We start from the raw sequence: 66,948 nt of genomic DNA, 5'->3' as shown, positions 1-66,948 counted from the left end.
CGGCGGGAGCAGACCCGCGCAGACCCGCAGGGCAGGAGTGGCGGCTACAGTTCAGAAGCTAAGACCAGAGGTCCTGCCCAGCAGTCACCCATTCACTGAGCAGACACCCCCCCAGGCCTCCTGTCCGCCCACACGCCTGCTCCCTGCCCTGGAGGAGCGAGGTCTGGACCGGCCTCCGTCACCCAGGAGCACAGGTGAAATACAAGAACCCTGTAGGGGGCAGTACTAGGGTATGGGCTGTTACCATGGCAGAGGCCACATGGGGCCCTGTGAACCAGAGTGACAGCGACCACCGACCAAGTCCAGCCCCAGCATTCTACAGGGAGAGAAACTGAGACCCGCAGAAGGGAAGTGAGACCCTATAGGTCCCTCCGCAGGGACTCTGGGGATCCTCCCCATCCCCACACGGCAAACGGGGAAACTGAGGCTCACAGCGCCCCAGGCCACACAGCAAGACCTTGCCCCGCTCAGGACCCCTGGGTCCCTGGAGCAGCTGTCCGGGTCCCTGATCATTTCCTCCCCACCTTATAAGCCTCCAGTGCAGAGGCTGCAAACTCAAGGCCACAGGAGCCAGGCGGGTAGCAAAACAAGTGCCTGGCGGGACCGCATGCACCTTGAGAGCAGGTGCCCCACCTGAAGGGGCCGCCCCGCAGCCGCCGTCTCCACTCCCACGCCTTCCACCACCCACCCGCCCCGAGCAGGAATAGGATCTCTATGGCCGGATCTGAGGGGGTTTTTTTCCCCAGAGATCCAGATTTCCGTGGGAAATTTCTGGATTCACACACGTTGGTAATCGGGACCATGTTTTTTAAAAAAACAACATGGGCCCAGGAAAAGCCATACGTGGGCCTCTCATTTGCAAATCTCATCAGAAGCACAGACGTAGAGGGTCTCCCTTTCTCTAAACCCAACCCCTGCCAACAGGAGGTGTCCTTAGTCAGAGTTCAAACACCTCAGGCCAAGCGCAAACAGAACCCGCGGCTCAGGGCTGGGAGGATGAGGACGAGTTCCCGGGGGAGAGGGAAGATCCAGGAAGTCATTCACTCGCGCTGCCACGAACGTCCCCGGAGGCCTCCCGTGTGCCAGCTCCCGGAGGGAGGGCCCGGAGATGAGTCGGATCCAGGTCCTGCCCGCAAGGAATCCAGGTTGTCACAGCCTGCGCGGCCAGGGGCTGTGTACAGGGAGCCTCTGGGAGGGCGGGGGGCCGGCACTGGGGAAGGGGGGGGGGGGGCTTGACCTCACCTAGGGAGCTGGAGCGGTGCCACCTGAGCTGGGAGGGCTGATGGCAGTCCAGGCACAGTAAGCCACAGGATCAAAACCAGGGGGCACCCAGGGGGCTTGGAGCGCTCCGGCCAGGGCAGGACAAGCAGAAGGTCTTGGCAGGGGGCAGACGACAGGGAGAAACAAGCCAGGCAAGGTGCCACTGGCTGCGCCTGGATGAGGCTCCCTGCAAACAGGCCTCAACCTTCACCCAATCCACTCTCAGGAGAATCAAGAGGGGCCGTGCCTGGCCGGCTCCCCCCACCCTCCAGGACGAACCGGGTGGAGAAGCCAGAGCTGGGGTATTGCATTAAAAATATATATATGCAGCTTATGAGCTTATGACCTGCTAACTGGGGAGGCAGAAGCCACCCATACGGGGCTGGCATATGGCCCCCTCAGCATCCAGCTCCCACTTCGGGGAAGGTGCGGTTTCAATAGCGCCACGGGATTTTGGTGACTTACAGATCCCAGACGCAAGGGGGCGCGGTTGAGCCGGGGAGGGGCAGTCCTCCATCCCCGGGCACTGGCAAGCCCGAGATCGCGGGGTAGCAGCACCTATTACTTGTAAGGTGGTTGGGGCCAGGTCACTAACTGTTCTCGGGCTCAACTCTAAGTGGTTATTTTATTTTTTTTATTTTTATTTTTTTTAATAAAGTTATTTATTTATTATATTTGGCTGCGTTGGCTCTTTGTTGCTGCACGCGGGCTTTCTCTAGTTGCGGCGAGCAGGGGCTACTTTTTGTTGCGGTGCGTGGGCTTCTCGTTGCTATGGCCTCTCTTGTTGCGGAACACGGGCTCTAGGCGCGCGGGCTCAGTAGTTGTGGCTCACGGGCTTAGTTGCTCCGCGGCATGTGGGATCTTCCCAGACCAGGGCTTGAACCCGTGTCCCCTGCATTGGCAGGCGGATTCTTAACCACTGTGTCACCAGGGAAGCCCCCAAGTGGTTATTCTAAAAGGTGTCTTGGGAAAAACAAAGTGTGAACTTATGGCGAGCATCCTACATTCAAGTCCTTATCTAATGTTCAGACTCCAGGTGTGAGCAGAGTAATCACGCTATAAAACACCGAGACACAAGTGGGAAAAGCAAAGTAATTTTCCTCAAAAGTTGTTTTTCTCATTGTAAGAACACACGTGGTAACATCCTTGAGTTCGACTTCAAAGACCCCACACTCTGCCAAGCTCAGGTGTCTCAAGTCTGGGCTGAACCAGGCGAGGAATAACATTAAAGATTCGGGATTTTTAAAAAAAAAAAAAAAAAAAACCCACACTCCACCAGTTAGGGGCTCATGGAGACACGGAGACGGAATTCAGGAAAAATGGTACGTCCTCCTGGGTGGGCGGCAGGGTGGGGACGGAAGGGAGCCGGCAGCAGCTCCATGAATAAAGATGAGGTTGGAAAGTGGATCATCTTCCTAGAAGTGGTTACAGGGCTGACCTTTTCCTCCAGAGTCAAGAGAGAGACACGAGAGGGCACTAAGGGGTCAGACACGGCTCCAACCCCAGGCTGTGTGACATCGGGCCAGGCACAGCCTCTCTGCACCAGGATAAGAATCAAATGCTTGAAATGTAGTCGTGCACGGGGGGCCCCCCACGCAGAGGGCCCCCAGGAACCTACAGCTCACCCCCTTCTGAGCAGACATTTGCTGATGTGTTTCAGCAATTCACGGGAAGGATCCCAGAACTCTGCAAAGCTGTCATGCTCACGGTTTATTGCAGCAAAAGGATAGAGATTAAAAGTAGCCATGGGGGCTTCCCTGGTGGCGCAGTGGTTATAAGAATCCGCCTGCCAATGCAGGGGACACGGGTTCAAGCCCTGGTCCAGGAAGATCCCACATGCCACGGAGCAACTAAGCCCGCCTGCCCCACATCTACTGCAGCCCGCGAACCTAGAGCCCGTGCTCCGCAACAAGAGAAGCCACCGCAACGAGAAGCCCGCGCACCGCAACGAAGAGTAGCCCCCGCTCGCCACAGCCAGAGAAAAGCCTGCGCGCAGCAACAAAGACCCCAGGCAGCCAAAAATAAATAAATAAACAAATTTTATTTCGGAAAAAAAAAAAACTAGCCATGGGAAGAGCACACAGGGCAGAGTCCCAGAGAGGCGAGGAGCCTCCAGTGGTCCTGTCCCAGTGGAGTGGGAAGTCTGCGTGATCCCCCAGCAACAACGTGCGACAAGACGCAGAGTGTTGTCGACAAGGGCTGCTCACCTGAGCCTCGGTGTCCAGGGTTTTATTGGAGGCTGGTTATGTAGCTCTTAGTTTCCAGGGCCACCGCCCACCAGGAGGTCAAGCTGCTACCACACGACCCAGGGCATCCCCCATAAATCACACTGTTAGCATAGACTATCTGGTGTGGCCCAAGGTCCCCAGATAAACAAAGGCACTCATATCAGGACATTCCAAGGGCTTAGAGGTTCCCTCCCAGGAGCCAGTCCTCTGTTTAGAATGGGCAGGGTTTGGACAACCCAGGCCTGCTGCGTTAACCCTTCACTGCACACCTGTCTGAGGCCAGGTGAAAGCGCAGGAGATGCAGGTGAGTCAGCCGAGATGAGGATAAGAGCATCCGCCTCTGAGAGATGATGGGACTCAGTGGTCTAGGCTGTTTAGTGCCCACCTCTGAGCCTTGGCATCTCCCACTCACAGAGCCCTGCCCCGCCCCTCCCACCCCCCTGGGTTGACCTGTGTCCCAGTCTGGACAGGGGGAGGCCTGTCTCATCTCTGCACCCCTGCACTGCTCAGCACGGAGTGTGGAAACATTTGCTAGATGAGCAACAGAAGGAAGGAATGAGAAACCGTGAGGGAGAGACAGAAAGGTGGGGACAGAGACGGAAAGAGACAGATGGCAACCGAGCTGGAGAATGACACGGAGGCGGACACAGGGACATAAACCAGAGAGAGAGAAGGATGAAGGGGGGGTGCACAGAGGGAGAGAAAGAGGAGCTCACGGGAAGACAGATCTGTATAAACCCCTTCGGTCCCTTCAGGAGGTGATGGCAACAACCATAATAATGGCACTGGCCAGGACTGAGTGGCCCAAGCCCTCGGCCCTTATCCACTTAACCCAGCGGCCCTGTGGTCTGGTCATTGTGACCCTTTCACAGAGGAGGAACCTGAGACCCAGAGAGGTTCAGAAGCCTACCTATGGTCACACTGCAACCTTGTGAGATGGGAGCTAGGCCCCCACCCCTACCCTCGAGGATGAGGACGCTGAGATTCAGAAAGGGGAGGGTCCTTCCCAGGGGCTCACAGCCTGAGAGGCAAAGCCAAATCCATCCGGGTGCACCTGCCCTCTCCTGGCTGCTCCTAGGACCTGGGTCCATCAGGATCACTTCTCCGCATCTCCCAGACAGGCTGGAGCATGGTCCTCCTTCCCAGAGATAAACACTGTTCTGTTGCCTAGTGTCTCCTCCCAGAGAGGTGGGTCTCAACCAGGAGCCATGTTGCGCCTCCCAGGGGACAGTCTGGGTTGTCATGACATCTAGTGGGTGGAGTTCCGGAATGCTGCTTAACACCCTTCAACACACGGGGCAGCCCCCACCACAAAGAATCACCCAGCCCCAAATGTCAGCGACGCCAAGACTGAGAAAGCCTCTTCTAGAGGAATAAGATGGACATACAAGCATACGTGTGTGTTACACATTTGCGTTATGTACTTTGCTTCCTTTCACTTACAGAATACCCCACAGTCTGTATCACTAACCTCACTCTTTAACAGCTGCCTATCAATGCATATGATGTATCAAACCAGTCCCTTGTTGAGTATTCAGGTAGTTTGTCCTCTGAGCACTGCAGACAACGCTACATTGATGATCTGGTCCCTCAGCCGTTGGGCATGAACGAGAATACACCTGCAGGAGAAAATTCTGGATATGGACTTTCAAGGTTAAGGGTGAGGTACATAGTTTTCAGGGATAATGCCAACTTGCCCTTCATAGAAAGGGAACCGATTTCACTCTTGCCAACAACTGCCATCGCCAACCTGGTGTGTTTCTGGGTCCTTTGAACTTTGCCTATCCAATGTATGAAAAAATAGTACCTGTGGCCATCAGAATCTTTATTTCACTTGTTAGGTGTGAAATGGAGCATCTTCCACACTCCTGAGCCATCTTCAGGGGGCTTTGGGCCTCGACTGTGTAACCCCAATAGTGTTAGGACAGCAGGGGTCCTGGCCAGAAAGAGACAGCCGCTTCCAGAGGGATTCCTAAACAGACTTTGTGATAAAGGTACCATTCACAGAGGTGCGAGCAGGGTTAGGGATACAGGGATGGTAAGACTCCCAGGAACCAGCAACAGAAGGAAAAGATTCCTTCCAAATTCTGCTGCGTCCTTGAGGAACTAGGGAGAGAAATGGTGTCTCTGAGGCCTTACTGAGGAACAAGAGCCGTGGCCAAGGGGCCACCTGACAGGCCCCAAGGTAGGGCAGCGGACAAGGACCAGAGCATTCTCCAGCCGCACTTCAGTGTTCTGCCTGTGCCTCCCTTTGGCCAGACCCCCCTTGAGGCCAAAGGGCAAGTAAGCTTGCAGGGTATGAGAGTTCCAGGTGCTCCACATCCTTGTCAACACTTGCTACTATCAATCCTTTTAGCCATTCTAGTGGGTGAATAGGAGTATCTCACTGTGGTCTTGATTTGATTTCCCTGATGACTAATGGTGTTGGGTATTTTTTTCATGTGCTTATTAGAAATCCTCTTTCTGTGAAATATTTGTTCAAGTCTTTTGCCTATTTAAAAATTGAGTCGTCTCTTTTTTTGTTGATTTGTGGGAGCTCTTTATATTGATATAGTCTGGCTATAAGTTTGTTATCAGATACACATATGGCAAATGTCTTCAGCTGTGTCTACAGCTTTGGGGAATTCCTTTACTTTTTTACTTCTCTGCTTTTACTTCTCTATGTCTGTTTCCTCATCTGTGAAACAGAGGTAAAGATAAGACACACCCACAGGGACATGATAAGGCTTCAAGGAGAATGTAAAATGTGCTCAGAAAGATGCCTGCATGTAGGAAGTGCTCATATTGTCATCAGGCCTGGGATGGGTCATTCCAGGAAGAGGGAACCCTGTCCTCATCCTAAGCCTCATCATAGGGAAGCAATAAATGACCTTTTGCCGGGATCCCAATGGATTTTGTACAAGGGTGTGTTGGTGCAGTGGCTCTCAAACAAAAAGTCCTGATTTGTAGTGTTTACCAGTTGCCACAGTGTAAATACTTCCATCATGTCCAATTTCAGGCTAACAATGGTTTAACATCCATTTTGCAAAATTCCTGAAAATTTAACCATCAGTTCTCACAAATCAGTGTGAACAAGCAGCGGCACACCACCAGCTCTTACGCCACCTGGCTGTGTTAACGTAGGTGGGTCCCTTTCCCTCTCTGGATCTTCGATCTCTCCATCTATCCAAATAGATCCATCATCCAACCCATGCATACAGTACATATTTGTTGAGTACCTACTAGGTGTCAGTCACTGGGCTAAGCTCTGGAGAGAAGCCTTGAGCAAAAGCAGACAAAAAACAAACAAAAAACCTGTCCTAGATGCTCAACATTGCTAATCACCAGAGAAATGAAAATCAAAACCACAATGAGCTCTCACCTCACGCCTGTCAGAATGGCTATCAGCAAAAAGAGCACAAATAACAAATGCTGGTGAGGATGTGGAGAAAAGAGAACTCTTCTACACTGTTGAGGGGGAATGTAAATTGGTGCAGCCACTGTGGAAAACAGTATGGAGTTTCCTCAAAAAAATAAAATAGAACAACCATATGATCCAGCAATTCTACTCCTGGGCATATATCCAAAGAAAATGAAAAACACTAATTTGAAAAGACACATGCACCCAGAGTTCATAGCAGCATTATTTACAATAGCCAAGACATGGTTGCAACCTAAGTGTCCATCAACAGATAAATGAATAAATATTCATATATGTATATATATGAATACTATTCAGCCAAAAAGAAAAAGAATGAAATTTTGCCTTTTGCAACAACATGGATGAACCCCGAGGGTATTATGCTTAGTAAAATAAGTCAGACAGACAAATACTGTATGTTATCACTTATATGTGGAATCTAAAAAATAAAATAAATGGATGAATATAACAAAACAGAAACAAACTCACAGACATAGAGAACAAACTAGTGGTTACCAGCGGGGAGAGGGAAGGATGGAGGGGCAAGATGGGGCAGAGGATTAAGAGGTACAAACTACTATGTATAAAAGAAATAAACTATAAGATTATATTGTATAGCACAGGGAATAAAACCACTATTTTATAACTTTAAATGGAGTATAATCTGTAAAAATTTTGAATCACTATATTGTACACCTGAAACGAATATAATATTGCAAATCAACTATACCTCAATTAAACAAACAAACAAAAACACAAAACCCTGCCTTAGCAAAGTTTACATTCGGGAAGTGGGAGATGGAGGGGAAGGGAAGTGACTGGAAACAAACAAGTGAACACATGAAATAAGGGAATCGTAAAGGCTATGGGGAAAACAAAACCGATGTCACAGGGAGCTGTTGCATTGGGAGCGGGGGTTACTTTGGATAGCATGATCAACTAAGGCTTATTTTTTTAAGATTTATTATTTATTTATTCTATTTCTTTATTTATTTATTTTTGGCAGTGTCAGGTCTTAGTTGCGGCACGCTGTCACTTCATTGTGGCGCGCGGGCTTCTCTCTGGTTGTGGTGGTGGATTTTCTCTTCTCTAGTTGTGGCGTGTGGGCTCCAGGGCACGTGGGCTCTGCAGTTGTGGCTCAAAGGCTCTCTAGTTGAGGTGCGTGAGCTCAGTAGCTATGGCATGCAGGCTTGCCCCGTGGCATGTGGGATCTTAGTTCCCTGACCAGGGATCGAACCCACGTCCCCTGCATTGTAAGGCAGATTCTTTACCACTGGACCACCAGGGAGGTCCCAACAAAGCCTTCTGAAAGGTGAGACCTGAATGATAAGAAAGAGTCTTGTGTCAATCTAGTGAGAAGAGCATTCCGGCAGAGGGAACAGCAAGTGCAAAGGCCCTGAGGTTGGAACAAGTTGGGCTTGTTCAAGGAGCCGAATGAAGGCCACAGCAGCTGGAGCTGAGTGAGTGAGGCAGTGTAGTAGCATCAGCTGGTTTATGAGCCCAGTGCTTGTTGATCTGAAGGCGGAAGCCTAGAGACCAGGGCATTGGCTGCTGCCTTCAGAGCAGTCATCCAGGGGAGACGTGACAGCTCAGAGAAGGGTGGAGTGGGAAGAAGAGGACAGAGTAGAGATCTGTTTTGAAGGTGGAGGCCGAGCTAGCCTCTCTTGCAGACAGATTGGATTTGGGGTGGGGGGCAGTAGGAATAGAGGATGGATATGCTTTTGCAGTTAAACAGCCCCTAGGGGGTGACTTCAAAAACTTCTGCCTCCAAGTGCCCCAGACATGGAGTGGGCTCAGGGATTGTTCTCTTGCCTCAGAGCCTAGATGGGGGCACAGGGGACAGGGATACCTGGTGGACCAGGAGGGAGGACGATACCCGGTAAATGGATGCATAGTGGGACCAGGAGGAAGAACTAACTTCAGGTTGTTAGGTCACCGGGCTGAGCTAGCAGGATCTCCGTTGTTCTTCTCAATAACCTTGAGAAATAGAGATGATTCCATCTTGCAAGGAAGACACTGAGATTCTGGGGAAAGAAGTGACTCGTCCAAGGTCCCGCCACAGCCAAGTGACTGAAAGAATGAGCAGTGGGGATTCTTTGTACCTGAACCCTGGATTCCCATCTCCCAAGGTCAAGTCCCCCAGTCTCTCCCCAGTCCCCTGTTATCCTGGGGATGAGGGTTGGGATGGACGGAAGAAGGAAATTTCACCCCAAAGTCAGTGCTATTCATGAAAGTAGATGGAGAAGCAGAACTATGTCCCACAGAAAGAGGGGGCTGGGAGTTCTGATTCCCGGGTCTGGGGGAGGTGGGGACTTGGGGAGCAGACCCCTGGGCCTGAGGGGGCTGGGGGCCCGGACTCCTGGGGTTGGGGGGCCGGAATTTCTGGGTCTGAGGGAGGATGAGATGGGGACCTGAAGCAGGAGGGAGGTGGGCTCCAGGAAAAGTGTCCCAGACCCGGGGTTCTAGGGATCCGAGGTGGGAAGCCGTGTGGACGCCGGGGGCGGGAGGGGGTAGGGGCCGGGCCGCAGTAACAAAGGCCTCTCCCTCCACCGAGCAACCCTCCTCGGCCCCGCCTCCCCGGCCCCCCGCCTCCCCTGATTGGTCGGCCTTCCTGCCCGTCAGCACCGCCCCCTCCCCGGGTCTGCAGCAGCTCCGGCCGCCTCGTCGCGCCCCCCCAGCCCCCTCCCCCCGCCCCCGCCGCCCCCCGGGCCGGTGCAGCCGCAGGCGGGGTCCCCCCCTCCCCCTCCCCCTCTCCCCCCAGGCCTCGCGCGCCCCGGACCGGCCCCCCCTTTCCCCTCCCCCTTCGCGCCGCCGCTGCCGCGATGCCCCCCCCTGCGCCCGGGGCCCGGCTCCGGCTTCTCGCCGCCGCCGCCCTGGCCGGCCTGGCCGTCATCAGTCGAGGTACCGCAGCGCCGGGGGCGGGGGGCTCGGCCGGGACTCCAGGGTCCCGGGCGGGGATTGGGGGCGGGGGAGGGTGCAACCCTGGGCAGGGAAGAGGAGGCCCCCGGACGCGGAGGTCTGGGCCCGGGGGCGGGGGCTGCATCCTCTGGCTGGGAAAGGGGTCCTCGGACGTCTGGATCCATGCCCGGGGGCGGGGGTCCGCGTCCTGGGGCCCGAGCCTGGGCCTAGGGGCGGAGGTGTGCTTCTCCGGGCCGGCGAGAGGGTCTCGGACACCTGGTACCGGCCTGGGGGCGGGAGTCTGCGGCTCCGGATCGGGGAGGGAGATAGAAGCTCAGTAAGGGTCCCCGGGCAGGATCTCTGAACTGAGTAGGTGGGGGTGGGAGGAGGGTAGGAAGAGGGATGGCCCGTCGGGGGTCTTCATCTCTGCGTGGAGAGGGTCCCGCAGGGGGTCCCTGCCTGAGGGCTGGGGTAGGCGTTTCTGGAGAAAGGTTGGGGGGATGGTGTCTTCCCAGGGTCAGTAAGAGGAGGGGGCAGGGGTGTCCATAGACCTCCGTCCCAGGGCCGGGAAAAGAAGGGGGTGGGGTCTGGTCTCCCAGCTGGGAAGGGGCTGAAATTCCCCAGCTGGGTGGTCTAGGTTGGGAGAAAGTATTAGTATTTGGAGGGTTGCAGTTATGTGGGGGGGCAATGGAGCTGGAGATCCAAGAAGTTGGGGCGCTGGGCTGGGGACTCAGATGTGGAAAGCTCTGGCTGAATATTTGGGTTCAGGGCAGGACGGAGCCTAAGAGACGGGCAGATTGAGGAGGGAGGGAAGGGAAGGGTTAACACGGGGTCAAAGGGTTAAACTCAGCCCTCCCAGTGGGGGAGGGGGACTGGGGCTGGTCTTTTGTTGAGCAGGAAGGGGAGAATGGAAAGTGGGGAGGGGGGGGCTGGGGAGTGAACTTGGCAGTCTCTGTTTAGAGGACGTGTAGCTGGATCTTGTGTCTCCCCAGCGGGCTGGCAACCTGGGGATGGTCCAGGAGATGCTCCCTAAGGAGAGGAGGGGAGAGCAAGAAGGCAGGGGGCAGGGGACAGGGTTAATTCGGAGGATTCCCCCAGGCCCTGCCCCAAGCCAGGATCACAGAGCCAGGGACAAACAATCGGGAACACCCTAGAACCCCCAACAGTCTCAGCGAGACAGCGCCAGCGGCTCTGAGCCACCCGCCCACACACACCGGCCTCGCACAGCCACGTAAACACCCATCCCCCCGGTCTGACCCGGAGCCGCACCTGCAGACACCCACGGTCACACAAACCCGGCCCTGCACACACAGGACACAGGATGCTGAGCCGGAGGGTCCCTCCCTCCCTGGTGCAGACCGTCTGAGTGCCCCTCCCACTTGACCCGTCTGAATCCCTGCCTGTCTGTGTCTCTGTCTCTGTCACTTGTCTCCTGAGGTCTCTCTCACATCTCAGCCATTTCCGGAGGCTCCCTGGCTCTGGGTGACATTCCGTTTGTCTCTGTCTCTGGGTCCCCTTCTCTCCATCCCTGCTGGGCTCAGCACAATTTCACATCTGTCCCTCCCTGCCTCTGGAACTGCTTCTCCATGTCACACCACATGTGTCTCTCTGTCTCTTTCTGGCCCCTGAGATGTGCCTTGGTCCTCATTCACTTCTGGGAACTCAGGTCTCATCTCACCCACTCATTTTCCTCCTTGTGCTTTCACTGTCTCTGGCTGTCTCCCGTTAGCTCTCTCCCTCTCTTCCTTTACTCTCAAGTAACTTCCCACTTTCCTTCTACTTTTACTCTTCAGAACCCTAGAAATCACTGCTGTTCACAGGTGCTGGGCTGGGATCTTAGTGGAACCAGGAGGTGGTCTGTGACCTAGGTCAAGTCCAGTCCCATCTCTGGGCCTTTTGTTCCCCATCAGAGAACTGCGAGCGAGGGAGACAGGGCAGAGCGGGGGATGAGCTGAGACGGGATTAAGGAGGCAGAAAGAGAGCCCCACTCACCCACCACCCTCTGACCGTTGGGACTGAGAAAAAGCCGGTGGAAGACACACCAAATTGCATCCCCTCCTCTCTTTTATTCATTGGATGGTTTCCAGATTACGGGAGGAAAGCATAAAGTGAACCATCCACTACAAATATGCATAAGAGCAAACCCCACTGCTTCCCGCTCCCCTACCCTCCCCAAACCCACTCTCGACAGGGAGCCGGGGTCCATAGCCCTGGCCCAGCGTCCCCAGCCTTCTCCCACCTACACAGTCAGACGCGCGCAGTTCAGCATCTGTAAGGGATTGGTTAGTTTGTTGATGTTTTTCCCCAGATAGAAACAAAATAAAGCCATTTCTCTGCAAAACTGGCACTTTTTCCCCACTTAACTCTACCTCCCCAGCATCTGTAGATATTGTTCTATCGTGCCTTCCCCCCACCCCAAATTCTTTATGCCAACACACACACACACACACACACACACACGCACACACACACACACACACACATCCACTTAGAAAAGTAGATGCTGCAGGAGATTTGGGGGCAGTTCCTTTGCCATATTACACGGAGGGGGACAGGGTGAACCTGGGCATGGGTGACCCCCCCAGGCCCCCGATTTGTCTGGACTGTGGGCGCCGCGTCATCGGCTCATTTAACAGGTATTTACTGAGCACAGAGTCGCTGTTCTAAGCACTGGGAATCTATAAACACAGCAGTGAAGTCCCTGCCCTCGCAGAGCTTACATCCTCGTGGGATGGAGAGAGATCCACAAAGTAAAAAAAAACCCTCAGAAGTAAACAGGTAATTTCAGAATGTGATGAGTCACGTCGAGAAAATAAGAATGACTCGGCAGAAGTTGGCCTTGTGACCTCAGGTGGTGTCTGAGCAGCTGAGGGGAGTTCAGACTGAAAGGAGGGGAGAAATCAGCCTTGGAAAGATCCCGAGGGAATGGCAGAGGCAAAGGCCCTGCGGCGAGAACCGGCGGAAAGAAACAGCCAGCATGTGGAAGGTTCCCGGGCTCTTGGCTCTGCAGCCAGACTCCGGGCGTCAGTGCTAAGAAGGACTTGGGAGATCAGCAAAGAGGAAGAGGGCTCTGGGGGCTCCTCAGTGGCCGTTAGACCAGGCCCGGCCCCTTCTCACGGCTCTTCTCTGCCAAAGCCACACGGACCCGCACTCACGCGGCCCCCACCCCTCCCTCCAGCCCGGCGTCTCCTCCCCAAACGCCCGCCACAAGTTCACACACACTCCTGGGCCTCGGTTTCCCCATCTGTGAGTTCTGGGACGGTGGAATCTAAGCATCCCCTTCATTGGAGGGTCCCATTTCCGCCTGAGTTCCTTTGAGGGGCGGCAGGCGGTTCTTATGTCCAGCTCAAGGTCACTCAGCTTGTTAGAAATCCCCTTCTCTCTTTTTTTTTTTTTTCGTTTTTTTTTTTGGTTTGTTTGTTTGCTTGGCTGCGTTGGGTCTTCATTGCTGCGCGCGGGCTTTCTCTAGTTGCGGCGAGCAGAGGCTACTCTTCCTTGCGGTGCGCGGGCTTCTCCTTGCGAGGGCTTCTCTTGTTGCGGAGCACAGGCTCTAGGCATACGGGCTTCAGCAGTTGCAGCACGTGGGCTCAGTATTTGTGGCTCGAGGGCTCTAGAGCACAGGCTCAGTAGTTGTGGCTCATGGGCTTTGTTGCTTCGCGACACGTGGGATCTTCCTGGACCAGGGCTCGAAGCCGTGTCCCCTGCATTGGCAGGCAAATTCTTAACCACTGCGCCACCAGGGAAGTCCTAGAAATCCCCTTCTCTCAAGAGAAGGGAATTCACCCACTGCAACCTTCATCCCTTGGTTTATCAAACGGGTACGAGAGCCACTGGTCTGGACTGGCAGAGACCCGTGTGGTCCGTCCCATCACCACTGGATCTCCCGCCAGGCTGGCACCTGCCCCGTAACCATCCCATCAGCCAACACACATAGAGCTGTTTGCAAGCACTTAACTAGCAGGCACTGTATTGAGCCCGTTGCTTGGGTGACCTCCTTTCATCCTCTCCCCCACAACCCCGTGAGGGAGGCACGATGATCGTCCCCACTTTACAGGTGGGGAAACTGAGTCTCAGGGAGGGGGAAGTAACTTGTGCAACCCAGTGGCACAGCTGGGATTTCCACCCTGGCAGCCCAGCTCCCCGGTCCGTTCTTTTAGCAGCCTGGTCATGCTGGCATGGTCGTGGCAGAGCAGATGCTGACCGCATCTTTACATGCGTCGCCGACTCAGGGGCGGGTGCTGGGCATAGAGCAACCTACAGGCCAGACCCGCTCTGCCCCCCCTCCCTCCACTCCCAGGGGACCGACACCGAACCGGGGGATAACAATAGATGTTTCTTTAAAAAGAAGGTGCTGTTAGGTCAGCTAGCATTTCTTGGGCCCTTTTTGCCTGCTAAGTGCTGAGCTAAACATTTTGCTTGTACATTCTCATGGAATCCCTGACAAAGAAACCCTCCTAGGGAAGAACTACTATTTTTCTCCTTTCTACAGTTGGGGAAACTGAGGCTCAGACTGGCCGGGGGTCACCCAGCCAGGAAACAGGGGGACAGACATTTGATCTTATCAACCCAGGCTCCTTAGGGCTTTCTTAGCAAGTCTCTAGAGACCATCCATCCCCTCTACAAACAGTTCCCCGCTTGGAGCTAAGCCCAGCTCTGGGGGACACAACCAAGATTCGGGCCCTCAGGGAACTCCTGGTCAGGTAGGGCAGACACCACTGGACAGTGTCCCAGCTGAATCAGAGGGTACGCAGTAGAGAGAGTGGAGACTCTCTGCCTTGAACAGTCAGGGAGGTCCTTGGGGAGGAGGGGGCGTTTGAGTTGGGGTTTTGAAGAATGTGTAAGTGTCCAAGAGGTGGCAAAGCATGTTGTAGGAATCCATTTACATTCACTCATTCAACAAATATTTCCCAAGGCTTTCCAGGCCAGGCCCTGTGCTGGAAGATGCTGGGGATACAGACCTGAGTCAGACCCAGGCTCTGCCCTCAAGAAACTTATAGCTGGGACTTCCCTGGCGGTCCAGGGGTTAGGACTCCGCACTTCCACTGCAGGGGGCACGGGTTCAATCCCTGGTCAGGGAACAAAGATCCCACATGCCGCGTGGTATGGTCAAAAAAAAAAAAAGAAACTTATAGTCTGCTGGGGGAGACAGATACAGTCACCACAGCTGTAAGGGAGGTAGTCCAGGCATTGTGGGAACACAGACTAGGGCTGGAGGGGGTAGGGAGTCGGAGTTTCCCAAGGAGAATTCCTGCAGAGGGGACCTCATGTGCACTAGCTTGTTTATTTTTATATTAAACATCTCTTGAGGCCTCCTGTGGACCAGGCCCTGAGCTGGGTGATGCTGGAGGTGGGGAGACCCAGGCCCTGCCCTAAGAGGCTCCCGTCTGGTGAGGAAAGCAGACCTGAAAACAGTACAGGGTGACTGGGACTGAGACAGAGGGAGGGGCCGGGCCCGGTGACAGACAGGGTGGTGGAATGGCTAACCGGACCCCCGCCCCCATTTACCAGAGCCCAGAGAGGGGAAGGGACTTACCCAAGGTCACACAGCATGGAGGGTCCTCCTGAGCCTGGAGTCTGGGAACTGTGTGAGACAGACATGCAGACCCACAACATCCAAATGTATAGACACACAGACCAGGAATCGAAGACCCACTTGAGATAACTTCATCACTCATCTCCCGAGACTGCCCGCAGCCAGGGCCCAGGTGGGCGTGCTGGGGAAGCAGATGGTCTGAGCCAGGCCCTGCCCTGGAGGAGCAGCTGGGGGAGGCAGAGAACTCTGGTCCACGGAGCTCTGGGAGCAGAGCGGGAGCTCACATGGGCTCGGATGGGCCATCTCTCCTAGGAGAGGCCCCCATATACTAGGTCCCTGGAGAAGGAGAAGCGTTTTGATGGGAAGCAGTGGGAAGGAGGGAGAGGGGAGAAAAGTGGGAAATGCAGAGCTGCGCTACACTAGGGGAGAGGAAGCAAGAGAGTGACGCCAGGACCCCGGACTCCAGGCTGAGGGGCTGGGACTTCGTCCTGGGGGCCACTCCGAGTGTTGGAAAGATCCCTCTGGCAAGGAGTGTGTGTGTGTCTGTCTGTTTTTCTGTCTGCTGGACATATGATTAAGATCCTGCCCACCTCTGTGAGGTCCACACCCCGCCCCCCAGGGCCCTAGCCTGAGCTCAGGAGCCCTGGGTTCTTCCCTGAAGTGGGGCACCTTGGACAGCTTCCTCTTCAACCCCCAGACTGGGGTTGTCCTCCTTGAACCCTAGACAGTGGCCGTCACAGGGCTGGGGGGAGGGGGGGCAGGTGGGGTGATTTCGCCCCCTGGGAGGTATCTGGCAATGTCCAGAGGTAATTTTGCTTGGGGCAGGGGAGCTACTGGCGTCTAGGGGGTCGAGGCCAGGGGAGCTGCGGAACATCCTACACCGCACAGGACGGCCCCACAATGAAGAATCATCCAGCCCCCAATGTCAGTGGTGCCGAGATGGAGAAAGCTTGGTCTAGGATGTGTGTGACCAGGGGTATGACAAATCCTGTGGGCTGTGGGTGTGTGTGTGCGGACAGGGCTGTGTGTGATCTGATCATAGGTGACAGCCTGACTGCATGCGCCCGATTCTTGGCCCAGGGCAGCCCCTTTGCATTTGAGAGGCTGCAACTGTGTCGCTGTTTCACTGCACAGGCCGTATCTTCATGCACGACTTTCCAGGGCCGGGGGTGAGCACAGCCCTCCCGCTGGTAGTGTCACTGTGACCGAATCAGCCAGTGTGTGTGTGTGTGTGTGTGTGTGTGTGTGTGTGTGTGTGTGAGAGAGAGAGACAGCCCTCCAGGTAGGGCTGTAGCCGCGTGTAGACTTTGCACCTGCGCGTGTGGGCCCGCTGGCGTCCGGGTAACCGTGTGGGTCCGGTTGTATATGGTGGGGAGGGTCGGGGTGCCGTGGCGGCTTGGCCTGGAGTTCTCCCTCTGACGGCTGAGACGCATGCTTCTTGGAGAGAGTTGTCTGTCCTAACTGACCTTCTCCTGGGTGTGTGTCCTGGGCTGTGTGCGTCAGCATGAGTATGTAGGTCTCTGTCCCTCTGAGCAGGACCCATTGCCATGCGTGGGGCTATCTCCTGGCCCCCGGGCGGGCTCTGCGCATCTTTCCCGGACGCCGGTGACTGTGTGTGTGTCTGTCTGTCCCCTGGCCGCCCCCTCCTGTTACTAGGGTTGTGCGTGGCGGCATCCTCTCTGCACAGCTCAGGACGGGCAAGTCCCTTCCCTCCCTCCAGGGCCCTTCAGATTACAGGAGCGACTCTGGCCCGGGCGAGCCCAGGGTGAGGGGCTGCAAACCCCCAGGGCCTGGCGAGCCCACTGCACTGGCTCTGGCCCAGCCCCGTCCAGAGGGGCTGCTGATGGAGAGGGCCTCCGGGAGTCGTTGGCGGGACACGGGCAATTAACTCATTAGATTAATGAGCTCCTCATCCTGGGGCGGGGGCCAGGGCAGCCCAGTGTAGGCCCGTGCCGCTCAGGCGTCCAAGGTCATTGGCATCCTCCTTTCCCCTCCTGGTGCTGTCTCCATCCGCCGCCTCCACGTGCCCAGCTCCCACTCCCTGGCCCCAGTCCAGCCGCTGGCCACGGTCCACAGAGAGATGAATGGCGGGGGGCGGGGGGGCGCTGCAGCGCGCAGGCAGGCGTGGGTATGCGCCCTCAAGGGCGTGCCCCACCGGGCACGGGCACACGGGGGAGTCTGTGTAGACGCGAGGGTCTCTGTAGCACGCCTCAGCGCGTCCTGGGCGTCTGTGATAGACATGTGTGCGCGTGGATATTCGCCTCCATCCGTGTTTGTGTGCGTTTGCATTTGCATGTCTGGATGTCTGTGTGCACTTATGTGGGTGTTGAGTATCTCCCTGAAGCATGTCTTTCCACGTGTTTCTGAATTAATGTGTGTACCTGTGTGTATCTGTGTGCACATGTCTGTTACATCTGTATATGTATCTGTGTATATGTGTATCTATGTACTCGTGAGTCTGTGAATATGTGTATGTGTGCCTGTGTACACGGATATCTGTGTATGTGTGTATTCTTGAATCTGTGTGTATGTGTCTGTACACTGTGAACATGTATGTGTGTGCCTTGTGCCATGTCTGCGTGTGTGTCTGTGTACATGTGTATCTGTGCTTGTAGACGTACCTGTGTGCACACCTGTGCATATCTGTTTGTATCTGCGCATATGCAGTTCTGTAATTGTGAATCTGTGCAAATGTCTGTGTGTGTGCACGTCTGTACACAGCACCTCTGTGTATATGTATTGTGTACATGTGTCTGTGTGCACGTACATGTGTGTTTGTGTGTGTGATTGTGTGTTGTCTCAATGTCTCTGGAGGTGCATAGGTTTGTGTGTCCCAGTCTGTCTGGGTCAGTGTGGGCTTGTGGGAAGGTGCTGCGTGTATCTGCTCTGAGTGTGTCTGCCATGTGTGTCTCTGAAAACAACAGTGAACGTGTGTGCTGGTGGGTGTGGGAAGTGTCTGTATCTGCTGGGGTGTGTGTGTGTGTGTGTGTGTACAGATGTGTACAGTCCCGCCGAGCTGAGCTGCCCTCCCTTCCACAGGGCTGCTGTCCCAGAGCCTGGAGTTCAGCTCCCCTGCGGACAACTACACAGTGTGCGAAGGTGACAACGCCACGCTCAGGTAGGGAGACCCGGAGGGTGCTGCCCCTTCACCTTGCTTGGGGGGAAATGGTCCTGACCCCCAGGCACAGCCCACACCTCCCCTGTCAAGAGAGAGGTCACTGGGGCCCAGACTCTGGGCCCAGGTCCACCCCTGGGCCTCAGTGTCCCCATCTGTCAAATGGGTGGAGGAATGGTGACCACCACCTGGGTTGTTGTGAGGATTCAAGAGTCTGTACACACGCCCTGAGCTTAGAGAGCCTGGCACACTGTGCCTGCTCAGTGAGAGCCGGGCTTACACTCCCCCAGCTCTCTGCCTCCCCAGTCTGGGTCTGTCTCCCTCTCTCTGAGTCTCTGTCACCCTCTCTCTGGGTCTCTGTCCTTCTATCTCTGGGTCCCTCATCATTCTGCATCTTTGTCCCTCTCCCCCAGTGTGTCTGTCCCCCTCTTTTTGGGTCTCTGACACACAACAATCACTCAATAACCATCAGCTGTCATTCTGTTGTGCACTTGGGCTCACAGCTCTCCCTCACTGAGGCTCAGTTTGCCCACCTGTAAAGTGGGTGCAGTCATACCTGCCTCCAAGGACTGCAGTGGGAACTGGAGATGCAGTGGGCCTTCCTACCACCACCACCAAGCCCCCGCGACGGGGGACCCTGGAGGGCCAGGCGGGGGTGAGGGATAGAAGAAAACCACCCTGCCCTCGTCCTCCCCGCCAGCTGCTTCATCGACGAGCATGTGACCCGAGTGGCCTGGCTGAACCGCTCCAACATCCTGTACGCGGGCAACGACCGCTGGACCAGTGACCCGAGGGTGCGGCTGCTCACCAACACGCCCGAGGAGTTCTCCATCCTCATCACCCAGGTGGGGCTGGGCGACGAGGGCCTCTACACCTGCTCCTTCCAGACCCGCCGCCAGCCGTACACCACTCAGGTCTACCTCATCGTCCACGGTGAGCCCCCAGCTGAGGCCCTGGGTGGGGGAGGGCGGGATGGGCCCGGGTGGCGGGCGCAGGGGACAGGGGACCCTCATGTCCTCGCCGATACCTGGGACACAGCCATGGGGAGGCAGACACACACCCTGCCCTCACGAATTCCAGCCAAGCAGAGGGAGGGAACGTCACAGGCAACTTCTAGGGCAGGAGCGCTACAGGGGCGAGGGTGAACTCGGAGGAAGAGCGCGTTCATCCACTCAGCCCTGTTTATGGAGCACCTACTAGCTGCAAGCATTGCTCCCCGGGCTGGGGACAGAGAAGGAGCCAGGCAGGCTGTCCCTGCCCCTTTGGAGGTGACTTTCCAAGGACAGGCAGCTTCCCAGACATAACGTCTGAGCTGAGACCTTCGGGTGGGTGCGGGGCTGGTCCCGGAAAAGGAACAGCACGTGCGGGGGCTGGGTGCGCAGAGTGGGAGAGGTGGGGCTGGAGAGATCCACGGAGAGGGCAGGAGGCTGCCTCACACGGCCTCAGAGGTGGTCTGGAGGGCAGGGAGCACTTGGAGAGACAGGACCACAGGGACAGCCCAGCGGGGCCGCTGACAAGCCCCGACCTGAAGCCAGATTCCCCCAGGTTCCCACCTCACCGCCACCACCCAGTGGCTGAGGGATCCAGAGCGAGCCGGGCGGTCTCAGACTCCTCATCTGCAAAACGGGGATGACGCTGTCATGTATCAAGTCCAAAACATCGTCAGTTGGAAGGGGCACCTTTATTTTATGCCTTGCTAGAAACGGAAAAACAAAACAAAACAAAAAAAATCCTTCCAATTAAACACTGGCGTCCTACATCGTAAAGCCATCCTGATTGGAGAAATGTGCAAACGGGTGGGGTCGAGGTGGGAAACGCCCCTGTGTGTTAGAATTGATGAATATAGCAACATCTACCCCAGAAGGGAGTAGTGAGGGTTTAATGGGTTAATTTTTGTCAAACACTTAGAACACTGTAAGCTTACACACAGTAAGCGCCATACGAGCATTCGTTAAATAATTTTTTTAAATAATAATACTAATCAATAAAAATAGAGACGGGGAAGGAGGAATTCAGACCAGAAGATAGAAAATAGAAACCAAGTTAGGAGGAAGGTGGAGAGAGACTGAGAAAGAGTGAGGAAGACAAGACCAGCAGCTGGAGAAGGAGCCAGACCCAGAGGGAATGGAAAACACAGAGGATTTCTTACAGAAAGACAGAGGAATGTCAGCTGGGACTCCTGGGTCTGAGGGAGGAGGGGCTGGGGGCCTGGACCCCTGGGTCTGAGGGAGGAGTGGCTGGGGACGGGGACTCCTGGGTCTGAGGGAGGAGGGCTTGGTGGCGGGAACTCCTGGGTCTGAGGGAGGAGGAGCTGAGGGTCTGGACCCCTGGGTCTGAGGGGGGAGGGGCCGGGGGCCTGGACCCCTGGGTCTGAGGGAGGAGGGGCTGGGGGCCTGGACCCCTGGGTCTGAGGGGGGAGGAGCTGGGGGCCTGGATCCTGGTCTGAAGAAGGAGGGGCCAGGCCTGGATCCTGGGTCTTGGGAGCCCACATCTGGCCTCTCACTGACCTTCCCTCTGGCCTGCAGTCCCCGCCCGCATCGTGAATATCTCTTCGCCTGTGACCGTGAATGAGGGGAGTAACGTGAACCTGCTCTGCCTGGCCGTGGGGCGGCCGGAGCCCACGGTCACCTGGAGGCAGCTCCGAGGTGAGGACCCCACTCCTGGCCAAAAGCCCCTTCCCTCACTCCGCAGTCTGGGCCTCTCAATTCCCCATATCCCTAGCTAGATACCCAGAATCTCCCATTACTCCCCTCCTTTGATTCCCCCCGGAACCCTTGTGATGACTGGATTTCCCCCTCCTACCCTGGTCCTGTTATTTCAGTGGAAGACCCCAGAGCCTTAGAGCCTTCCCCACTTGCCATCCCAGGCCTGGGCTGTTTCCTCCAAATCACCTCCTAGATCCCAACTTGCCCCACATCCCCGACCCCAGTGGCCTCAGTCTCTTCCCCCCCAGCTCACAGGATTCTCCTGGACTCAGACCCCTACCACCAGATGGCCAGAGCCAGGTTACGGCCATGACCCTGGCCCACGTTCCCGTCTCCTGCGCACATCACTACATCTCTGCCAGATGCCTTAGGCCAGTGCTTCTCAAAGTGTGGTCCCCAGGCTGGCAGCATTGGCATCACCTGGAAACTTGCCAGAAATGCACATTCTTGGGCCCACCCCAGAGTTAATGAGTCAGAACCACCCCTCCCCGCATCACCACCACAACCTGTCTGAACAAGCCCTTCAAGTGATTCCAGTGATAGGGCTAAGAATCACGGCTGCCCCCAAACAGAGTGCCAAGGGGCCTGAAAGGGACGTTCCAGATCGCAGACATCACCCACTCCCCTTTTGCCTAGATCTCTACTACCATTTCCCAGATCCCTAGATCCTCACTCACTGGGTCTTTGGAGACCAATTGTGCCAGTCACTAGATCCCTTGGGACCCCAGAACCCAGTAACTAGGTCTCAGATCCTTGGATCCTCCCCTCCTGGTTCATCTGAGCCCCACAGTCCTGGTCTCGAGTTTCTGGATCCCTGGATGCTCTGAGTCCCAGAGGGTCTTCTGAGCCGGCGCTCTGTCATAAGACCCCAGATATCTGGATTGCTGATCCCAATCACCAGATCCTGATTCCTTGGGTCCCAAGGGCTAGATCCCAGAACTCTGGATCCTCCCCCACTGGGTCTGTATTTTCTAGATCTTTCTGAGCCCCAAGATCCTAGGATCCTCCCCACTGGGTCCTGTGAGCCGCATGATCTGAGTTATGGACTCCCAGATCACTGTATCCCCTGAATGCCCCCAATTCTAGGACCCTCCCCACTGGGTTCTAGTTACTAAGCCCCAGATTCTCATTCTCTGCCCCACCCCTAGCAGGAGGTCCCAGGCCTGGCAAGCCCCTCCCCATTCCCACTGACCCGGGCACTCCAGGCCCTGCGCTGTCCGCCCTGCTGATGTGTGTCCGTGTTGTGCCCGTGTTGTCCCGTGTTAAGTGTTTGTGTCTGGCCCCGCCCCGCCCCCTCCCCTCCCCTCCCCCCACAGATGGCTTCACCTCCGAGGGCGAGATCCTTGAGATTTACGACATCCAGCGGGGCCAGGCCGGGGAATACGAGTGCGTGACTCACAACGGGGTGACCTCTGCACCTGACAGCCGCCGCGTGCTGGTCACAGTCAACTGTGAGCCCCCCGGCACTGGGCACGAAAGCAGGGCGGGTCCTGGGTCCCTGGGGATGAAGGGTGTGAGGGGTCTGCGTGAGGAAGGAGTCTTGGGGGGGTTGGGGGATGCTGGAGACCTGGACTCCTGGTAAGGAGAGAGGAGTGGGCTGGGGGTGGGACCCCTTCGTCCCCACCCGGCTAGGAGAATTCGCTGACCCTGGTCCCTCACCAGATCCTCCGACCATCACGGACGTGACCAGCGCCCGCACAGCCGTGGGCCGGGCCGCCCTCCTGCGCTGCGAAGCTATGGCGGTGCCCCCCGCGGATTTCCAGTGGTACAAGGATGACAGACTGTGAGGACGGCACCGGGGCCCGCCGTGGTGGTGATGGTGGTGGTGGTGGTGGGGTCCTTGGTCCTTTGGACCGCGGGGAGGGGGTGCAGAGGGAGCAGAGTACTGGCTCCTGAGAACTTGGGGGTCCGGCTTCTAGGTGTTGGGGTCCTCTGAGCCCCAGGGAAACTGTGGTGGCTTACTGGAAATTTGGGTCCCAGGATGATGAATGCTGGAGCCTGGTCTCCTCCGGCTCTTCAGGAAGAAGGTCTGGGGTGGGGGTCGATACTGAGGATCTGGCAGAGAAGTTTTAGGGTTAGGGGACCATTGGGTCTGGGGTCCAGCGGGGCCTGGGTGCCCCTAGTGGTCGGAGGTACACACTGAGAGAGAGTCCAGTGTCCCTGACGGGCTGGGCTGCCTGGAGAGGGGCGTCGGTGGGAGTGGCCCGAGATCCGCGGGTCGCTGGGGTAGGGGACAGAAGGTAGGGTCTCCAGGGAATCGGGGAGCCTGACAGTCAGGGGGCCGGGCTTTCCGCCTGGAGAGGGCCCCGGGCCGGGGTCCTGCGGCCTGGTCCCTGACCCGGATCCCCGCAGGCTGAGCAGTGGCACCGCCGAGGGCCTGAAGGTGCAGACGGAGCGCACCCGCTCGATGCTTCTCTTCGCCAACGTGAGCGCCCGGCATTACGGCAACTACACGTGTCGCGCAGCCAACCGCCTGGGAATGTCCAGCGCCTCCATGCGGCTCCTGCGTGCGTCACTGAGCGGCAGGAGGGGCGGGGCCGGAGTGGCGTGGGTGGGGCCGGGGCTGAATGGGCGGGGCCAGGGAGGTGGAGATGCCGGGCCGCCCCCAGACTGTCCCCGAGCTTAGGAAAGAGACGCACCCTCGACTCAGCAAGAAACCGATCCCTTCTACAGGCGTATTCACTGGGCGCCCACGAAGGGCCAGGCACTGGGTGCTGGGGACACAGCAACGCACACAAGAGCCAAGGTCTAGGGACTCGCACGGCTTATGGTCTAGCAGTAGTAGAAAAGCAATAAGCAGGTAGACACATAAGTAGAATGAAAAGCCAACAAATACACACATAAATAAGCAAAAAAATAATTTTGCATATCAATAAGGGCTATGAAGAAAATAAATAATAGAACTGGGGATGGTAGCATTGGATAAGTTCATCAGAGAAAGCTTCCTGGAGGGGGTAACCTTTGAACTGAGACCTGAATGGTCAAGAGAAGCCAGCCCTGCCAAGATCTGTGGGAAGAGCTTTGTAGGCGGAGCGGCCAGTGACCTGCCAGATGCTTAGACTAAAACAGAGTCAGAGAACAGGCGCACTGAGTGAAAGCCCAGAAAGTTCCCCAGGAGGCATCCTCAGACAACACCCTCAGAGCAGAGACAAGACGCCCGGGAGAGACACACGTGGGGTCTCCCCACTCTGGGCCTCCTCCCCTGACCCCCTCTCTTTCCCCAGGCCCAGGATCCCTGGAGAACTCGGCCCCGAGGCCCCCAGGGCCTCTGACCCTCCTCTCCGCCCTGGGCTGGCTGTGGTGGAGGATGTAGGAAGAATCCAGTGCCCTGGAGTGCCCCCGCGGGGGGCCTGAGGCCGAGAGCAAGAGGAGAAGGGGGAACAAGCGCCGCGGGTCTCGAGGGGGCAGAGGAGCTCTCGGCCGCCGAGGAAGAAGAGAGGAAAAGGAAGGGAAGGAGGAAAGATCTTTACAGAACCCATCACTGTGAGGGATAACGCAAAATTATGCATCTTTCTACAGCCATTCTCGCCACCGTTCACCTTTCTGATTGTGACCCACCCCCGGCCACCCCACATCCCTCTCTTAGCTCAGGCTGTCAACTGGATCGTGTGTGTGTAGTGGGTGTGAGCGTGAGCCTGCACGCGCGCGCGTGTGTGTGTGTGTGTGAATGGGTGGGGAAGGGAGCTCAGCACTTTTCCCTCCTCGACACCCCGCACATCCACTGCCCCCAACCTTGCTGCCTCTCACCTCTGGCTAGAGGTAGGTATGGGGGCTTCGTGGCGGAAGCTGTGAGGAGAGGTTTTCCAGGCTCCCTGCTTTCCCAGTATATGCATTCACACCACCCGCTCCCCACCCTGTTGAAAGGTCGTCTCCTGGGCAGGTTGGGAGTGGGCAAGGGCCTCACGCTTGTCTGTCAAGCTGTCACTCTGCTCACTCTGTGAGCAGGTGCAGGATCTCCTTGGCTCTGGGCCTCCCTGCTGTCAGCCGGCCGGCCGCCTGGAGCCAGAGGCCCCATCGCTGGCTCAGCGGCCTGAGACCTTCCCACTTTTCCTGTCCCTCCCCGCCCTGGACTTTCTGGCCCCCTCCTGGGCCAATCGGTGCTTCCATCCAGCTGTCAGGCTGGTGCCTGTTGTCACCTGTCTGTCTCAGTGCTTTGCCCCACCCTGCCCCCTCCCCTCGACCACCTGCAGCGCCAACCAGCTGCCTCCAGCCCCCCTGCAGCCGGCCCACAGGCGTGGGTTTGCTGGGCTACCACTCCCTGGCCTCTCCACCGGCTGAGCCTCCCAAAGGCTGACCTGACCGCCCTCACACACACTCAGACACACACACACACACACCAGCGGCTGTGACCAGCAATTGTCCAAACTCCAGCTGTCCTGTAGCTGGTGACCAGCTGTAGTTCCCCCCGGGATGGGCAACTGTTATCAGGAAGGGGCTCTGAGGCTGTAAATTCAGCTCTGATTGTAGGGACACCCCGCCCTGGCACACCACATCACACAAAGTGGGGGAGAGAGGGGCATCACACAGACATCCTGAGCCCAGACCAAGATGCCAAGTCACCAGCTCCAACTCCCGGGAGACCCTCTATAAACACCCACCCTGAACTACACCACCCAGAGCTTGGGATGGGGAGAGAGGGCAGAGCAGGGGCAGAGGGGCAAGGGGCAGTGACTGTACCTCAGACGGGGGCGTGGGCCCCATCCCACATTGTCTTCCATTCCCAGGGTCCGGGGGACAGGGAGGGCAGGGGGAGGGGTGCAAGGGAGGGGGGACGGGGGGCCCTGGGGGCCGTGTGTTCCAAGTCATGGGGAGTGTTGAGACCACCGCACCAATAAACGCCTTTTTCCAAAGTCTCCGCCTGCAGGTGTCAATGTCATTAAGGATATGGGTGAGTGGAGGGCAGAGAGTTGTGGTCATGGGTGGTGCCCCCCCAGCATCATTTCTGCCCTCCCTTTTCTCTTTGGTCGATTTGGAATTGATCCATTTGCAGAGGTGACCCGATTGGCTTAAGCCACTCAGCATAGCCCATTTCCCACTGTGACTGGTTTAGAGGTGGGCACGTGACCCAGCCAGACTAATGAGAGAGTGAACACCAGAGCTGTGTGGATTTCCCAAGAAGAGATGGTCTTCTGCTGGATCATGTGGCTCAATGGTGTGAAGTCTAGATCTGCAGGGTTCCTTTTCTCCATTGCATGGAGAGATCTTGGGTCTATAGGGATAGCGATGGTGGGGAAGACAACACGTGGAGCCCGAGAATGACAGAAACACTATGGAATGCAGAGTGGAAAGTCTAGAGAAACTGAGTCCATGAGGACATCACTTGAGTAAGTGGATCAAAACTTACCTGATGCCCACATTCACTTACATAAGCAATAAAGTCCCATGTATGTTTAAGCCAACTCATGCTAGGTTTTCTGTTTCTAGTGATTAAAAAGGAAATGAAAATTCTAGCTGATATAGATGTAGAGAGTCCAGGTATCCAGGACCCCAGGCACCACCTTTTTAAAAAGATCCAAGGACTGTATTTCCTAAAGGCCGCTTTCACCCCGATCTTTAACCAGAATCCTTTCCTTCCCTGAGACAGATGCTGGTTGCCTATACTTTAGTTGTTTCCACTTTCCTCTTTGCCCACCTCCCACGATACAGGCTGAGATATTTGGTTTCCCAGCCTCCCTTGCAGTGATGTGGCCAGTTTTTGTTCAATGAGACATAAGGGAAGTTTACTGTTAGGCTTCCAGGAAATTTTTTCCCCCACTCACGAGAGGAGAGGAACCCTGCTCCCTTCCTTTTGTCGTCAGATACAGTTGTGTGAAGATGTGAGCTGCAGCAGCCATCTTGCTACGTGAGACACTATGCTGACCCACTGAGGGTGGCAGAGTAGAAGGACACGAAGAGCCCAGGTACTTGATGGGGTCACTGAGTTGCTGAGCCAGCCTGAAACCACCTACCTCCATCTCTTGCCACCATTTATTTTGTGACTTACAGCCAAAAGAATCTTCATGGATGCACTCCGTAAATTTCCAGTGAGAAACCCAGGTGGAAGAGGAAGGCATCCTGCTGGGGATGGTAGCAGCAAGCCCAGGCCTTCACTGGCCCCAAATATTTGATCAGTCAACAAATGTGGATGGCCTGCAGTGTACCAAACTCTGTGTTAAGTGCTCAGGATAATGACACGGTCTCTACCTTCGTGGAGCTCCCAGTTAAGAGGGGGTCGGAGGCTAAGCAAACAGTTACGTATCTAAGTACGAGGAGTAGGAGGCTCAGGGCCTCTGGGACCTAACCCACGACTGAGGCATGTTAGGGTCATGGGTTAGAGAAGGGTCCTCTAAGATGGTAACGGTTACCTTTACACTTGAAAAATGAATGACATAGAGCAAAGAATGCTGCTGCAGGCACAGTACACTCTGGGAGCAAAGGCCTGGAGGCAAACTTAAGTATGGTGGAGAGAAGCAGGGGTGAAATTTCTGGAAGGGAAGGTCAGAGAGGCTGTGACAGAGGCCAAACCACAAGACTTTGAAGGTCACGATGAGGAGTCTGGACAATATCTGAAGGGCAACGGGCAGCCATAGAAGGGCTTAAAGAGAAGAGGAACGCGATCTGATCTAAGATGAAGACTCTGGGAGCTGGATGGAGCGTGGCCTGAAGCAGGCAAACGTTGATATAGGAAGACCTTTCCAGAGAATGGAGGCAGGGCGCCCCCTCCAGCTCGGGGCAGCACAGCAAGCCCTGCCAGTCGGCCACAGATCCTCGACTGCTTGAAAGTTGTGCAAGCCACACTGTTAGGTCAGCAGGAGTCTCTCCTAGCCCAGGAGTCCCGTCTCCTTAGTTGCACAAATACAAGGCGAGTCTTCTGCGCTGAGAGAGGGAGACAGGAAGTCCCACTTTATGGGTCCAACCTTCAATCACAGCAGGACAGGAGGTCCCCTACTGCTGCTGGGGTGAAACAGGAAGTCCCATCCCAAAAGTCCTGTGCAGAGCAGGCCACAAGCCCTGGTCACACCTGCGTGGCTGCCCGAACAGTCTTGGGGACCCAATGTGAAAAGTTGACTGTCCTGGGATCAGTGGCCTGAAAGAGAAAGGAGGGATGGGGGACAACTTCAGGGGTTACCCTGGATGTGACATAACTCACCCTTTTCTAGAGCTAGCTCGCACCATTCCGAAATTAGCTGAGTTCCCTCCATTTGCAAGGAGGAAAAAATGTCTAGCCACCCTTGGGAGAGATAAGACATGCAACAACCCAAATTGTATGGGGAAGAAGACGTTCTATCCCACTTCGGAGAGAAAATGGAAGTTTTGCCAATTTTTACGGAGAAGAATGAAGGCGTTTTCCTTCATTTGGGGGGGGAATTGGAATTTCGCACTTCTTTTAATATATATAAAAATTGGATGGGAAGTCCCGTTCAACTTTTATATATTTAAAAAAAAAAAAAAAAAAGGGAAAATCTACCAACTTTGTAAAGCAATAAGAAAAGCTGGAGGAAGAGAATTCAAACCATCTCCTCTGCCTGACTAAAACACAAAAAGTTCCACCTCCATTCCAGGACACTGGGGCACCCACACTCACTGGGTGGGCCCTGGTCGGGCTAGGGTCCTCCAGTGGAACCCTGAGGGGCAGAGGCTGTGGGGTCTGCTCTGGGGTCTCGCTCTGAAACTTCCTTTCCGGTAGGGAGAATACAGGGGTCAACTTGGGAGGATGCTTCTTTTTGTTAGGAGTCTCTCCTGGGGAAAGGGACAGGAAGAGAAATAGAAACAGTTGATTGGCTGCTCTGACATGCCCACCCAGTCAATGGCAAGGGAAGCTGGGCTGAGAGGTGGAGCCTTACTCTGATTGGCTGATACGGAGGTAGGAAGGCAGGTTGGATGAGGTAACTGCTGCTGATTGGTTCAGAGCCTGAACCAATGGGACTCTCTGTAGGGAACCTACCAGCTGGTCACTCACTCACCTTGAAAGTGGCACAGATAGCAGACGCACAGGATGAGAACTGCTGCCAGGAGCGTCAGGCCCAGCAGGGAGCCCAGGACGATGCCAGCGATGGCCCCGGAGCCCAGGGTGGGGCCTGGAAGAGACCAAGAGAAGGCGGATAAGGGGAGCAGGAGCCAAATCCGGACCAGTTTCCTGAGCCCCCTGCCCCAGCCCCCCGTCAGAACCCAGGAATCTGGGACCCCAGCACTCTCAATTCATTTAACATTTCCTGAGTGAATGTGGTGTGCCTGGCCTTCTGCCAGGTGGTGAAGATCCATTGGTGAGCAAACCAACATACCTGCTACCGTGAGGATTAATTTTAGGAGGGAAATCAGAAACGAATGTGCAAATAAATAACATAATTTCAGATTGTGCTCAGAAGAAAAAATAAATGGGCTATGATAGAAATAATGGAAGGGGAGGTGACATTTAGAAAAGCTGGTGAAGGAAGGTCCTTGAGGAACATTTGAGCAGAGACCTGGGGAATAAGGAGCCGGGCATGCTAAACAGGGGGAAGGGTGTTCCAAGCAGAGGGAACAGAACATGCAAAGACTCAGACGTAGGAAAGAGTTTTCTGCGTTCAATGAAAACTGTGGGTGGCGGACACGGAATGAAGGTGGAAGAGGTAAAGGATGAAGTTAGAGGGATTAACAGGGGCCAGAGCCTAGGCATGAAAGGCTTTTAAGCAAGGCAGCAACAACGTGATCGGATTTGCATAACTTCGGCTTCTACCTGGAGAATGGATTGTAAGAGGGCAAGAGGGGGCATATAGAGCCCAGGTAAATGGCTGCTGCAGTCCAGGCAAGAGAGGATGGTGGTGTCTGACCAGCGTGTAATGGAAAGAGGTGGATGGATTGGGAAAGCATTTCAGAAGGAAGTGATGGGACCCTGCTGGTATTTGGGATGTTGGAGGTGACGTCAGCACGTGGGTGGTGCCATGTCCCAGGATGGGAAGACTGGAGAGTTGGTGGGGGCTGGGGGGGAGGGTGTAGTTGGAGAGAAAAAAACCTCAAGAGATCTATTTTGGACATGTAAAGTCTGAAATGCCAGCTGGACATCCAAAGTGAAGATGTCAAGTAGGGAGGTGGCTTTTCAAGTCTGGAGTTCAGAGGTCTGGGCTGGAGATCAGACATTTGAGAGTCATCTGAGTATTAATGATATTTAAGGTGATGAGAGTGGACAGGCCACACTGGGGAGAAATATAGGTGGAGAAGAGGGCTGAGGACTGACACATCCAATACTTAGAAGGTGGGGAGTGTTGCTGGTTGAATTGTGTGTCCCCCAAAAAGACACAGTGATATCCTAACCTTCAGTACCTGTGAATGTAACCTTCTTTGGAAATAGAGTCTTTGCAGATGTAATCAAGTCAAGATAATATGCAGAGACTTCTTTTCCAAAGAAGGTCACATTCACAGGTACTGAGGGTCAGGACGTCAGTATACAGTAGTTCCCCCTGCCCTTATCTTCAGGGGATACATTCCAAGACCCTCAGTGGATGCCTGAAACCACGGCTAGTGCAAAACCCTATGTATTCTATGCTTTTTCCAGCATCACTACTCTTGCGCTTTGGGGCCATTACTAAAATAAGGGTTACCTGAACACAAGCACTGACACAGCATAACGGTTGAACTGATAACTGAGACAGTTTCAAAGTAACAGGCAGAATACTCCGGACAAAGGTGTGATTCACATCCCTGGTGGGATGGAGGGGGCCAGCGTGAGATTTCATCACGCTACTCAGGCACACAATTTACAACTTATGAATCGCCTATTTCTGAAATTTTCCATTTAATATTTTCAGACCACGGTTGACCCCTGGTAACTGAAACCTCAGAAATCAAAACCGAGGATAAAAGGGGACTACTGTATCTTTGGGGGGAGACACAATGCAACCAATCAAGTCGAGATGAGATCATGAGGGTGGGTCCTAATCTGATATGACTTGTGTCCTTACAAGAAGACAGAGGCAGGGCTTCCCTAGTGGCACAGTGGTTAAGAATCTGCCTGCCAATGCAGGGGACACGGGTTCAAGCCCTGGGCCAGGAAGATCCCACATGCCACAGAGCAACTAAGCCCGTGCGCCACAACTACTGAAGCCCTCGCGCCTAGAGCCCGTGCTCCGCAACAAGAGAAGCCACCGCAATGAGAAGCCCGCGCACCGCAATGAAGACCCAATATGGCCAAAAATAAAAACAAATAAATAAATAAATTTATTAAAAAAAAAGAAGAAGAAGAAGACAGAGGCACACACAGGGAGGAGGAGGAGGCTGTGAGAAGCTGAGGGCAGAGATTGGAGTGGCGCCCAGGATTGACCGTCACCGTCAGAAGCTAGAAAGAGGCAAGCAAGGGGTCTATGCAGAGTCTCGGAGAAAGCATGGCCCTGCAGACACCCCGATTTCAGAATCCTGGCCTCCAGAGTTAGGAGAGAATACATTTCTGTTGTTTCCAGCCACACAGTTCATGGTACCTTCTTACAGCAAGCCCAGGAAACTAACACAGAGAAAGAAGGAAGATCCAACAAAACAGACTGACAGGAGGAAGCCCAGGAGAAGGGCTTCTCAGCCCAGCTGGAAGCCCAGCAGCTCTCACTCACCGGCGCGGTAGACCTGGCTTTGGGATGGGGTCCCTGGCTGGTGCCCCAGAGTGGGCAGGATACGAAAGACCCAGGCCCGAGGCTTCTGAGGAAGGAGGGGCACCACAGCTGAGCGATCCCGAGCTCCGAGGGTGAGCAGGGAGATCCAGTCCTCGGACGCGGTGGCTTTGCTCAGGTCAGGGTTCTCTACCTGTGCCTGGATCTGGAAACTGCTGATCAGGGCCCCTCGCTCCACATCCCAAGTCAGCACTGCTGCATCCCGGGTTCTCTGCAGCCTCCATGAGGAGATAGAAGGCCCTGGGGGGGTGGGGGTGGAATCAAGGTGGGGGTTGGATTCATGGGTACTAGCAGGGAGAGGAAAGAGGGCCATGGGCCTGGACTCCTAGGTCCCAGGGGCAGAAGGTCTGGAGACCCCAACTCCTGGGTCTAAGAAAGGAAGGGACTGGGGGCCCAAACTCTTGGGTCTGAGGGTTTCATGGAAAAAGTGACTGGGGTCCAGGATTCCCTGACGGGTCAGGGATCTGGGGGTGGGAGTTCTAGGGTCTGGGGTCGGCAGAGGCCGGGGACCAAGATATCTGTGTCCAAGGGAGGAGGGAACTGGGGGCCTGGACTCCTTGGTCTGAGGGAGGAACAGGCTGGAATCCCAGTCTCCTGGGTTTGAGAGAAGAGAGGGCTGGAGGACCTGGGTTCTGGGAAAGGATGGGGCTCACCAGTGAGGGTGATCTTGTCGCCCCCAGCACCCAGCGCCCCACTGCACAGCACGGAGTAATTTCCCAGGTCCCAGTTCAGGCTGAAGTTGCCGATGAGGAGCCTCTGCCCATCCTGGCTAGGTCGCAGGCGTCCCTGGTCTCCGGAGGCCAGGGGCCGCCCTTCCCGGGCCCAAAATGCTCGAGAAGGTGGGAGACAGCCAGAGGCCTGCAGCGCCACTTCCACCTTCCCTGACTGTGTCTCCTCGACCATCGGATGCAACAGCACCTCTCGAGGGGCCTCTGCAGGTGGAAGAAACCCAATCAAGAAAGAGAACAAGTCCTGTGCCTTTTGGTGAATCTAATAGGGCACCTTAGCCAAAAGAAGAAGATCTGCCCTTTCAATCACTCCCTCATTCATTCATCTGATTTCCTTAACAAGGACTTAGGAAGTACGTAAGACAGGCCAGGTCCTGGCCTGGGAAACTCATATTATTCTCAACCATGTATTGCTCTGAACACGTGGGAAAGTGTCAGCCCTCTTCCTGGGTCCAGGAAAGAAATTTTGGCCCCGCCCCTGCTTGCGGTATAGGGAAAACCTCATACCTTCTGTAGGGTTAAAGATAGAGGAAATCTCTCTTCCTGTAGTTAGGAAGTCCCCTTTTCTCAAGTTCTAAAGGAGGAAAGAAATAGCCCCTCCTCCTCGGGAAACAGGAAAGAAGTCCCACAGGCTCTCACCCGGGGTGACAGTGCAGGTGCGCGTGGTCATCAGGTGGCGAGCAAGGCAGGTGACGGGGACGCCGCTGAGCCGGGGCTGGGCGGGGACAGCCTCCAGGAGCACAGAGGACACCGGTCCCGCCTGGACGCCTTTGGGGAGACCCTGGAACTGCAGGGAGGCGGCAGGGAACCCGCCGGGCCACGAGCAGCGGAAGCGGAGGAAGCGATCCCCAGGACCCCCTTCGACTGAGCACTGTGGGGACCCGGGGGGCAGATCTGTGGAGGGGAGGGAGAGATCAAGGGGTCAGTCAGTTCTCTCCCAGTTCCCCTCTAGCCCCGCCTCTCGCGCGTTCACTCCACCCCTTCTTCACCTGGGCCCGCCCTGTAGGCACTGACCCCGCCCCGTTCTCTTACAGACCCCGCTCCCTTTCCCCGGCAACTCCTGGGCTAGGTGGGCAGTCGCAGCCCCACTGACTGCCCCCCTTTCCGAAGGAAACTTCATCTTCCCACACTGATACCTGTCCTTCCAAACGTAACCCCGACCCTTTTTTCTAGCTCCACCCCTTCCACCAGGTTAACTTTGGCCCCCCCTCTTTGATTACTCCGCGAGTAGCCTCTTCCTACTGAACCCTCCCCTTTTCTTGACATCCCTGCCCTTCCTAGTGGACCCTGCCCCCTTTCTAAGACGATTCTGCCCCTTTCTAGAATGATGCCACCCCTTTCTCTCGTGACTCTGCCCCCTTTCCCAGGTAACTTCTCTCTCTTGCTGATCCCACTTACTGGCCCAAGCAACTTAGTCCCTTTCCTTTCTGTCTCCTACTCTTTGCCGTTGAAGTCCGCTGCTTAATTTGATGAGACGCCTTCATCCCGAGGAAGCTCCGCCCTCTCAGTGCTGGCCCCGCCCCCTCTCCTGGCCATCCTTGCTCCTCCCCTTCTCTTGTGCATCCCCCCGTTCCTTCTACGGGGATCTCCGCCCCTCCCTGCCGGCCACGCCCCACCACGCTTTTTCCCCCCCGCCCATCCCCCCCGGGTATCCCAGCCCCTTGCCGGTTCCGCCCCTTCTCCCGGGCACCTCCGCCCTTCCTTGCTGACCCCGCCCCTCCATCCCACCCCGCCGCCCTCACCCGCCACCATGAGTTTGAGCAGCGAGCGGCGGCGGTAGCCGGTGCGAGGGTTCGCTGCGAGACAGGCGTAGGCGCCGCCGTGGCCGGGCCGGACCGCGGGCAGCAGGAGGCGCGGGCCGGCGGGCACCGCGGCCTCGGCCGGGTCGGCCAGGCTCCATGCGATGTCGGCCGGTGGCCGCGAGGCGGCGGTGCAGCGCAGGGTCACGTTGCTGCCCGCGGTGACAAAGAGGGAGGGGTCGGCGTCGCGGTCCGAGGAGACAGTGATGACCGGCAGATCCGGGCCGTCTAGGCGGAGGAAGGGGGTCGGAACCGCGAGAGTCGGGGTCAACTGGGGCTCCTCCAGGATTTCCGGAGACTGGGCCGCCAGCCCTCTCCTCCCCAGGGACTCCAGGAGCCTGAGCCCTCAGATCCCTGTCCCCGACCGGAGGCACCCCCGCACTCACAGAAAACACTGACGTTGGTCGCGGCCTCCGTGTGGCCGAAGGGGCTGTGGACGCGGCAGGTGTACCGGGCCTGGTCGCTGCGCGTAGGGCGCGCGATGAGCAGCTCGTCGCCCTCTACGCGGATCCGGAGTGGCTCCACTCCCGCAGGGTCCGCTGACCCCAGGACGCGTCCGTCCCGGGTCCAGCTCAGCTCCCCGCGACCCGGCCTCCACCCAACACAGCGCAGCCGGAGCTCCGCCGCCCCCTCCTCGGTCTCCGGGTCCTCAGGCTTCACCGACAGCTTGGACACGGGCTCTGGGAGAGGGGGAACGGACTCAGGACTCGGTTCTCAGCCCCCTCGTCCCTTAGGCCCAGGGAGCCCCAGCCCCCTCCACCTCTTACACCCAGGATTTCGCCCCAGCCGAGGCCCTCTCTTAGCCCTCCTCTTAGCCCCAAGAGTCCTCTTCTTCTCACAGACCCGAGTCCAAGTACCCAGCTCTCTCCTCTCTGGGACTCGGGAGTCCGGGGTCCCAGGAGTTTTGGTCCCCAGGTCCAATTTCCCTCAAGCACCCGTCTTGACCCCCAGCTCCTCTTCTCCCTCCCTCCAGCCCAGAAGTCCCTCTCCCCTGTCTAGGAACCCCTTCCTCTGGGGCAGGAGACACATCCTCAGAACAGCAGTAACCTGCCCACAGCAGCTCCTGCAGCCAGCACTCGGGACCTCAGGGCCCACTTACCATATACACGCACCATGAACTCCCAAATCTGCCGGGAGACCCCGGCCTGGATGACCTCAGCTGTGTAGAGCCCAGCATCCTCTAGCTGGGCAGAGGAGAGTTCCAGACTCCCTCGGGTCTGGTCAAATCGTAGGCGGTCTCCGTACGTGGGGTCCAGGCTGATAAGCGGGGCCCCTGGCCCCAGACCCCCAGCTACCAGCACCTTGGAACCTTGGCGCCAAACCAGCAGAGGGGAAGGGGGACCAAGGCCAGGAACTGGAGCCAGAGGGAGCTGGATGGTGGTCCCCACCAGCACCGCCAGAGGGCCCCCCATTTGCAGGGGCAAACTTGGCCCCGAGCGGGCCTCTGAGGTAACTTTGGAGTCCAGGCTCCAGGCAGAGGATTTAAGATCCTGATCCTGAGGGGGGAGTTTTGAAACTGGGGCCTCCACAGAGACGGTAGTATTGGGGACTTGACTTTTGGAAGCTGGGGTCTTAACAGAGGAGGAAGGCTCCGGGTTTGGGGCAGGAACTTGAGAACCCGAGGTACGAGGAAATACTTGGGAGCCAGGGATTCCGGAGAAGGGGTCCAGGTTCAGATTTTTGCTCTCAGCAGAAACACTGGACCGGAAGGACCCGGGCACATCCTTCAAATTCAGCACCTCAGGAGACCATTCAGAATGAGGGATATCAGCAGAGGCTTTTGAACCTGGAGACTGATCTGGAAATTTCCAGCTGGGGGGTTTGATGGAGGGAACTTTCAAACCCGGGCCCTGGGAAGAGCTTTCCGAGTCCGAGGAGAGATTGGTTCTCTGAATTCCAGAAGAGGCTTTGACGGCGGCGAGGACTCTTACTCCCGAGGCTGCAGAGGAAAGGAGGGGAGGGAGTTGCTGGGCTGCAGAGAAGGGAAATGGTGGGCAAGGGGCTGAGCAGGGGGGCTTACCCAGGAACAGGAAGAGCAGCAGAGTCCGCGAGGTGTCCATGGTGCCACCCGCGAGGATACTGGGGCAAGACCCAGGGCCTGCACCCATTCCTCCCGGGCTAGACGAGTCCAACAGGACTGATAGCTTCCTGGGCGGGGAAGGAAGCCACATCCAGGGGGAGGTGCCAGGATCCCCCACCCAGATATTGTGGCTGAGCCACCCACACCCTGCCCCACTTGTCCTCATCAGCTAGGCCCAGCGTAACCCCTGCACTCCCCAGCCCCTGGGGGCAGACGGTGAGACTGGAGTCCCAGCTGGAAACTTAGTAACAAACTCGTGGAGGGGGGTGGGGAGGTGAAGTCAGGAAGACTTCCTGGAGGAGAGCACGCTCCCACCCGCCCGCAGGTCCGATCCTGCTCCTCGTCTGCTCTCCACGGTCCCCTGCTGCCCTCAGGGCCAAGTCTCAAGTGGCTATCTTCCACCCAGTTGTGTCTCCTGAGAGCCAGCACTGTGTCTCCTCAACCCCCAGGTCTTAACATGCCCCGTGTCCCACTAAACTTAAGAGTCTTCCCCCTAACCCCACCCTCCTGCATCCTCCATCTCCAGTGCGCCTCTGCCACCTAGAGGGATGCTGGGAGCCTTCCTCCCTTCTTCCTTCCCCTCACTGCTGTCAGTCTCTGGATCCCACCCCATCTGCCCCCTCAATCTCTCTGCTCCATCCCTTCCTCTTTCTACCAGCCAGACCCCAGCGCAGGCCCTGACTTCCTCTGTCCGCTTGCCTAGCCTCCTCCCTCCAGTCCGTGGCCCCCCAGATGGTCCTTGAGTCTTTCTACCCCCAGAGCGGCACCCCCCATCCCTCACAGCCCTCCTGTGTCTCCCCAGCACCTGGCCTTGGAAGACAACCGAGTTCCTCATCAGAACCTCCAGGCCCTGCATGGCCTACACCCACCCCCTCCTTTCCCCCTCCAGCACTTCCTCTTTGAACACCCTGCCATTCTTAGACCATCTCTCCCCTCCCAGCCTTGGCCGGGACAGTTTCCTTTGCCTGAAAGCTCTGGCTCACTCCCCCACCCCTTCCAACCTGGCTTAACCACAACTTGTCCTTCAAGTCTCACCTTATCAAGAACCAAAATAATAATTACCCATGCACTGTGGTCCAGGAACTGTGCGAAATTCTTCCTGGGCGTTATCAGGCTGAACACTTCCAAATGCTCTATGAGCTGGGTGTTTACAAACAGGGATACCACGGCTCAGAGACATCAAGGGAACTGCTGGAGGTTGCACAGCCAGAGGGAAGAGCTTGGTCCACAAAGGTCAGGCTGCTCACTCCTCCTGAAAGCTTTCCCTACCACCCCATGCTAATAGTGGTGATAATACAGAGTAACATTTTCTGCATGTCAGCTATGGTTCTGAAGATGCTACATTAATGACCCTTCAAAACCCCATGGGAGGACTTTGCTGGTGGTCCAGTGGTTGACTCCGCGCCCCCAATAAAGGGGACCCAGGTTCGATCCCTGGTCAGGGAACTAGATCCCATATGCCACAACTAAGACCTGGCGCAGCCAATAAATAAATAGATATTAAAAAAAAAAAAAAAACAATCCATGGGGCAGGTTTTGTAGCTTAAAAATGGCTACAAATTCAACCCTCCTCCTACTAAGAAATAGGGTCTATCTCGCCCTCCCTTGGATCTAGGTAGGCTCTGTGACTGTCAGACCAAGAGAGTACAGCACAAGTGGCCCTGTGCTAGTTTCTGCATCTAGGCCTTGAGAGACTGGCATGCTCCACTTCCCGCATTACAGAATGCTCCCGCTCGGGACCCAGCCGCCATGATGTGAGGAAGCTCAATCATCCCAGTGGAGAGGAATCATGGTCCCTGGCCAACAGCCAGCTCAAGTCAACATCCCCAGCCAGCTTGCCAGGCACATGACCGAGGCATCTTAGACACGCCATTTGAGCCACCCAGACTGATGCTACATGGAGGACAGGCAAGCTGTCCTCGCCAAGCCCTGCCCAAATTTCAGATTTACAAGCAAAATAAATGATTTTTGGCTTAAGCCACCAAGTTGTGGAGAGGTCTGTCATGCCATGACAGACAACCAGAAAATGGGTATTATTACTAACTCCACCTGATGGAGGAAGAAACCCAGGCTCAGAGAATAGGAACCTGCCAAAGGTCCTCTCAGAGCCAGGGACTGGCCAGGCTGGGAGCTGAACCCAGGGCCTTGGGATCTAGACCCTAGGCCCCCAACCACTGCACCAAGCTCTTACTATTTCGATCGTCCACATGAGGAAACTGAAGATCAGAGACGGGAAGTAACTCACTCAAGATCTCACAGCTGGTAAGTGTGACAGTGAGGGTCTAAAATCACTATGTCTGACTCCAGCCCCCCGCTCTTCATCCTCACACTAGGTTTTGATTGTCTGTTGCTTGTCTGTCTCCCCAACCAGGACCAGACCTTCCGGCCTCATTCCCTCTCGTGTCCCAAGTCTCAACAAGAGCCTGGCCCCATTGTCTGTGCCCCCTTCACCATGGAAGCTCCTCTCAGGCAGGGGCCGGATGTGACTCCCCTGGTTCCCCAGTGTCACCCAGCACAGGACCTGGCACACAGGAGACTTAAGTAAATGTTTGTTGAATGAATCAAAGAATGGGTTTCTGGGGAATGAGTTAACAAAGACAGACGTCGGAAGAGTCATGGTTTTATTGCCGGGTTTCAGGGAAAGGGCTCAAATGCGCCCAATCTCCTTCAGCTTGGCCACCAGGTCCTCTGTGGTCTCCACCTTGACACCGGCCGTGCGCTGGGGTGGGTCTTCCACGCTAATCACGGAGAGCTTGGAGGTCAGGTCCACGCCCAGGTCCCCAGCCTTGATCACCTCGATCTTCTTCTTCTTGGCTTTCTGCACATGGGAGGCCCACGGTTCACAGGGCTGCCCGAGCCCCTGCCCACACTCCTGCAGCCCCCTTCCATGGGTGCCACGTCCGCAGAACCATTCCCACTGGCTGAACCCTTCTGGACCTGCCCACTGGCCAGGGCACACGTGACCTCTTACAGGGCCACACCTGCTGTGGACAATTCCTGCTACATCCCTGCTGGCTGGTATACCCTGGGGAGCCCTCCTATCGTGGGAGCCCACCTTTAGTCAACCGCCGTGGGAAGTCCTTCACTGGCTGGAACGGACTGGCAAAGTCATCCTTCTGGCAATAATAACTCAATAGACTTTTGGCCAAGATGACCAATTGTACTCTCCCTGTTGGCTGAGATGATGACTCACTGAACCCTCCCTATTAGATGAGATGACCTACTGAACCCTCCCTATTGCCTAGGATGACATGCTGAAACCTTCCTACTGGCTGAGATGACTCACTTGAACTCACCTATTGGCTGAGATGACTCAATGAACCCTCCTTGTTGGATGAAATGACATACTGAACGCCCCCTATCAGATGAGATGACACACCGAACTCTCCATTTCGGCTGAGATGACAACTCACCCTATTGGCTGAGATGACACATTAAACGCTATTGGCTGAGATGACACACTAAACCCTCCGTATTGCCTGAGATGATACGTTGAACTCTTCCTATTGGCTGAGATGACCCAATGAACCCATTCTAGAGCCATGGTGAACAGTGAACTCTTCCTGTTAGCCAAGAGGCCCCATGAACTCTTCCTAGTTAGCCATGATGGCCTAAATGATTCCTTCCTGTTGGTAATGATTACCGGGGGAACCTTCCCTGACAAACCAAGATGACTTAATGAATCCTCCTTATTTGGCTAAGATTATACAATGAACTTTTCCCATTGGTTGGAATGACAGGGGAACACTTCCTAGAGTCCAGTGAAGCCTTTCTATTGGCTGAGGTAACCAGCAAACCCTCCCTGTTCGCCAAAACAGCCACACCCCCCGACCCCGAACTCTCACTACTGGCAGAAATGATTCAGTGAACCCGCTCCGTTAGTCAAACTGACCGGGTGACCCCTTCCTTTGGAGGAGACGTCCCTTGGGTCCTCTCTCCTCCGACCTGACCACCAGGGAGGCACTGGGCCTGCAGCACTCACCTGTCCCCAGGCCCCCAGTGGCCCATCTGCCAAGCACTCACCATGATGTTGGGCAACGTGGCGTAGCGGGGCTCGTTGAGCCGCAGGTCAGCGGTCACCACGGCAGGCAGCTTCAGGCGCAGGGTCTCCAGGCCCCCATCGATCTCCCGCTCCACTTTCATCTTGTCCCCTTCCATTGTCACCTGGGAGGCGAATGTGCCCTGGGGAGGGACAGCGTTGCGGGAGCACAGGTGAGGTTAACCCAGGGCAGGCACAGAGCAGGCCACTGCTGAGTGCACGCCACACGGATGAGCCAGTGAATGAGAACAGAAGTGGGAGAGTCCCGCAAGGTGACCTACAGACATCAAGCTCAAAAACAGGAGGAAGCCACAAGAAGGGAACTCCAAAATCCAGGGGAGGGTGTCTTTCCTGGGACCCAGGGTGTAGGTCCTAATGTCCTGAACCTGCCCGTTGGATCTCCCTTCCTTAATGATAATGAACATGTATTGAGTTTTGGGCACTGTTCCAAGCAACTGTATTAAGTCATCAGATCCTCGTAGGAACTCTATGAGGTAAGTGCTATTATTCCCATTTTACAGATGAGGAAAACTGAGGCAGAGAGAGGCTCAAAAATGTGTCCAGCCTGGTTCCAGGCTCCATGTCATGGTCTCATTTACACACCTTTCTGTCCCCAGGAGCTCCCTTTGAGGTCCCTCTGCTGAGCCAACAACAGAGCCTCCTGTGTACCTTGATCCTCGAAACATCCTCTGGGGCCCCCTCGGCACCCACCCTCTGGCCCAAGGCTCCTCTGCCCTTCGGTCCTGAACCACCATTTCCTGACGTGACCTACACCCTCTCTGTCTAACCAACCTGCTCTCTCTGTTCACTTATTCACTGGACAAATCTTTCAGGTCTTAGTTGGAATGTCCCATGAGCCCGGCTCTGGGGATGCACCATGAACACAACCGACAAGGACCCAGCTTTTGGGGGCATTTATCCTGCAGTGAAGACCACCGGTAACCAAGTAAATACACAGTGGCCACTGGCCACATGTGGCTTCTGAGCACGCGAAATGTGGTTAGTTCCATCGAGGGAGGGACGGAATTTTTCATTTTATTTCATTAATTTACATTTTAAAACCAATAAGCAAGATCCATTATCATGATTGTGGTGATGGTTTCATAGGTGTTACACGTGTCAAAGCTTACCTAACTGTACACTTTACATGTGTGCAGTTTATTGTACAGGTCAGTTTTATCTCAATAAAGCTGATTTAAAAAAGGATACTTGATGCAGTTATTGGAAAACGTTTAAGTCTGTTTAGAACAAGTTGGACGCGTCAATCTACTTTTTCAACAATGAGTATTAGGAATCTAAGTATTTCTTATGGAAATTGAGCATGTGAATTGAGATGTGCTGTAAATATAAAATACACACTGGTTTTCGATGACCTCATACCAAAAGCCAAAAGAATGTAAAATAACTCAATTTTTTTTTTTCTTTTTTTCTTTTTCGGCCACGCCGCGCGGCTTGTGGGATCTTAGTTCCCCAACCAGGATTGAACCCAGGCCCTCGGTAGTGAAAGCAGAGTCTTAACCACTGGACCGCCAGGGAATTCCCAGCTCAATATTTTTTCTATTGATGACATGTTGAAATAATATTATCGATATATTGTGTGAAATAATATAGGATTAAAATGAATTTGGCCTTTTTTACTTTTTTAATGTAGCTGTGAAAAGCTTTAAATGACTCATGTCGCTTGCATTTCTATTGGACTGGAATGGGAAACGTGGGGTTGGGGAGGGGGCGTGAGTACTTTCATAGACAGTGGGCAAGGCAGGCCTCTCCGAAGAGGCGATGTCTGAGGAGAGACCTGGTGGGGAGTGAAAAGCCCTGAGGAGATCTGAGAGAACCCTGCTCCAGGCTGAGGAAACAGTCAGTGCAAAGGCCCTGAGGCAGGGCTGAGTGGTGTGGCTGAGGAGCAACAGGTTGGGGAAGCGGCATGTGAAGGCCCAGATGTGGCCTGGGGTCCTGGCTGTGCGCCCCTCCTTCCTGCCCACTGGAGTGGCCGTCCTGCTTTACACCTGCCTCCCTCCAGAAGGGCAAGGACAGGGGTGGCTGTGTTCTGAGCCCCCAGGCCTGGCCTTCAGCAGATGCTCCCAACTCCGGCCTCACCTGTGGCCAGTCCAGAAATCCAGCTGTCATCTGCCCTGTCTGGTTACAATCATCATCGATGGCCTGGGTGGGGAAAGAGAGAAGACTGTACAATGACGGAGCTTCTCACGTACCATTTGGGCCTTTCTCTAGAATGCAGGCTGGCAAATGTTTTCCCTAATGGGCCACGTAGTAAATATCATAAGGTCTCTGTCACAATCACTCAACTCTGCTGCTACCAGTGCACGAGCAGCCATAGTCAATTGCACGAGCAGCCATAGACAATAAGTATCTATGTAAACAAACGCAGTAGCATTTCAATAAAACTTTATTTATAAAATCAGTGGTGGCCATGGACCACAGTTTGCTGACTCCTGGTCTAGAATGATCCCATCCCCTCACTTGGGCCCCGAGATAGGCAGTCACTTGTCCAGGAGCACATGAGGGCACCTGGCATCCCAGATGCCAAATCTTTGCCCCCTGTCTAAATATTCCAGAGGCCTCCCTCTAGCCAAACCCTGTGCCAGTCACACTAGGGAACTAGATGAAATGGCATCTGGGCCAATGAGAACGTTTTATCCCTGACCCCAGTGATTGGTTCAAGGATGGGCACATGTCTCCAGCTGGACCAATGAAGTGCCAGCTCTAGAAGCTTTGCTGGAGCCCTTGGGAAAGAGATTCTTATCTTTCTCTTGGGTTTGTTAGGCTGGTGGGATGTGAGCCTGGAGAGACACAGAGTGAAGCCAAGACAGAGGAGAGGAGTGTAGAGCACGTGGGACTGGATCAAGCTGTGCCTGAAGCTTGTTACATAACCTAATGAGTTTGCTTTTTGGCTTCAGCCAGTTGGAGTCACGATTCTGTCACCTACCTGCTTGCCCAGCAGCACCAGGTCCACCTTCTCCTTCTCTGCCAGCTTGGCCAGGACCCGGGCCACCTGCAGGGGACCCAGGCGATCCGCCTCCGCAGCCGGCACCTCCACGTGGATGCCTCGGTCTGCACCCATGGCCAGAGCGGTGCGGATGGTCTCCTGCGGAGCAGAGAAGGGGCTTGACTTGGCTTCTAGCCCTAGGGGGACCCAGGAGCCCGGTCTCCAGCCCTCCACCCTCAGACCCAGGAGTCCAGGCCCCAGTCCCTCCGCCCTCAGACCCAGGAGTCCAGGCCCCCAGCCCCTCCTCCCTCACACCCAGGAGTCCAGGCCCCAGTCCCTCCTCCCTTAGACCCAGGAGTCCAGGCCCCAGTCCCTCCGCCCTCAGACCCAGGAGTCCCGGCCCCCAGCCCCTCCGCCCTCAGACCCAGGGTCCAGGCCCCAGTCCCTCCACCCTCAGACCCGGGACTTGGGGTCCCAGCCCCTCCCCAGGCCCCCGAGCACCTGGCACTGGGTAGGCCCGCAGCTGACGGCAATGACTTCCTTCACCAGCTTCTTCTCCTTGAGCCGTACGGCCTCCTCCACGGCGATCTCGCAGAAGGGGTTCATGGAGTGCTTCACGCCATCCGTGACCACACCCGTCCCGTCGGACTTCACCCGGATCTGCTCAGCCGGGAGGGGAGGTGGCAGGGTCAGGGGGAAGCGGGCGAGAAGGCAGGGGTCGGGGGGTGGGTGGCGGTGGCCGGGACACCAAGCCTCGCACAGGCTGGACGGGGACCACAGGGATCTGGAAAGGGGCAGGGCCTTGTCCAGGGTCCCACAGCTCCAGGGACAGAGAGGGTGAGAATTCACAGACGGGTGGAGGTCACCTCCTCACTCAGACATTCGCTGAGCACCAGGGACGTCTGCCATGCTCGTCCTACTCTGTGGCTGTTCCTGGGGCCTGAAAGAGTGTTTCTCAAATTTTTCTTGACCATAACCCACTGTGAGAGGTACATGTTACAATATCCCCAAGGGTATTATAAATGCACAACATACATTTATACATAAACATAAATACCAAGGCAATGCAAGGTTCGGTGATCGATTCTAACCCTTCCATTATACACCATACCCTGACATTTTCTGTTCTTTTTTTTTAAATGCCAGCCTGCCACATGGTTTTCCTGACCGACACATGGTTAAGATCTAGTCTGAAAAACACTAGCATTGAAAGCCTCTCTCTGCCAAACAGGCTAAGGTCAAGGGCAAGCAAACCTCGTCTATTCCTTTCCTCACATGGTGAGTCTTCACTGAACACTGGCCCTGCGCTGGATTCCTAGGCACCACCGTGTGCAAGGCAGACAGGTCTGCTGGCCCCGGAGCTCCTGGTCTGGCACAGGGGGGCACGGCAGGAACAACTAACTACTGCTTCTGTTAGTTTCCCGAGGCTGCTGTGACAAATGACCACAAACTTGGTGGCTTACCGTCTCACAGTTCTGGAGGCCAGAAGGCCAAAACAGGTTTCGCTGTGAAATCAAGGTGTCGGCAGGGCTGCGGTCCCTCGGGAGGCTCAAGGGGAGAATCTATTCCTTGGCTTCTTCAACTTGGAGGGGCTGCCAGCATTCCTTGGCTTGGGGTGGCATCACTTCACCCTCAACTCTGTGCTCCGTCTTCGTGCGGCCTTCTCCGAGTGAGTGTGTGTCAAAACTCGACTCCTCTCTTATAAGGACTCTTGAGATGGCATTTAGGGCCCACCTGGGGAATCCAGGAGAACCTCCCCATCTCCAGATCCTTAACTCAGTCGGGACTTCCCTGGTGGTCCAGTAGTTAGGACTCCGCACTTCCACTGCCAGGGCCCTGGGTTTGGTCGCTGGTTGGGGAACTAAGATCCCGCAACCCGCCCCGTGCAGCCAAAAAAAAAAATCCTTAACTCCATCACATCTGCAAAGACCCTATCTCCAAAGAAGGTTAACAGTCACAGGTTCCATGGATGAGGAACTTCATGGCCCAGGGGGGCCCACTGTTCCTCCCACTACAATCCTCTTGGTAGCAAACAGGGACGACAGTATTGGCCACTGCAGGAGCATCTCGCAGGAGCCCTGTTCTAAGCAATCACACGCACCCTAACTCATCAGTCCTGGCAACAGCCCCGTGAAACAGGAGCTGTCGCTGTCCCTGTGGGCAGACGAGGAAACTGATGCTCCGAATGGAAGCACGTGTCCCAAAGTCACACGGCCAGTCAGCAGTGCTCTGCGCCCCAAGCACTCAAGTCCCCTGCTGTACCACCTGACAATTCCTGAAGGGGAGTCCAGGAGCTGTGAGACGGCACGATCGGGGCCCGACCCAGTCTGATGTTGGAGGCTATCAGGGAAGGCTTCCCTGAGGCAGTGGCACTTGAGCTGAACCTGAAACAGGAACTGGCATCGAGCAGGTGAAGTGTGAGGGACAGTGCTGGGGGTGGGGGAGGAGCACGTGCAAAAGCCCTGAGGTTTGCGGAGTCCCAGGAGGCTGGTGCGGCCAGGGGAACACAGCGTGCTGTCAGAGAAGCTGGCAGGGGCTGAACCGGGGTGACAGGCACAGTAACAGATCCTCAGGATGCCCACATCCTAATCCCTGGAACCTGTGACTGTCACCTACATGGCAAAAGGGACTTGGCAAAAGTGATTAAGTTTAGGATTTTGAGAGAGGGAGATTATCCTGGATTATCCAGGTGGACCCAAAGTAATCACAAGGGTCCTTATAAGTGAAAGAGGGAGGGGAGAGAGCGTCAGGGTCCAAGAGAGAAAACGCTAGACTGTTGATCGAAGACATAAGAAGGGGCCACAAGCCAAGGGACGCAGGTGGCCTCCAGAAGCTGGAAAAGGCCAGGAAACGGATTCTCTTCTTGAGCCTCCGGAAGTCATGCAGCCCTGCTGACACCTTGATCTTAGCCCAGTAGACTCGTTTCAGACTTCTGACGTCCAGAACTGTAAGAGAATAAATCTGTGTTGCTGTGAGCCACTAAGTTTATGGTAACTAGTTGCAGCAGCGATAGGAAACGAATTCAACCGCGCAGGGCCCAGCAGGCCAGGCCGGGGAGCTGGGTCTTGGTCCAAAGAACAACAAGGGAAGGTAAAGAGGTGAGTGGATCCAACTTAAGTTTGTACAAGGTCGTTCTGGATTCTTGGTGTAGAAAACTGGAAAGATGGCAAGAGCGGAAGTGGGGAGACAGCTGGGCAGCTGTTGGTCACCGAAATAAGAGAGGACAGTGGTTCGGGCAGCCGTGGCAGTGGCTCGGATGACCTATCCACACGTGGAAGGGGATGGATTGGAGAAGTCTGTGGGGGTGAAACTGACAGGGTGCTGGGGGAGGACAGGGAAGAGTCTAGCAGGACTCCCGGGTTTCTGGTGGGTACATTAGTACAGCGGGCGAGGATGCTGAATTTGGCTGTAGCCTGAGAGAGAGACTTCCAGAGAAGCCTGGCTTGGGAGCCTGCATAATCTGGCTCGGGACCTGACCTCTTTCTTCTCCTTGGCCGGAGCAGATGTGGGTTGACAGCAGGGACTCTCTCTCTGGGACTATTTCCCTGTACCTGTTTCTCTGGGGCTGAAGGATGCGGTGATTCCTCCCATCCACCGGACAGAACTGAGATGGGAATGTGGGATTCAGGCAGGGGTCCCCCAGTCTGGCTGTACCTCAGGGACCGGTAACATTAAAAGGAGGAGGAGAAAGAGGAAAAGGACAACTCGCACTTTCTATCACTGTCACTTCATTTTGAAAAAGTCACCTTAGCACCAACAGTAAGGCTCAAACCCCAGAACTTAATAAATGCACTTTACAGAAAAAGCCACGGAGCAAACACCATGCGCTGAGTCCATGTTTTTTTTTTTCACTGGAACCTGGGCTGGGCATGTCACCCAGGATTTCCCCAGAATTTCCCAGACACGCCCCTGGCTCCATCCCTCACCTCCTTCCCTGGTCATCTTCCTCAAACTGCATCCCTCCTAACTCTCCCCGCCCCCTTCCTCTGTTTCTTTCTAGAGCACACCTGCCATATGACATATGCTGTACTGATTAGCTGTCTTCTCCCCAGCAGATCGTCAACTCCACGAGGACAGGGATTTACGGGCATTTTGGTCATGACCGTATCCCCAAGGCCTAGAACGGTGCCTGGCACGTGGTGGACGCACTGGAAATATCTGTCGGATGAATGAATGAGAATTTGCTCACAAGGGTCATGCATTAAAACCTGCACCTGTCCGTTCATCAAACACTTACTAAACAGCATGGAAACTAACAGGCCAAAGCCCTGTCTTTCATGAAAAAAATAAAATCCAAGATAGGAGTTTCCCCTTTATAAATAGGAAAGCAGTCCATCAGTATAAGGCCTCACCGGGAAGCCAGGGGGCCCCAGAGAGCGCCTCAAGCCTGCTCCGGCCCTGGCAGGACTCTCAGCCCCAGACTCCTGACCCCCAAGGAGGAAGGGGTGCGAGCTCTCCAGCACCAGGGACCCGTGCCAGCTCACCTTCTCCATGGACGACCTTTGAAGCCTGAGTTGATTTCAAGCTTCAAAAACACTGTTTAGTTAAATTACGTAAGTCGGGAAACCATGGTTGGCCTGAAAAATCAGTGACGGTCTTTTTTTTTTAAATAATGATGTTTTATAAATTGAGGGAGATGATTCAGTGAAGCTTCCAGGCTTTCTCTCTAAGGTGTAACAAATTAACTCTCAACAGAAACAGCCAGAGGGGACTTCCCTGGTGGTCCAGTGGTTAAGACTCCGCGCTTCTAGTGCTGGGGGATGGAGGAGCATGGGTTCAACCCCTGGCTGGCCGCATGCCACACAGCGCTGCCAAAAGAAAGAAAGAAAGAAAGAAAGAGCCAGAAACAGGCAGGCAGGCAAGCCTCCAAGGGCTTTATAGGCGTTAACTCATTTAACCGTCCGGACAGCCCAGGAGGTTGGTTACTGCCAGCACCACCCTCATTTGCTAGATGGGTCAACTGAGGCACAAAGAGGCCAAGCAGGTGACCATGGAAGGCCTCACAGACAAGGTGACTTTTGAGGAAAGTCTGGAAGGCAGTGAGGAAGCAATGCTGGGTCAGACCTTGCACACCACCACCCCCTCCCGAAAGGAGCTGCCAGTCTGGGCGCAGGGGGTGACAACTGGGCAAACAGGATCTCCATCCAGTGTGGGAAGGGCTGAGACACAAGCCCAGGGGGCTGCAGGAGCGCCCAAGGACACATCAGGGTAGCCTGAGGGGATGGGGCGGTGGGGCGGGGGGGGCTTCCTGGACGTGGTGATGCCAGAGAATCCCTACACCCTATTACAACCAGTGGGATCAGAGTTAGGCAGGACAAAGGAGGGGTGAGAAGCAGAGGTGGGAGGGGGGAGCTGGAAGGGCACCCAGACAGAAGGCACAGCAGGGGCAGAGGCCCGAGGCAAGCAGCAGCCGGGTCTGTCAGGAAAGTATGAGCAGCTGGGAGGCACAGAGGGGCGATGGAGGGCCAGGGGGCCAGCGCTGGACCGCGAAGGGGCTCGAGCACCCGGCGGAGGGGCGGGGACTTTGTCCTCAGGGTGCTGGGAGTGGCGGGATGAGGAGGAGGGGAGGGGCATGGTCAGCCCTGAGGGCAGGAAGCCCCCCACACGCAGGCTGGGAGGGGACAGACTGGAGGGGAGAGACTGGGGAACCAGGAGGAGACAGCGGTGAGGGTTCAGGTAGAAGAAGATGAAGCCTGAACTGCTGGAGAAGAGGGAGCAGGGCAGAGAGATGGAGAGGGCGGGGTGGGGGGGGACGGGGCTGAGAAATGACAGGCTCTGGGAGATGAGGGAAGGAGGGCTGGGGTGGTGCCCGGTTTGGTGATTAGGTAGTTAGCAGCGTTTGAATCACTCGTTTCAGACACGTCCAGGGAGATGCCCTGGGGCACTGTGGAAGGGGCAGGCCCTGCCAACACTGCGAAAAAGTACAGGAGCTCATGTCAGAATGAGTTCACACTTCCCCATTCGGCACGAACACCAGAGGCACCCATGGGCCAGGTCCTGGGCTGCGCAACGCTGGGACCCAGAGCTGAGTCAAATGTGAGCCTGTCCGGCGGGGGAGACAGACATGACCCCAGACATCTCAGGCCAGGGCCCAGGGCTGGGGCAGAGGGAGGCTATGGGAGCCCAAAGGGACAGTCAGATTGGGAAGGACACCAGAAGAATCGGGTCCCAGGACCCCAAGACGAGCTTGTCCCTCAAACAAGCAACCCCCCTGCCACACGCTGCCAGAGCTGTCATTAGGCCAAGTGGCTGTTGAGTGAGAGCAGGACTTGGCTGCGTTTTGACCTGACTGCGGTTGCCTAGCCGGGTGATCCGGCAGCTAACAGAACCTCCACAGACCTGTGTCCTCACCTGTCCAACAGGATTAATAACATCTAAACAGGGGAATTCCCTGGAGGTCCAGTGGTTAAGACTCTGCGCTTTCACTGCCGTGGCCCGGATTCAATCTCCAGCTGGGGAACTAAGATCCCACAAGGCACTTGGCATGGCCAAAAAAAAAAAAATCTAGACGGTATTGAAAGGACTGAATAGGTTCATCTCCATCAAGGACCCAGAACGCTGCCTAGTGCATAATAAGGACCCACTAAATGTTGAGTTGTTAATGACTGCTTAAGTTTTCATGCTAGGGTCAGGCCTCCAGGCCCTGTACTGGGCAATGCTGGGGACACAGAGGTGGACTCCTAGTCTGATGGGCATTGCGGGGTGGGAACATACATGGATGGAAAGTCACTGCCTTCAGTCTGGTTTAGGCCAACTGTTGAGACAAAGTGGCTTGAGGGACTGTGTCTGATTTACCTCTGTCTGGACCAGCTTCTGTCTGGGGACAAGTCAGGCCCTCAGAGACCTTGCCCTCCACCCCTCTCGTGGAGGTTGTGAGCTAGACCACCAACTTGTCAGATTGGTTTTCATGTCTAGCAAACACACTTCTCCCTTCCCAGCCAGAGTCTCCTCACCTGCCCTGGGGCTGTGATAGCTTCTGGGTTCCCACAGGACCTCCATGACAGCACTTTTTCTGTGCTGAACAGCCAATGCAGCCGAGTGGGTGAAAAGCCTGGATTGTGTGCAAAGCACTAGATGGGATGAGGAGTCAGAGGGACCTGGATAGGAATCCCGGCTGTGCCCCTTCCCAGCTGAGTGACCCCTCTGTGCCTCAGTTTCTGCGTGTGTTAAACAGGAACCATGGCTCCTCCAGCAGGTAAGAAATAGAGAAGGTAACTCGCCCTGCAGACGATTCTCAAGAGAGTGAGTACAGAACTGGCGGAAGGGGAACGGGGTCATGACCCAGAAGGGCTGGGTTTGAATGAAGAGGGAAGGGGCGTCAGAACCTCTCAGTTCTTGATCTTTGCCCTCAGGTGTGACTTTGACGTTTGAGGGAAGAGCTGCAGAGATCAGAGGTACCAGAAGACCCTCATACAGTGTGCGCTCTTGACCCCGGAAGTATACGGCCGCGGGGCTCAGGGAGGAGGGAGAGGGGGGCCCGGTCACCTTCACGGCGAAGTCGATGACCCTCTTGACAGCCACAAGCGCGCGCAGCTCCGCCATCTTCCCGCCGCGGCGACCCGCCGGGTCGGTCCTCACCCTCGGCCTCACGGTCCGGACGCCCCGCCCCCTGTCCTTCTCTGCGCCTGCGCCCCGTGTCACCAGCCAGTCAACCACTGCGGTGCCCGCCTCCCCGCCCCGACAAAGGACCAATCAGGAGGCCGGAAGGGAGGGCGGTGCGGCAAGCGGATGCGGGCCAATGGGGAGAGGAGCCTGGGGAGAGAGGCGGAACCCGGAGGGGAAGGGAAAAACTGCTTCGTGAAGGGGGCGTGGCCGAGAACTAGGGGAAAGGTCTTGCGGGGGAGGGAAGCGCTGCCAGGGAGGAGTTCCAACGAGTCGTCCTAAGCTTTTCCCAGTGCCCTAGGATTAGCCCTCTCCCCTAGCTCCCCACCTCTTCCTCGCCTCTCCGAGTCGCGGTGCCTATGTGTCCGAGTCCCCCCATTCTCTCCATGCCCGTGTTCCTCATCCCCTCTATGAACGTGCCTCTACGTTCCCCCATATCCGTCCTCCCCCGTCCCTGTCTCCACTTTTCCTCGATGTCTGTGTCCCTACATCCTCTCCACGAGCCCTTGTCCCCTCCTGACCCCACTACCCCCTGTCCCTGTTCCCATCAAAACCCTTGTCCTGTCCGTGTCCGAATCTCCGTTCCCGTGTCCCCCCATGTCTCCACGTTCCCTATAGGTTCGTGTCCTTACTTCCTCCCTGAGCCTCCAGGTACCCCCGTGTCCGCGTCCTCGGGTCCCCCAGAAAGGCACGTGGAGCCGCGGCAATGGAAGCAGTTCCTTTATTCTGCCCCAGGCAGCTGCGGTCATAAGCACACGGGGAATCCACTGATGGCATCCGTGCTCTGCATGATCATGTCCGCCAGCAGAAAGCAGAAGCCTGGCGGGAAGGGAACGGAGGGCGGGTGGAGGAGGGTGGGTCCTAGCGCGGATGGCCGGAAGGGCCCCGGGGACTGGGGTTTGGGGCTCCCAGGGCGTTTCTGTCGGGTCCGCGGGAGCCCAGGAGTGTGTTCGGGAGTCCCTGGGAGGTCACTGTGGTGTTTCCTGGGAGGACAGCTGGGGAGTCTCTGCAGGGAGGGGGGGGTCCTCGGGGCAGTCTCCTCTCCACCCTCTTCCGTTATCCAGGTTACCCGCGAGAACAGAGAAGGGTAAAGCCAGCCACCCCGAAAAATAGGACCAGGAGAAGAAGACGTCGTTTTTCCATGCGTTCTTCACTGTGTAGCCTGTCATGGCGATCAGCAGCAGCAGGCCTGGGCCCCGCCCACCCGCCAGGTGAGGGCGGCCAGGGGGCTGCACCCAGGCCCCACCCTCACGGCGCCCACCGCCTCAGACCACGCCCTTCTTGCCCTCCCTCCCGTCCCCCACCTCCCTGGCCCCGCCCCTGACCCCGCCTCTTTAGCTCCTCCCCCTCGAGGCCTGGTTCCGCCCCCCCCCCCCCCCCCGAGCTCCCCCGCCGCCCCGGGTCTCTGGCTCTCTTCCTGGTGCCTCTAGTCGCGCGCGACCCCTGGGCCCCTACCTCCTCCAACTACCAGGCCCACCCTATGCCATCTCACCGCAGAGGAAGAAGATGGCACTCGTGGTCCGGCCCCGCGAGTCGCCCTCCTGGCACAGAATCCGCAGCCCCATCACCAAGCCCACGATGCTGCAGCCCGCCGCCAGCACCATGCACGCCCCGGTCACCGCCAGCATGGCTGGGGACAGCGGGCCGCATCAACCCCGCTGGCGCCGCTCCTGGCCACCACCCCCATCCGCCGGCTCGGAGCTGGGAGCAGAGTCAGGGTTTTGGATGGGGACTTGGAAGTTACATCGTGAGCGGCGGTTAATGTTGCAACAGGGAGGCGGGTCCCCGAGTTGGGGTTCCTGGTGGCCTGGTCACGGAGGGGCAGCCGGATCTTAGGCTGAAGTGGAAGGGCTGGGGGCGGGGGTACCGCAGGATGTGCCGGGCTGTGGTGTCAGGTGAGGGGGCCAGCTGTGGTCAGTGCTGGGGGCTGTCTCTCCAGTAGGGGGGGAGGGTCTGACAGCTGGGCGGCCGGGCCTCACTCTGGCAGGGGATGTTGGAGCAGGTGCCCCCGCTGCACTCCTGCCACAGGCCACTGTGGCCCCCAGAGTAACGGATCCAGTAGTTGGTGGCCGTGGACAGAATGGTGAGGATGTTGGCCAAGAAGCCCAGCAAGGTGCCCCCGCTTTGAAGGCTCCGCTTCACCCCCATGCCAGGGAGGCTGCTGCCTAGGACCACACGTGCAGGACTGGCCAACGCTCCTCCCACCCCCAGGTCCCTGAGACCCCTTCCTGCATGTCCCTCCGTATCCCAGATGGCTACCCCTGCACCCCTGCCTGGTGCCCCTACTTCTGGGACCACCCCCCTCAGGCCCCTCTCAGACCCAAAACCACCTGCCCCCTCAGGCATCACTGCTTAGGAACCTCTGCCTTCCAGAGACCTCCATCCCCCAGTGGACGTGACTTTGGCCTGTCCCTTGCCTTCCCCACCACACACCCACCTAAATGACTCACCCACAGCTCCCAGGGCTTCTCAGACAGAGCCCAGAGGGTGGGGGAAGGGAGACTGGGTCTCTGTGAGGCAGCAGGAGTTCCAGAACCCCCTCTTCTAGTGGCCATTTAAAGAGATAACCACCCACCCACCCATACACACACACACACACACACACACACACACACAGAGGCAGCTCTTCTGGCAAACTGACAGCTCAGAGTCAGATGGCAAGTCTGGGGGACCCTGAGGGCCATGACATGGTAGCCCATGTCCTTCTAGAAACTGCTCTTCCCTTGACCCCATAAGCTCTCCTGGTCCCCAGCTCTCTGTGCCCTCCCAGGCCCCCATGCAGCCTCCTGCCCCTCCCCCTCCCTCCACTTCTCAAGGCCGGTTCTCCTGGAGAACTCCATTCTGCATCTTCTTACCAGGTGAGCTCCAGTGACCTCTGATGCTCTGAGAGCATCCCAAACTCCATCTCCAGCCCAGGTCCTCACCTGCTTCTGACCGTCTCCCAGACCCTGACACTCAGCCACACCCCCACTGAGCTCAGCATCTTCCACCAAACCAGGGAGGACACCATCATCCCATCCAGTTAGTTGGACCACACCCCCGGGCACTATCCTTGCCCTCTTCTTGCCTCTCACCCTACAAAGCCCTTGGATCCCTGAGTCCAGTTCCTCCCACCCCCTGAAACTTTCTGGCTCCTTCCCTCCTTTCCCTCTCATGCCCTGGCCCCAGTGCACCCTTGTCCTGTCTCATGTCCCACCTGCTGGATTGCCAAGCTCTTCTCTCCCCTTCAAGCCTCCCCCATGGGCCCCAGAAGGAGCTTTCTGGAACCCAGACCAGATGCTGTCCCTCCCCTGCTCACACCCTTAGCTCCCCATCACCCTCAAGAGACAGTCAACTGCTGGGCTAGAGGCGCTGCCTCCTACCCGCCTCTCCATCCTCACTTCCCTGGACCCTCACATTCTACAGTGGGCCACAAAGCACTATTCTCCATCCTCTGAGAACTCCCAGCCTCTCCACGCCTTCACCTTAGGGTCCCTCTGCCTGCATTACCTTCCCTCGGCCCTGGAGAAGTTCCTAAACACCATCTCCCCAGAAAGCTCACCTCCACACCGCACCCTTCCTCCAGACACAGCCAGTCTTCCTGCCGTACCCGCCCTGGGCTCTGCCTGCCCCCACCGGACTTGGAGCCCCTGGCGGGCAGGGCCTGATCTGACTCACCTCAGCATCCCAGTGGGAGGCCCAGCAGAAAGGATGCACTCAGGAAAAGCCAGCTGAAAGAGTGAATTTGTTCTTTTTCTTTTCTTTTTTTTTTTTGGCTGCACCCCGCGGCTTGCGGGGTCTTAGTTCTCTGACCAAGGATTGAACCCGTGTCCCCTGCAGTGGAAGCACGGATTCTTAACCACTGGACCACCAGGGAAGTCCCAGGAGGGAATTTATTAATGAAATGAGCAAGGCACACTAAGGGTGAAGGCAAGGGTGACAAAATCAAAGAGGGGGCAAGAAGAAAAGAGCTAAAGGGAGAAAGACGAAGGGAAGAAAAGAGATAAAGGATGGAGAGACGAGGGCCCTGGGGCCATGCCCGAGCCCACACTGGTCCCCACTCTGGTGGGAGCATCTCTAGGGCAGGGCAGGTAGCAGGACTGACTCCTCTCTGGGTGCCCAGTGTCATCCACTCTGGAGCTGGAGCGTCGTCTCCTGCTGTGGCAGCATTAACCTCGGAATAACCAGATCCCAGCGAATTTTTGTTGAATAAATGAAGACACAAAGGAAAGAGCTTGCAGACGCTGGGAGTCAGGGCAGGGAGGAGAGCCAGCTATTTTCGTGGTTCCTGATGATGCCTTCAGAGAATGGAGTGCCAAAGCCATCCTGTGGTTCACATGGCCTCATAGCCAGGCCGGTGGGCCCCGTAGTGAGCTCCCAGACTCAGGCCACCTGGGTTGGCAGAGAGAAGTTAGACCCTTGCTCCTGCCCTGCTCCCTCAGAGCCCCCAGCTGGGCCCCTATCCACCCCCTGGAACTCCCCAGGGCAGCAGTCACCTGCACAGAGAAAGAGGACAGTTGAAACCCAGCCCAGGTAGAAGGACCAGGAAAAGAAGGACTGGATCTGGGGGTGTCCAGGCTGTTTCCACCGCTCGACAGTGTAGACCACCATGGCCACTATCAGGGAGAGGGCTGGGGACGGAGACAAGAGAGACGGCTCAGCCCCTCCGCAGAAACTCACCAGGTCCCAGCGCCCCAAGCGCAGCCCGGAGTCCTTACCCGCGGCAAAGGCTAGGAAGGTCGAGACGATGGGGCCGCGTCCAGGGGCAGACAGTGAAGGGATGCAGGACATGATCAGAAAGCTCACAGAGATCAGGCCCCAAAGGGCAGCCAGAATGCAGAAGCTCTGTGTCACGTGGATATAGCCTGCTCAGAGACGGGACCGCTGAGTGCCCGTCCCCTCAGGCCCTTCCCCACCCCGAGGGAGACCGCTCCCCCTTACCTTTTACTGAGCCCTGATCCCCCCTTGGCCAGAGGCCCGAGTGAGACAAGGAGCTGGGCCCCTCGGCCACAAACCAGAAATTCGTGCTCAGAGCCACCAAGAGAGACAGCAGGCCCAGGGAGCTCGTGAGCAGGGCCAGGGACCGGCAGGGCTCCATGGGGCGAAGGCTGGGCTTCTGGGTCCTGGGTGAGGAACAGCCTGGTGATGCAGATTCCTGGGTCTCTGAGAGAGGAGGAAGCTACGCCCCCCGGACTCCTGGGAGACTCAAGCAGTTGGGGCAGCTGGGGGACCTGTGGTCTTTCAGATCAGACTAGTTTGGTCTCACCCAGTTCCTGGCAACTGACTCTTGTCACACATCCTCCCTTCCCGGCTTTCATCGGCACCCGCCCCCCCCCCTCCACCCCTTGAGGTTCCCCTCACAGTATATGGTGGGGGGGAGGGCCCTGGAGATGTCACATTGTCAGTGGTTTGGATGGGTGGGACGTGCCTCTCTGTCTCTACAGAAGTTTCTATGCCTCCTGCCCTTGGAGCCCTCCACACCCAGAGGGGGCTTCCTGGAAGAGGTGAGAGAGAGGCTTGGGAGGCCCAGAGGTGGGGTGTGGTGAGTGAGGCCAGGGTGTGAGTTAAATGGGAGGGGGAGGTGTGGCCAGAGGGGACAGTTGGGGGATGCATCATTCTTTCCTGTGGGTTCTGCAAACTTCCGTTCTGGCAGACGGGGGCCCCAATTCTAGGGTCTCCATAAAAGGAGGGGGCAGGAGGCTAGGAAACCTGGGGCTGAAGGAGGAAGCCGCTAGGAGACCTAGACTCCAGGTCCTGAGCGTGGGGACACTCAGACTCCCGGCTCCTTGCTTGGAGCTTATGCCCAGGGCAGGTAAACAGAGATCGCAGTTTTGAGCTTGTGGAGGGAAGACGTGCCCACATCCTCATCTGACACATGAGTTCACACTTAGTGCTGTTTTGAGCAAGGCCTTCAGTCTGGTGCGCTTCATCAACAGGATCTGGGTTTCTGTGGTCAGGGAGCGGGAGTTGGGGGTCAAGGATGTCAGTGCAGGACTTTCTGGCCCTCCCCTCACGGCAGCATCAGGTCCTGGGCCCCACCTCAAATACAAGGTGAAGGTGCCACAGCCCAGGTAGAAGGCCCAGACAAACTTGACCTCTATGAAGCAGGAATGACCTGGAAGAGGACTTCTGTCCCGCAGATGAGCTGAGCTAACGGTCCCAGGACAGCTGGCGAAGGGGTGAACCAGAGTGACCCAGGAGGCTGGGTCCTCTTCCTCGGTTGGAGACTCCAGTTTGCAGGCCCCCATCCCTCACCCAGGTCCTCACCAGTGGGGTAACTGGCCAGTCCTAAAAACATGCTCATGAGGACAGGCTCCCAGAAGGGGATCCAGGTCTGGGGCAGCTGGGGTGCCATCACAAAAATGGCACTGGACATGGCTCCTGTGATTAGCAGCCGGACAACCTTCAGGAAGTCGCAGCCGAGGGCATGTGGTGATCACATGCACAGAACCCATCTGAGATCTTTTTTTTCTCTCTCTCTTTTTTTTTTTTTTTTTTTTCTCCTCTCTCTCTCTCTCTCTTTTTCTTTTTTGGCCTCACTGCATGGCTTGTGGGATCTTAGTTCCCCAACCAGGGATTGATCCCTGACCCTCAGCTGTGAAAGAAAGGAGTCCTAGCCACTGGACTGCCAGGGAATTCCCCCCATCTGTGATCTTGACCCCATCCCAACTGCAGGCAGCTCCAGTCCCATCCTTAGCCCCGTCCCTACCCTCCAACCCAACCCCATTCTCATTCCCAACAACAAATTCAATCCCATCCTTTTATTTATTTATTTTATTTACTTTTGTGTGTGTGTGTGTGTGCCACACCACATGGCTTGCGGGATCTTAGTTCCCTGACCAATATAAAATAAAAATTAAATTAAAAAAAGAAAAAATGAAAAAAAAATCCTTTAGATACTGTGTAGAGAATGGACTGCAGGGGCAGGGGTTGGGTGGAGTGTGGGTAAGGGTTGAGGTTGAGCTGATTAGAAGTCTGTGGCAATAAGCCAGGTGAGACATGATGTTGGCTTGGATCGGGGGGTAACCATGGTTGAGCAAGAAGGGGTCAAATTCCGAATATATTTTTAAGGTAGAGCCAACACGATTTGCTGATGAATCAGATGTGAGATGTAACAGAAGGAAAGCTATGGAGGGCGATCCCAATGTTTTCGGCTTGAGCAGCTAGATGAAAATGGACTTGTCATTTACTAAGTTGGGGGAGACCACGGGAGGAGGAGATGCGGAGTGTAAGAGAGATCAGGAGCTCAACTTCAGATATGCGGAAATTGAGATGCCGCTTCTTTTCAAGTGGAAATGTTGAGTAAGTAGTTGGAGATACGAGTCTGAAGTTATAACATCATTATTATTGCTAGAGTCAGCCCCTATAAATATGATTCCTGGAATAAGTCTCAGTAAATATTTCTACTTAAATAGGCCTCAATAAATTCTAATTAGAGAAGAAGCCTTCAGTTGCTATTATTACTAGAGGAAGCCTCTATAAATAGAGTATTTTTGTTATTTGAGGAGGTCCCAATAAATATTTCTAGGGAGTAAGCCTCTATTAATATAACAGTTCCTAGCATAGGCTGTAATAAATGTTCTTATTATTGGAATAAGCCTCCCTAAATAGTCTTTTTTTTTTTTTAAAGGAATTCCTTTATTTTTATTTTTTATTTATTTATTCATTTATTTTTGCCTGTGTTGGGTCTTCGTTTCTGTGCAAGGGCTTTCTCTAGTTGCGGCAAGCGGGGGCCACTCTTCATCGCGGTGCGCGGGCCTCTCACTGTCGCGGCCTCTCTTGTTGCGGAGCACAGGCTCCAGACGCGCAGGCTCAGTAGTTGTGGCTCACGGGCCTAGGCGCTCCGCGGCATGTGGGATCTTCCCAGACCAGGGCTCGAACCCATGTCCCCTGCATTGGCAGGCAGATTCTCAACCACTGTGCCACCAGGGAAGCCCAGTCTTATTATTTTATGATAAGCTTTAGTAAATCTCATGGCGGTTGGCATGCGTTTGTTGAATGAACTAATGAATGAGTGAATGAAGAGAAGATCTAGGTCATGAATGATGGATGAAGAGGCAGGTGCAGGACGAGGTGCAGATCAGAGTTCTGGTGCTTCTCCTTGGAAGGGTCCATCCAGGGAAGGGACAGGAGTTTGGGAGAGCCAACTGGAGATGGCGCGAGTGGGCAAGGAGGTTGTTTTTCACAGTTTTTTTTTTTTTTTTTTTGGCCGTGCTGGGCAGCATGTGGGATCTTAGTTCCCAGGCTGAATTCTCTCAGTGGCGTTTTGGAGGGCTCCAAGGAGCTCTGGTTGTCTCAGCACAGAAAGAATTCAGCGAGAGGCAAAGTGGTGAGATAAGAAGCGATTTATTAGATTATTAGAATAGGACACTTGTGAGGCTTACAAGCAGGTGGGCAAGAGGGTGCCTCCCCGAGAACTTAGTGGGCTACCGTTTTATAATCAAAGGAAAAGAGGGGAGGGGGAGAAGACCGCCTTCTTCCTCATTCTTGAGTAGTCGTCATGCTTCCATCATCAGCTCCGCCTCCAAGTTGGGCAGGGGAGTTTTTTTGTCCCTACATGGTCAAGCCAGGACTGTCATGGCACTATGGAAAAATTATTTCAGGTCTCATCTACAATGAGGGTCTTTCACTTTGAAATGTCACCTTTCCATAAATTATTGTTTTTTATGTGTGCAGAGAGCATGTCATAGGGGTTATGAACTTACTGAGCTCACTGGACAGGATGTGGGTCTCAGGCCACCATTGTTTTATTGTTTGGGGCATGTCTCATGCTTCTGTCGCATGGTTTTGTTGCTAAGCAAGCCTGCTTGGTTTTGTGGTTAAGCAAACCTGCTTTCTTAAGTGATCATTAACTTACAGGGGTCTCCCATACTTTTTCTTTACTTACAATCCCCTAGTGTAAGTAAATCCCCTATTTAACTAATCCCCTATTTAATTACCTACTTTGTCCCTTTATTCTGTCCCTATCATGACCAGGCATAGAACCCATGCGCCCTGCATTGGGAGTGTGGAGTCTTTACCACTGGACCACCAGGGAAGTTCCACAGATATTTTCATTTATCGTATTATCCTACTGTGATATTATGTTTTATAACAAATATATATTGTTGGGTCTTTGTCCCCACTTCTGGCATAGAGATCCTAAAACTCTTGGAATTTCCTAAGTTGTGAGAGCGAGGGGAACCAACCACATGATTAGAGGGTCAGAACTTGCAGTCCCACCCCTTGACCTCCTGGGAGGGGAGAGAAGTTGGAGATTGAGTTCAACCACCAAAGGCCAATGATTTAATCAATCATAACTATGTAATGAAATCTCCAGAAAAACCCAGAAGGAGAGGAGGATTCAGAGAGCTTCCGGGCTGGTGAACACGTGCTTTCTGGGGGAGAGTGACCTACTTGGAGAAAGCACGGAAGCTCCGCACCTCTTCCCACTTACCTTGACCTGTGTATCTCTTCCATCTGGCTGTTTTGAGTTATATCCTTCTATAAAACACTGGTGATCTAGTAAGTAAAATGTTTCGCTGAGTTCTGGGAGCTGCTCTAGCAAATTAATGAAACCCAAGGAGGGGGCTGTTGGGACCTCTAGTCTATTGCTGGTTGGTCAGACGCACAAGTGACAACCTGGGCTTGTGATTGGCATCTGAAGTGGAAGGCGGTCTTCTAGGGCTGTGTCTTTCACTTGTGTGATCTGACACTTTCTCTAGGGAGATCGTGTCAGAATTGAGTTACTCGCTTGGTGGTGTGGGGAAAAAGCACACCCATCAGAATTGGACCTACACATGGGTTTCCTAGCAGTTGAACCCAGGGACTTCCCTGACGGTCCAGTGGTTAGGACTCCGCACTTCCACTGCAGGGGGCCCAGGTTCGATCCCTAGCGGGAGAACTAAGATCCCACACGCCGAGGGGTGCAGCCAAAAAAAAAAAAAAAATGGTGAACCTAGTAGGGTGGGGACTGTGTAATTTATCTCTGTGCCCATCCCTACAGGAACTGAGCAGGCAGGTCTACTCTAATGCCACCACCCCTGCCCCCCTCACCACACTTCACCCCTCTTTCTCTCCACCCGAACCCCTCAGGGACCACACGTCAGTAGTTTCCGTCAGTTTTATTAGACTCCAAAAAGTCTCTCTAATGGATATTCCATTTCTCTAACAACCCCCCCTGGTGGCTGGGGCCTTGGGTCTCCTCAACTGCCTCCACCAGGCCCTAGGAACCAGGATTTCAGGCCTCTAGACCCTCCCCCTCCTCTTCAGTGACCTGACTTTGACGTCCAGATGAAGTCGGGGCACACGTTTGGGTTCAGCGGGGAGTGGACAGGCGCCGACATTCATTCATCCGGTAGGCACACATGTAGAAAATTCCTGCGCGAGAAGAGATCCCGGTTGACCCCGCCCAGACCCCCATCAGCCCTCCCAGCCCCTGCTCCCAGCACAAGACAAAGACACAGGATTCCCTTTCTCCCTGGTGTCCACAGGGCTTGGGGTCTGCCTTCTGGTTCAGTGCCAGGGGCGCCTGTGTGGGACCCCCCCCATCATCTCACCCTCTTGAGTGCTGCCCGCAGTGCCACAGACACTGGCCTTCCCACCCCCAAACCCAGTACCTGCAAAGAAGGTCATGAGCAGGGCTACCCAGCCCAGGATGTAGGACCAGGAAAAGCGCCAGTCCCCAAAGCGGCGACCGAGGAAGGTGACAGTGACTCCAGTGTAAATGGCCAAGGCCAGCAGGACGAAAAAGGCTGGAGAGAGAGGTCGGTGGGCGGGAGGCGGGGGGGGGGGGGGTGGGGGGTGGGGGGGGTGTGGAATGGGGATGGGGGCGGGTTTGGAGATGTGGGTGGGAATGAATAAATTGAGAAGGGGGTATGGGTGCAGGTAGGGATAAGGGTGAGGATGGGGGTTGAGTTGAAAGTGGGAGTAAAAATGAATGAGGAGTAGGGTTAGGGTGGGAATGCTGTGGGGTTGTGCTGTGCCGTAAAGAATCTGACTGGTCTTTGTGTCTGGTTCCTGGGAGGGAAACTCTAAATCCTTGGACTTTTCTGAGTACCAGGAGTGTCTCTGTTGTTCTTGGATCACACCTGAGTTTATGCTGATGATCTGAGATGACTCGGGGACAGGAGCTGGACAGCAGAAAGACCAGCCGTGGGAATAGAGGGTTGGGGCTCTGAGCCGCTTGGAATCAGTCCAGCCTCTGGGGAGGAAAGGGGAGCTGGAGACTGAGTTCAATTACATGGCCAGTGATTCATGCCCTTGTAATGAAACTCCAGTAGAAATGCTGGATGCTGACGTTCACTGGAGCTCCCTGTTTGGTGAGTGCGTGGATGAGCTGGGGGGGGGCGGGGACGGGGGGGGCGCTGACGAGCCCTAATTCTGCAGGGAGCGTGCATGGAAACTCCATGTTCAGGACCCCTTTCCGGCTTCACGCTATGCATCTCTTTAGTTGGCTGGTCTTGAGTTGTACTCTTTAGAATAAAACTGTAAGTATTATGCTTTCTTGAGTTCTGTGAGTTATTCTAGCACATTTCTGAACCTGAGCAGGTCCCGGGAACCCCTGAAGCTGTAGCCGATTGGTCAAAAGTACAGGTGAGCTGGGGACCCCACTTGCAGCTGAAGTTGGGGCAGTCTGGTTGGGAACAGTGCCTTTAAACCTGTGGGGTTTGATGCCACCTCCGGTGGTTAGTGCCAGAATTGAATGGCAGTACACATAGCTGGTGTCAGAACTGACTGGCATTAGAAATAGTCCTGAAGTTGTCGTTGAAGGTGGAGGTGGGATTCGGGTGCGGGTGCAGCGGAGAGTGAGGAGCAGTGGGGAATGAACGTGGTGTTGGGGGCAGAGCTGGAGAGGGAGCTGGGAGAGGGGTAGGTGTAGGGGGTGATTCACTCACTGGAGGCGAAAAACACGATGCCTGCAGAGAAGGGCCGGGAGAAGCGGGTGAAAGTGGGCTGCTGAGCGAACGCCATGATGCCGATGATGATGCCAGAGGTGGCACACAGGGAGGACAGGATCATGAAGGCCCGGGTGGCATTCCAGTATGCTGTGGGAGCACCTCACGGTCACTCCTGTGCCTTCCTTGCCCTCAGTGGGGAAGGCTGTTACCTCTGAGGGCAGGAATGCCTCACCCCTCTCAGTATTCCTGACCTAGCTCCTCCTTCACCTCTCTGAAAAAGCCTTCCTCTTCACCTGGCAGACTCCTATTCATCCTCCAAAGCCCAGCTCCCAGATCCCCTCCTCTGGGAAGCATCCCTTCACCATCCTCACTCCCGGCTCTGGGTTGAGACTCTCTTTGCCTGTTTCCCTCTCCGGCCTGATTGCTCCCTGAGGATGGGGACCTGGTTGATTCTACACCGCAGACACACCCAGCAGAGGTTTGATTTGCACATGGGCCTGGAGAAGTGTTTGTTCAATGAATGAATGAGTGAATGAATGCCGATTTCCCATATCTTCCTGCTACTCACTCTCTATCCTCTCTCCCATGCTCCCTTTCCCTTCCTTCATACCACTTACCCATATTTGGAAATGTCCCATTTATTTATTTCTAACTTGTTTATGATGCCTATCTCTCTCCACCGAGTTCTCAGCTCTGTGAGGACAAGGGCCTGGCTTTCTCACTCACTGCTGCATCCCCAGCACCTAGGGCCTGGCACGTAATAGGTGTACAAGAAACATGTGGAATGAATGGAGATGCCCTGGGACCACTCATCATGATCTCATCTTCCATTTGGCAACTGTCAAGTACGTGCCAGGCTCCCTTCCCATGTATGATCCTATTTATTCTTTCCAAGAGCCCTATGCTGTAAGCAATATTTTCATGCCCATTTTTCAAGTGAAGGAATGGAGGCTCAGAGAGGTGAAGTGATTTGCCCAAGGTCCCATAATTAGCAGAGGGACTGAAGTTGAGAGCCAAGCTCCACGCCCTCAGTCTTAACTGCTTTGTTATTCTGTCTCTCGGAGTACCCAGGACAATTATCACCCCGGGCAGAACGGGGATCCTGCCACTGAAAAAGCCTTAGATCTTTGCAAAATGCAGTCTTTTGTCTTGTGAAAGTCTAGGGCAGAACAATTCCTGGATACTTCTCCACGGATGTTGTTATGGGTTGCTGGGTTGCAGTTGTGCCTCCCCTTTCAAGTTCATATGTTGAAGTTCTAACTGCTCCCCGCCTCCTCCCACTGCCTCGGAATATGACCTTATTTGGAAATAGGGTCTTTGCAGATGTAAGTAGTTAAGATGAGGTCATACCAGAGTAGAGTGGATTTCTAATCCAATATGATTGGTGTCCTCATAAAATGGGGAAATTTGGAGACAGACACACACCCAGGGGAACATCACGCAAAGATGAAGGCAGAGATGGGCTGGTGCATTTACAAGCCAAGGAATACCAAAGGTTGCCAGGCAACCACCAGACGCTAAGAGAGAGGCAGGGAACAGATTCTTCCTCACAGCCCTCAGAAGGAACCAACCCTGCAGAGACCTTGATTTTGGACTTCTAGCCTCTGGATCTGTGAGGCAATAGATTTCTGTTAAGCCACCCAGTTTGTGGTACTTTGTTACGGCAGCCTTAGAAAACGAATACACGTGCCTCTGGGTATTTAAAAGTCTGGAGGACTTTTGGGGGATGTTATAGCCTATTTCTTTCCCATGGTTGGGCTAATGTAGGAGTGGAAAACACAAATGCCTCTGAGGCTTGGCTGCAGCTGTGAATAAAGGCAGGAGACGTCAGGCTGCATGGGGAACATGTATGTCCCACGTACCAACGATCAATTATCAGCTTCATCTTTAGATAAAACCTTCCCTATTCAAATCACAGTGTGGTTTCCGTCTCCTGAGGGGACCCTGACTGGTGTACCCCATTTGAAGGGGGCATTTGCTGCTCATACCCAGCTGACCATGGGCCTGGAAAAGACAGGCAAAACTGGATTATTCAAAAAGAGCTGCAAGTCCAGATTTTAATGTAAAATCTCCAGATTTTTTAAATACTGGTAATGACTTTGGAAACTTAAAAACTGCTATGCATACATGTCTTGGGTTGGGTTTGGCCTCTGGGAAGCAAGCTCAGGGCTCCTGCTCTAATTTTGGTGATCGGATTACATCAGCTATACAATGGATGAACAAATTAAACCTGCTGTTTGGACAAATACCCAAGAATCAATCGGGGTGAGATATGTCCCTGAGGCTCTCAGTCTTGTGGTCATGAAGATATCAAATGAACTTGAAGACCTCCATCCAGCTTCCCTCTCTCCCATCCCCAGCAGAAGGAACTCAGAGTGTCTGGTGGTATTCCCAGTCTGAAGCAGGAGGAAAGGTAGAAGTGTGACAAAGGAGACAGCCAGAAATGAAAAGGATGCACGAAGTCAGCCAGATGGGGCTCTGAAACTGGTAGCCCAGGGCAAACCTTTCCACTTCTCCCTGCCTCAATTTATCCCTCCAGCAAATGGACAGGTTTGGTGAGATGGGGTAGGTGAAATCTGCCACGAGCCTGTCATATCACAGGGCTCAGTGAGGGTTGGGTCCTCCTCCCAACCCCCCCCCACCAAAAGAATTGACTTTTTGAGGTCAAGTATCATGTCTTAATTCATAGACACAACGGAACAGCCCTCTTAGTGTTGTTGGGACACCGAAGGGAGTTAATCCAGGCAAAGCGCTTAGAATAGCACGTAGGACACAGTAACAATACATGCCAGTTATTGTTATTATTATTATTACTACACTATTGTTGGATACAGATAATATAGAACATGTGATACACTATATATTATTAATATATTATATAATGTATATTGTATAATATATATTATGTAATATACTATACATCTCTATGCATCTCTCTTTCCATGTATATGCATGTATATACATCTGACCCTTGAACAGCACAGGTTTGAACTGTGCAGGTTCACTTACACGAGAATTTTTTTCAATAAATACATACAGTACTACACTATCCGCGGTTGGTTTAATCCCCAGATGCAGAACCACGGATACGGAACCGCGGATACGGAGGGTCGACTACATGACTTGAGCATCCAGGGGCTTTGGTATCCACGGCAGGTCCTCGAACCAATTCTCTGTGGCTACTGAGGACTGAGGGAAGACTGTACATATATACAAATATATATGTATATGGAAAGAGGCACATAGAGGTACATAGTATATTATAATAATATGTATTATATAATATAGATTGCAGGAACCCTATACTGTAAGTACTATTTTTATCCCCATTTTTACAGTATATAATGTAATATATACACGTATATATCTATATACACATATACATACACACACATATATACATATACACATATGTATTACATGGCTTGGCTCACAGCAAGTATTAAAAAGTATCTCATCCAGTATTAGCAAATTTAGGGTCCGTATTGCTTCTGTATCCTCCTGGTACCTAACATAGTTCTCGACACCTCGTAGATATTTAGAAAATGCTCTTCTGATAACCCCAGCCCCAACTGCTATACCTGACCTCTATTTCATGCCAGGAAATGTCACCTCTCTACTTAACCTCTCAATCGGTACATCCTGTAATTGTACTAGAAAAAACTACTGAAATCCCAGTTCTGCCCCTTCCATGCTGAACGACCTTGGGCTGGACGCTTTCCCTCTCTGAGCCACAAGGTTCTCCATCTGCAAAACAAGTGGCCTTTCCACCGTAAGGTTCTGCCCTGCGGGAGGCTCTGATCCCAGGCACAACCCAGACCCCGCCCCGGATCCTCACCAATGCTCTCCGTCTGCAGGTAGCACTTGCTGCCCAGGCAATATCGCCACAGGCCCTGGTGGGCGAAGGCCCCCGACAGCCGGTACTGCATCCAGTGGTCTGTCGCCGTGGCCACCACCAGGAGGATGGTCCCCACCCAGGCGCAGAAGAGGCCACCACCCATGAAGCTGTACATGGTGATCTGTGGGTAAGGGGAGAGATGGGGTCAGGAGCTGGATTCCCATGTCCTGGGGGAGGAGGGGCTGGGGGTGTAGATTCCTAGTCTGAGGGAGGAGAAGCTGGGGCCCTAGACTTCCAGATCCTAGGTG

General features: G+C 55.1%; 6 protein-coding genes across 8 annotated transcripts; 1 reads left to right on the top strand and 5 right to left on the bottom strand.

Moving 5' to 3' along the window:
• Positions 1-9,637: 9,637 nt before the first annotated feature.
• Positions 9,638-25,965, top strand: IGLON5 (IgLON family member 5). The gene is made up of 8 exons (XM_059905949.1): positions 9,638-9,789; positions 18,359-18,437; positions 19,135-19,367; positions 20,960-21,079; positions 22,456-22,590; positions 22,802-22,922; positions 23,492-23,646; positions 24,364-25,965. Exons 1-8 carry the CDS (start codon positions 9,711-9,713, stop codon positions 24,450-24,452), a joined length of 1,011 nt encoding a protein of 336 aa, XP_059761932.1. The 5' UTR covers positions 9,638-9,710; the 3' UTR covers positions 24,453-25,965.
• A 1,194-nt stretch (positions 25,966-27,159) lies between these two features.
• Positions 27,160-36,339, bottom strand: VSIG10L (V-set and immunoglobulin domain containing 10 like). The gene is made up of 10 exons (XM_059905437.1): positions 36,300-36,339; positions 35,379-36,218; positions 34,666-34,959; positions 34,223-34,507; positions 33,120-33,374; positions 32,406-32,684; positions 31,696-31,992; positions 29,083-29,196; positions 28,704-28,858; positions 27,160-28,205 (listed from the first exon to the last, which is right to left on the bottom strand). The coding sequence occupies exons 1-10, from the start codon at positions 36,337-36,339 to the stop codon at positions 28,134-28,136; spliced, it is 2,631 nt and encodes an 876-aa protein (XP_059761420.1). The 3' UTR covers positions 27,160-28,133.
• A 2,624-nt stretch (positions 36,340-38,963) lies between these two features.
• ETFB (electron transfer flavoprotein subunit beta) lies at positions 38,964-50,970 on the bottom strand. Its single transcript, XM_059905961.1, has 6 exons — positions 50,828-50,970; positions 43,844-44,002; positions 43,343-43,501; positions 42,496-42,558; positions 40,383-40,541; positions 38,964-39,177 (listed from the first exon to the last, which is right to left on the bottom strand). Exons 1-6 carry the CDS (start codon positions 50,882-50,884, stop codon positions 39,007-39,009), a joined length of 768 nt encoding a protein of 255 aa, XP_059761944.1. The 5' UTR covers positions 50,885-50,970; the 3' UTR covers positions 38,964-39,006.
• A 679-nt stretch (positions 50,971-51,649) lies between these two features.
• On the bottom strand, positions 51,650-53,092 carry CLDND2 (claudin domain containing 2). The gene is made up of 4 exons (XM_059905993.1): positions 52,924-53,092; positions 52,437-52,574; positions 52,014-52,133; positions 51,650-51,763 (listed from the first exon to the last, which is right to left on the bottom strand). Exons 1-4 carry the CDS (start codon positions 53,090-53,092, stop codon positions 51,690-51,692), a joined length of 501 nt encoding a protein of 166 aa, XP_059761976.1. The 3' UTR covers positions 51,650-51,689.
• A 1,964-nt stretch (positions 53,093-55,056) lies between these two features.
• On the bottom strand, positions 55,057-56,132 carry NKG7 (natural killer cell granule protein 7). Of its 2 annotated transcripts, XM_059905991.1 has the most exons (4): positions 55,865-56,132; positions 55,642-55,788; positions 55,420-55,554; positions 55,057-55,315 (listed from the first exon to the last, which is right to left on the bottom strand). In XM_059905991.1, the coding sequence occupies exons 1-4, from the start codon at positions 56,019-56,021 to the stop codon at positions 55,257-55,259; spliced, it is 498 nt and encodes a 165-aa protein (XP_059761974.1). In that variant the 5' UTR covers positions 56,022-56,132; the 3' UTR covers positions 55,057-55,256. The 2 variants fall into 2 exon arrangements, with proteins under 2 accessions (XP_059761974.1, XP_059761973.1); XM_059905990.1 differs by having other exon boundaries at positions 55,420-55,788.
• Positions 56,133-61,220: 5,088 nt separating this feature from the next.
• On the bottom strand, positions 61,221-66,815 carry LIM2 (lens intrinsic membrane protein 2). 2 transcript variants are annotated; one of them, XM_059905987.1, is made up of 4 exons: positions 66,506-66,815; positions 62,800-62,949; positions 61,522-61,656; positions 61,221-61,282 (listed from the first exon to the last, which is right to left on the bottom strand). In XM_059905987.1, the coding sequence occupies exons 1-4, from the start codon at positions 66,813-66,815 to the stop codon at positions 61,221-61,223; spliced, it is 657 nt and encodes a 218-aa protein (XP_059761970.1). The 2 variants fall into 2 exon arrangements, with proteins under 2 accessions (XP_059761970.1, XP_059761971.1); XM_059905988.1 differs by having other exon boundaries at positions 66,641-66,815.
• Positions 66,816-66,948: the final 133 nt, after the last annotated feature.

The sequence above is a fragment of the Balaenoptera ricei genome, chromosome 19 (genome assembly GCF_028023285.1).
Source record: "Balaenoptera ricei isolate mBalRic1 chromosome 19, mBalRic1.hap2, whole genome shotgun sequence".
Taxonomy (NCBI): Eukaryota; Metazoa; Chordata; class Mammalia; order Artiodactyla; family Balaenopteridae; genus Balaenoptera; species Balaenoptera ricei.
This window is presented reverse-complemented; position numbering and strand designations above follow the sequence as displayed.

What these genes read in the sequence shown, in the direction of transcription:
- ETFB (XM_059905961.1), bottom strand. Translation starts at nt 50,884, where the DNA reads ATGGCGGAGCTGCGCGCGCTTGTGGCTGTCAAGAGGGTCATCGACTTC. An exon ending in GCGGGCCTACCCAGTGCCAG is followed by an intron (nt 43,502 to 43,843) that starts GTGCTCGGGGGC and finishes TCTGCTCCGCAG; the next exon opens with GAGACCATCCGCACCGCTCT. An exon ending in CCACGTTGCCCAACATCATG is followed by an intron (nt 39,178 to 40,382) that starts GTGAGTGCTTGG and finishes TCCCATGTGCAG; the next exon opens with AAAGCCAAGAAGAAGAAGAT.
- VSIG10L (XM_059905437.1), bottom strand. Translation starts at nt 36,339, where the DNA reads ATGGACACCTCGCGGACTCTGCTGCTCTTCCTGTTCCTGG. An exon ending in GCTGCTCTTCCTGTTCCTGG is followed by an intron (nt 36,219 to 36,299) that starts GTAAGCCCCCCT and finishes TTTCCTCTGCAG; the next exon opens with CCTCGGGAGTAAGAGTCCTC. An exon ending in GCTCAAACTCATGGTGGCGG is followed by an intron (nt 33,375 to 34,222) that starts GTGAGGGCGGCG and finishes TCCCCTCCACAG; the next exon opens with ATCTGCCCCCCGGGTCCCCA.
- CLDND2 (XM_059905993.1), bottom strand. Translation starts at nt 53,092, where the DNA reads ATGGGGGTGAAGCGGAGCCTTCAAAGCGGGGGCACCTTGCTGGGCTTC. An exon ending in CTCCAACATCCCCTGCCAGA is followed by an intron (nt 52,575 to 52,923) that starts GTGAGGCCCGGC and finishes CGCTGTCCCCAG; the next exon opens with CCATGCTGGCGGTGACCGGG. An exon ending in TGCCATCTTCTTCCTCTGCG is followed by an intron (nt 52,134 to 52,436) that starts GTGAGATGGCAT and finishes GGCGGGGCCCAG; the next exon opens with GCCTGCTGCTGCTGATCGCC.
- IGLON5 (XM_059905949.1), top strand. Translation starts at nt 9,711, where the DNA reads ATGCCCCCCCCTGCGCCCGGGGCCCGGCTCCGGCTTCTCGCCGCCGCC. An exon ending in GGTGACAACGCCACGCTCAG is followed by an intron (nt 18,438 to 19,134) that starts GTAGGGAGACCC and finishes CCTCCCCGCCAG; the next exon opens with CTGCTTCATCGACGAGCATG. An exon ending in CGTGCTGGTCACAGTCAACT is followed by an intron (nt 22,591 to 22,801) that starts GTGAGCCCCCCG and finishes GTCCCTCACCAG; the next exon opens with ATCCTCCGACCATCACGGAC.
- NKG7 (XM_059905990.1), bottom strand. Translation starts at nt 56,021, where the DNA reads ATGGAGCCCTGCCGGTCCCTGGCCCTGCTCACGAGCTCCCTGGGCCTG. An exon ending in GGATCAGGGCTCAGTAAAAG is followed by an intron (nt 55,789 to 55,864) that starts GTAAGGGGGAGC and finishes GTCTCTGAGCAG; the next exon opens with GCTATATCCACGTGACACAG. An exon ending in TGTCCTCTTTCTCTGTGCAG is followed by an intron (nt 55,316 to 55,419) that starts GTGACTGCTGCC and finishes CTGCCAACCCAG; the next exon opens with GTGGCCTGAGTCTGGGAGCT.
- LIM2 (XM_059905987.1), bottom strand. Translation starts at nt 66,815, where the DNA reads ATGTACAGCTTCATGGGTGGTGGCCTCTTCTGCGCCTGGGTGGGGACC. An exon ending in GGGAAAGCGTCCAGCCCAAG is followed by an intron (nt 62,950 to 66,505) that starts GTCGTTCAGCAT and finishes GTGCTCCCACAG; the next exon opens with CATACTGGAATGCCACCCGG. An exon ending in GCTCATGACCTTCTTTGCAG is followed by an intron (nt 61,283 to 61,521) that starts GTACTGGGTTTG and finishes CTTCTCGCGCAG; the next exon opens with GAATTTTCTACATGTGTGCC.